The sequence below is a fragment of the Stegostoma tigrinum genome, chromosome 6, assembly GCF_030684315.1.
Source record: "Stegostoma tigrinum isolate sSteTig4 chromosome 6, sSteTig4.hap1, whole genome shotgun sequence".
Classification (NCBI taxonomy): Eukaryota; Metazoa; Chordata; class Chondrichthyes; order Orectolobiformes; family Stegostomatidae; genus Stegostoma; species Stegostoma tigrinum.
Window position 1 is genome coordinate 111,835,301 of NC_081359.1, and position 70,764 is coordinate 111,906,064.

At 61.6% G+C, this 70,764-nt stretch overlaps 1 protein-coding gene across 1 annotated transcript; it reads left to right on the plus strand.

Annotated features, from left to right (window-relative positions):
- Positions 1 to 9,414: 9,414 nt before the first annotated feature.
- On the plus strand, positions 9,415 to 22,348 carry LOC125453424 (uncharacterized). Its single transcript, XM_048533003.2, has 4 exons — positions 9,415 to 9,564; positions 13,186 to 13,783; positions 15,576 to 16,157; positions 19,109 to 22,348. Exons 2-4 carry the CDS (start codon positions 13,233 to 13,235, stop codon positions 20,301 to 20,303), a joined length of 2,328 nt encoding a protein of 775 aa, XP_048388960.1. The 5' UTR covers positions 9,415 to 9,564; positions 13,186 to 13,232; the 3' UTR covers positions 20,304 to 22,348.
- The last annotated feature ends 48,416 nt before the right edge of the window (positions 22,349 to 70,764 follow it).

The window sequence follows — 70,764 nt, forward strand, 5'->3', positions numbered from 1 at the left end:
CATTCTTCCACACTGTCCACCACTCCACCGACTTGAGTGTCATCTGCAGTATTACCATCAGCTTTTTTTCATTCTTCGCAGTGCACGTTGGAAGGTGACAACACTTTGTGAATAATGTTTTATTGTCGGATGTGCTCTAGTACAGGAGGACAGTGAAAAATGTACAATGTCACCACATATAGCCTATCTTAGGTACAAAGTACCGAGTTACAAATCTTACGTTCAAAAATACATTCGCTATAAAAATAGAAAAATTAAGAGAAACAGCTAAAAGCCCTATCCTACAGTTCTCCATCGCATTAATTAGGAAAATATGAAGTTAAATAGAAAACTTTACAGTCCTTCTCTAGTCTGCAGTCAATCCAGGCTGGGTGCTTTCCACAAGTGGTCTCACTCTCACCTCCACCCACACCCACCACCTCTCCTGCTGTCCAAAGCTCCAGGCCCACTGACCGTCTTGCTCCGCTCCGGGCCCACAGACCATCCCGCTCTGCTCCGGACCCACTAGCCATCCCACCCTGCTCCAGGCCCACTAACTGTCTTGCTCCGCTCCAGGCCCACTGACCGTCCCGCTCTGTTCCAGGCCCACTGACCGTCCCACGCTGCTCCAGGCCCACAGTCCGTCCCACTCTGCTCCAGGCCCACTGACCATACCACTCTGCTCCAGGCCCACTGACCGTCCCACGCTGCTCCAGACCTACTGGCCGTCCTGCTCCGCTCCGGGCCCCACTGACCATCCCACTCTGCTCCAGACCAACTGACCGTCTCACTCTGCTCCAGGCCCACTGACCGTCCCACTCTGCTCCAGGCCCACTGACCATCTTGCTCCGCTCCAGGCCCACAGATCGTCCCGCTCTGCTCCAGACCCGCTGACCGTCCCACTCTGCTCCAGACCAACTGACCATTCCACTCTGCTCCGGACCTACTGACCATCCCGCTCTGCTCCAGGCCCACTGACCGTCTCACTCTGCTCCGGATCCACTGACCATCCCACTGTTCCCCAGGCCCACTGACCGTCGCGTTCTGCTCCAGTTCCACTGACCGTCCCACTCTGCTCCGGACCCACTGACCGTCCCACTCTCTCCGGACCCACTGACCGTCCCACTCTGCTCCGAACCCACTGACTGCCCCGCTCTCTCCAGGCCCACTGACCATCCCACTGTTCCCCAGGCCCACTGACCATCCCACTCTGCCCCTGGCCCACTGACCACTGGCCATCACCGCGCTCTCCACTTGATAAGTTAAAACAAGGTTTAAAGATTTTAAGAAAGGATAATGAGAAAAGGAGGAAAAAAGCGAAGCAAATGGAAAGGGATAGGTCCACACTGAGCCCATACCCTGCCTACTCCACCAGTGCCACCTTGGAAAAAGATGCCACATAACGTCACTGTGGTCTGGAGTCACGTGTTGGGTTGCCTACATGAAGATCGCAGCCTTTTTCCTGAAAGGAGAAGAGAGAACCAGATACTTTTTACAACAATCAACAACAGTGTCATGGTCAGCATTCGGCTCTGAGTGCCAAACTTCCAAAACATTTAAATTGTACGCGTTCCATGGCAGGACTGCAAAGCCAGGCCATTTGCTGCTCACAAGGTGGTCTCCTCTACACTGACGAGATGAAGCAAAGACTGGGTGCCCACAAAATAAACACTGAGCTTCCCGTTTCCTGGTTAATATCTCTGTCACTGGCTTGCTGCAGTTCTCCAGTGAAGCTTAGTGCAAGCTGGAAGAACAACACCTCATTTTCCACTTGGATACTCTACAGTGTTCAGGACTCAATATTTTAAGGCTTGATCACCTTCTCCCATGCCCTTATTCTAATCCCACACATCAGGCCTTATCTTACCTCCTGTAGCAGGATTCGTACCCGGCCCCCATAACATTACCTGGGTCTCCGGATTATGAGAATACCACTTTGCTGAGGAATTTGGAGAATCTTGGACCAGAGGGAATAATCTTAGAGTAAGGGGTCACCCATTGAAGAGAGAGATGAGGAGGAACTCCTCTCAGAGAGGAGTGAATCTGTGGAATTCTTTACCTCAGGGGGATGTAGAGGTATCAAGAGTTATGGAGAAAAGACAGGAAAGTCGAATCGAGGATTATCAGATCAGCTACCATCTCGTTGAATGGTTCAATAGGCCTATGCCATAAGTCCATAGCCTCCTAACAGCTTCCTACATTTTCAAGATCGTTGTCATCCTGGAATTCAGGTATGAAATTCCGAAGTTGAAATTCCTCTGGAAGCACCGATGATATTGTCTGTGGAAGGTAGGGAGGGTGATTTGAGCTCATTCTTCAAGGTATTAATGGGAACAGATCGAGTGGGTCGAGGGGCACTGTTTCCACAGAATTTTCATCTTCCTATCTCACTAGGCATCGGTCAGAGAGGTCCCGTTGTCCTGGTATGATATTTTATCTTTGTCGCAGTCTCACTGACAGGCTCCCCTCCAGGTATGGTGATAAGCTATCACATTGATAGTCATCTTATCAACCTCAACCAAAGGCTGGAGGCCAAAAATATCACAACAGCTGTGTCTGTGATAGAACTACACTGTGCTTAAACATAGAATATGGAACAGTACAGCACAGGAACAGGCTGTATGGCACATTTTATCTGTGCCAGCCACAATGCCATTCTAAACCAATCCCGTCTGCCTGCCCATGGTCTGTATCCCTCTATTCCCTGCCTATTCATGTATCTGTCAAAATGCCCTTTAATTGTTGCTAATGTATCTGCTTCTCCCACCTCCCCTGGCAACAAGTTCCAGGCAACTGTCACCCACTGTGTTAAAAAAATGTGGCTTGCACATCTCCGTTAAACTTTCTTCCTCTCACCTTAAACCTATGCCTCCAGTATTTGATATTTCCACCCTGCCCACGCCTCTCATAATTATACATACTTCTGTCAACAAAGTGTATAAAAATACTGAGGATGCACAGGGAGACAGTATTCAGATTGGTGAGTATTTACCGATCCACACCAACATCCCAAACATGAAACTACCCATTGAGATTCCCACTAGGCATTGGAAAATGCCCATCACTTCCCATATCTCGGAAGCTCTCTATTCCAAAAACAAGCTGAAACTAATAGACCAGTGAATACAATGTGTAACTCTCCGAGATTTGGGAAATATGATGTCAGAGCTGACACTAAACTGGAAGGCCATTGGCCAGTGGTTCCCCACTTTGGGAAAACTGAAGTGGACCCAGTGCTGGAGGGACGCAGCATCACTGCTGCCTCTGGCGGAGCTTGTGAATCAAGTAGGAGAGAAGCTACTTGGTCCTCCAAGAGGCAGGTATCAGGGAAGGAGGTTGTCGGAATCCAGCTGGCCTGGGCTTGGCTAGCATCAGAGTATCCAACTAGAGACTGTGCAAATGGGAACTCTCCTCTGAGAAATGCCAGGGAATCTGAGCAGGAATTCTGTAAGAACACAAAACATGGAGCAGGAATAGGCTATTCAGCCCCTTAAGCCTCCTCTGCCATTTAATATAATGGTGGCTGATCTCATCTCAACCTCAACTCCACTTCCCTGCCTGCTCCCATAACCCTTCAACCCATTACTCATCAACACTCTGTCTGTCCCATTCTTAAATTTGCTCAATGTCCGAGTGTTCAGTACACTCTGTGGTACGGAATTCCATAGATTAACAGCGCTTTGAAAGAAATAATTTCTTTTCAATCTCTTTATAAATCTGCTGTCCCTTATCCTAAGATGATGATCTCTTGTTCTAGATTATTTAACTTCACCAGCACCTTCTACCCCAACCTTCAGTTCACCTGGGCCATCTCTAGCACATGCCTCACCTTCCTGGATCTCTCAGTCTCCATCTCAGGCAACCAGCTTGTAACTGATGTCCATTTCAAGCCCACCGACTCCCACAGCTACCTAGAATACACCACCTCCCACCCACCCTCCTGCAAAAATTCCATCCCCTATTCCCAATTCCTCCACCTCCGCCGCATCTGCTCCCACAATGAGGCATTTCACTCCCGCACATCCCAGATGTCCAAGTTCTTCAAGGACCGCAACTTTCCCCCCACAGTGGTTGAGAACGCCCTTGACCGCGTCTCCCGCATTTCCCGCAACACATCCCTCACACCCCGCCCCCGCCACAACCGCCCAAAGAGGATCCCCCTCGTTCTCACACACCACCCCACCAACCTCCGGATACAACGCATCACCCTCCGACACTTCCACCCCCACCACCCAAGACATTTTTCCATCCCCACCCCTGTCTGCTTTCCGGAGAGACCACTCTCTCCGTGACTCCCTTGTTTGCTCCACACTGCTCTCCAACCCCACCACACCCGGCACCTTCCCCTGCAACCGCAGGAAATGCTACACTTGCCCCCACACCTCCTCCCTCACCCCCATCCCAGGCCCCAAGATGACTTTCCATATTAAGCAAAGGTTCACCTGCACATCTGCCAATGTGGTATACTGCATCCATTGTACCCGGTGTGGCTTCCTCTACATTGGGGAAACCAAGCGGAGGCTTGGGGACCGCTTTGCAGAACACCTCCGCTCGGTTCGCAATAAACAACTGCACCTCCCAGTCGCGAACCATTTCCACTCCCCCTCCCATTCTTTAGATGGCATGTCCATCATGGGCCTCCTGCAGTGCCACAATGATGCCACCCGAAGGTTGCAGGAACAGCAACTCATATTCCGCCTGGGAACCCTGCAGCCCAATGGTATCAATGTGGACTTCACCAGCTTCAAAATCTCCCCTCCCCCCACTGCATCCCAAAACCAGCCCAGTTCTTCCCCTCCCCCCACTGCATCCCAAAACCAGTCCAGCCTGTCTCAGCCTCCCTAACCTGTTCTTCCTCTCACCCATCCCTTCCTCCCACCTCAAGCCACACCTCCACCTCCTACCTACTAACCTCATCCCACCTCCTTGACCTGTCCGTCTTCCCTGGACTGACCTATCCCCTCCCTACCTCCCCACCTATACTCTCCTCTCCACCTATCTTCTTTTCTCTCCATCTTCGGTCCGCCTCCCCCTCTCTCCCTATTTATTCCAGAACCCTCTCCCCATCCCCCTCTCTGATGAAGGGTCTAGGCCCGAAACGTCAGCGTTTGTGCTCCTGAGATGCTGCTTGGCCTGCTGTGTTCATCCAGCTCCACACTTTATTATCTTGGATTCTCCAGCATCTGCCGTTCCCATTATCACTGAGAAACATCTGTCTGCTTCGGGGACTTAAACGAAAGCAAAATCCCATGGATTCTGGAAATCAGAAACAGGGAAACTCTGCAGATCTGGCAGTATCTGTGAAGAGAGAAACATAGTTAACACTCTGAGTCTGGTGCCCCTTCTTCGGAGTGTTGTGTTGTGTGATGGGTTCAATGCTGACCCACTGCCATCAGGAGCCTGTAGGGGGTGCCACTTTTGGACTGAGATGAGGAGGAATTTCTTCCCACAGAGTCCTTGTGTGTATTTAGGGCTAAGATAGATACTTGATCAGTCAGGGAATCAAGGGTTATGGGAAAGAGTGGGAAAGTGGATGTGAAGAATGTTGGATCAGCCTTGATCCCACTGAATGGTGGAGCAGGCTCAAGGGGCTGAATGGCCTACTCCTGTTCATATTTCTGATGGTCCTGTCAGGGTTGTTTGACTAAGCTGTGATGGCATTTCCAGTCTGTCATGGCCAAACCAACCACAGTGTTTCCTGGCTGAGAGGCCAAGTCCCCTCTGTGTATGTTACAGAGAATTTGAGGACCCACCGGGGACAGGGGCTGTCCTGGGTGATGGCACATGGAGGTTTGCAGTTTGGTCAGTAGGTTCTCACTGAAGAGGGTGACTTTAGTGTGATCCTTCAGACCTTTGATACTTAGATTAGATTCCCTACAGTGTGCAAACAGGCCCTTCAGTCCAACAAGCCCACACCGCCCCTTGAAGCATCCCACCCAGACCCATCCCTCTATAACCCACACACCCCTGAACATTATGGGCAATTTAGCATGGCCAATCCCCCTAGCCTGTACAGGTTTAGACTGTGGGAGGAAACCGGAGCACCCAGAGGAAACCCATGCAGACACGGGGAGAATGTGCAAACTCCACACAGACAGTCACCCGAGGCTGGAATTGAACCCGGGTCCCTGGCGCTGTGAGTCTGCAGTGCTAACCACTGAGCCACCGTGCCACCCTGCTCAGACAGAGACTGATGCCAGGAGTGATAGTGATTAGGACGCAGTCTGGACCTCGTCTCTCTGCTAGAACAGGTTATAGGTAATGACAATGTCCAGCTCTGTTCCTTCCCAGAGATTCACAATCTTCCTGGTTCTGGTTACATGGCACTGTCACTGCAGACAGTGATCCAGACATTCCTAGGCTGAGGATATGGGTCAAATCCTACCATGCTGGGTTAGCTTGTTACTTGTTGGAGATGGTCATTGCCTGGCATTTGTGTGGTGTGAGTGTTCCCAGCCACTTGTCAGCCCGAATCTGGGAGTGATCGCCAAAGACACACACCCACCCCCCCAAACCTGTATATGACACAAGTGCCGCCCTCGACTTATCTATTTCTTGTCAAGCCCATCGAACACAAACTGCAAGACAGTTCATCTCAATCCCAAGGGAGTGCCCATCGGTAAACCATTCACACAGAACCCAAAGGAAATGTTTCAAAGACAGTGTTGAAGCCTCCTTGAAGATCTGTTCATTTTGTATCAATGCAGGAAGTCACATCGAGAACGGTGATCCTTCATCAGCAGTAGGACAGCGGAGGAGGTGCTGGGTGTGTTTGCCTTTACCAGTCAGTGCATTAAGTATCGGAGTTGCGATGTCATGTTGCAGCTGTACAGGACATTGGTGAGGCCACTTTTGGAATACTGCATGCGATTCCGGTCTCCCTGCTAAAGGAAGGACGTTGTGAAACTTGGAAGGGTTCAGAAAAGTTTTATGAGGATATTGCTGGGGTTGGAGGGTCTGAGCTACAGGGAGAGGCTGGGGGTATTTTCCCTGCAGCTTCGGAGGCTGAGGGGTGACCTTATAGAGGTTTGTAAAATCATGACGGGCTTGGACAGGGTAAATAGACAGGGTCTTTTCCCCGGGGTGAGGGAGTCCATAACTAGAGGGGCACAGGTTTAAGGTGAGAGGGGAAAGATTTATAGGGAACCTGAGGGGCACCTTTTTCACACAGAGGGAGGAATGTGTATGGAATGAGCTCCTGGAGGAAGATGCAGATACAATTACAACATTTAAAAGGCTTCTGGATGGGGACATAAATAGGAAGAGTTCTGAGGAATATGGGCCAAATGGGACCAGATTAATTTAGGAGATCTGGCCAGCATGGATAAGTTGGACTGAAGGGTCAGTTTCTGTGCTGGACAGGTCTATGTCTCTTATGATGTCAAGAGTTTCCAGTGAACAAGAGCAGCCACAGAGAGGGAAGGGACAGAGAGATAGAGGGAGGGAGGGAGAGACAGGGGAGAGAGAGTGAGACAGAGAGAGAGATAGAGAGAGAGAGAGAGAGCAAGAGACAGAGACAGAGGGAGACAGGCAGAGAGAGATAGAGGGAGAGACACAGAGACTGCGAGAGCAAGGGAGACAGTTTGAGGGAGACAGTGAGAGAGACAGAGGGAGAGAGAGAAACAGGAAGAAAGACAGAGAGACTGGGAGGGAGAGAGAGAGAGACTGAGGGAGAGAGAGAGAGAGAGACAATGAGAGAAAGTGAGGGAGAGAGAGAAACAGGAAGAAAGACAGAGAGACTGGGAGGGAGAGAGATAGAGAGACTGAGGGAGAGAGAGAGAGAGAGAGACAATGAGAGAGTGTGAGGGAGAGAGAGAAACAGGAAGAAACACAGAGAGACTGGGGGAGAGAGAGAGAGAGAGACAATGAGAGAGAAAGAGGGAGAGAGAGAGAGGTGGAAACAAAGTGCAGCTGCTCAAGACAACCCTTGGATGTCCTCATGGTGCAAGAGTCCACGTATAGGTCCACACACTGTGCCCACACACCCTGCCCACACACACTGCCCACACACCCTGCCCACACATCCTGCCCACACACTGTGCCCACACACCCTGCCCACACACCCTGCCCACACACTGTGCCCACACACCCTGCCCACACATCCTGCCCACACACCCTGCCCACACACCGTGCCCACACACCCTGCCCACACACATTGCCCACACACCCTGCCCACACACATTGCCCACACACCATGCCCACACACCCTGCCCACACACCCTGCCCACACACATTGCCCACACACCATGCCCACACACCCTGCCCACACACCGTGCCCACACACATTGCCCACACACCATTGCCCACACACCCTGCCCACACATCCTGCCCACACACCCTGCCCACACAACGTGCACACACACCCTGACCACACACATTGCCCACACACCCTGCCCACACACTCTGCCCACACACCCTGCCCACACACATTGCCCACACACCCTGCCCACACACCCTGCCCACACATCCTGCCCACACACCCTGCCCACATACTTTGCCCACACATCCTGCCCACACACCCTGACCACATACTGTGCCCACTCACCCTGCCCACACACCGTGCCCACACACCCTGCCCACACACCGTGCCCACGCACATTGCCCACACATCAGTGGCAGAATCTTCCAGAAATGCAAAGGAAGATGGACTCATCAATTCTTCTTTAGGCACACATGAACCGTTATTTTTCAAACGTAGACAGATGGATTTGCACAGACAGAAAGAACTTCAACTTACTCCCCCCGGCCAAAAACTCTGGCGGGGTGTGAGGTGGAAATTGAAGGGAAGAGTGAGGGGGAAAGGGAGGGGGAGGTGAGTGAGGAGGAAATTGAAGGGAAGAGTGAGGGGGAAAGGGAGGGGGAGGTGAGTGAGGAGGAAATTGAAGGGAAGAGTGAGGGGGAAAGGGAGGGGGAGGTGAGTGAGGAGGAAATTGAAGGGAAGAGTGGGGGAAAGGGAGGGGGAGGAGAGTGAGGAGGAAATTGAAGGGAAGAGTGAGGGGGAAAGGGAGGGAGAGGTGAGTGAGGTGGTTGACTGGGGGAAGAAACTCGGGCCTGATGAAATCGCTTCCTTCCCCCCCATGACCAGGCCCTGTTTAAAATGGACATAAAGAGGAGGAATGTGCCTCATTGTAATGTTTTGTGAGAAGGATGAAGCTGAGATTGAACGCAATCCATTCAGTTTGGGAATTAAATTCTCTTCATCCTGAGTGACTGGATCAGAAAGTCACCAGCCCAGCAGGAGGCCATTCAGCCCATCGTTTGAGAGTCAGTCACTATGACAGCAACTTATTGCTCTCTCTTCCCTCAGCCTGGACGCTACATAGTTAATTAAAAAAAAACCTTAAAGGACATATGATCAGGTTAAACCAATAACTATCAAGTATTTGTCAGGCAAGACTAGCTGAATGACTCAGAATAGAAACTGAAACAGTAATTTACCCGGAATAGAGCCTGCCTGTTGTGTTTGCTGTAACTGCAGCAGGTCAGCCTAAAAACCCACGGTCCAGCTTCATGCCTTGTTTGAACCGTTCTGAAGTGGCTCTTTCCGAAGGTCTCCCGAACCCAGTCATTAGAGCATTCAGCCAGGTGAGTTCATTAAACAGACTAAAGTCGAATATCTTGGAGCAGGGAATAACCCCACGGCTGGCAGGTTGTGCCAATATCTGGAACCTACACTTCAGGAAGGATGGGAAGTCTTCAGCAGGGTGGGGAGGGAGGCTTGTTCAGATGTGGGACAAGGGATGAGGGACCTCACGTTTTTTTATTCATTCACAGATAATGGTATCACTGGCCAGGCAGTATTTATTGTCCCATCCCTAATTACCCAGAGGGCAGTTAAGAGTCAACCACATTGCTGTGGGTCTGGGGTCACATGTAGGCCAGACCAGGTAAGGATGGCAGTTTCCTTCCCTAAAGGACATTAGTGAACCAGATGGGATTTTCAACAATCGACAATGGATTCAGAGTCAAAGTTAGACGCTTAATTCCAGATTTTTATTGAATTCAAGCTCCACCATCTGCTGGAGTGGGTCCTCAGAACATTACCTGGGGTCTCTGGGTTAATGGTCTCGTGAGAATATCACCAGGTCATCGACTCCCCTAAAGGTGAGGCAGAGGGAGACTGGAGAAGCTGGGATTGTTCTCTGTTGGCCGGAAAAAGTTAAGAGGAAATATAATGGTAGTGTTCCAAATCAGGAGTGTTTCAACAGGGTCATTCAGTAAAAAATATGCCTTGGGTGGGAGGGTCTGTCTCCAGAGGGTGGGTTGTAAAGATCTCGAGTGAGGTAGTGGGGAGGTGGGGGGGAGCGGTGGGAGTAGGATGAAGGTTTTTCTCACAGCCAGCTGTTGCAATCTGGAGCATGCTGCCTGAAACAACAGGGAGAACAGGTTCAACAGGAACGTTCTAAATAGGGAACTGGATAAATAATGATAACGAGAGTCCAGAGACAGTATGTTCCTGTTGGGGTGAACGCTGTGGGAATGCTGGGTGTCTAGAGAAATTGAGGTTTTGGTGAAGAAGAAGGAAGCATATGTCAGGTGAAGCCAGCAGGGCTCGAGTGAATCCCTAGAGGAGTGTCAGAGCAGTTGGACTATACTCAAGAGGGAAATCAGGACGGTCAAAAACGGACATGAGATCGCTCTGGCAAATAGGACTAGAGCCGCTCAACGCCAGGTTATAGTTCCACGGGCTTATTTGAAATCACAAGCTTTTGGAGCATACCCCTTCATCAGCAGCAGCGCTCCAAAAGCATGTGATTTCAATTTTTTTTGCTCTTTATTCATTCATGGGATGACAGCATCGCTGACCAGGCAGCATTTATTGCCCATCCCTAATTACCCAGAGGGCAGTTCAGAGTCAACAACATTGCTATGGGTCTGGACTCACATGTAGGCCAGACCAGGTCAGGATGGCAGCTTCCTTCCCTAAAGGACATTAGTGACCCATGTGGGTTTTTCCCAACTATTGACAATGGATTCATGTCCATCATTAGACTGTTAATTCCACATATTTAGTGAGAATAATTTGGAAGCAAGACAACTTGGGTGAACAAATAGTGACATCTTGAAAAACGTCCATATTACAGCAGTTGTGGTGTTGGGCTTCTTGAGACCCATAAAGGTGGATAAATCCCCAGAACCTGATCAGGCACACCTTTCTGCGGGAAGGTGGGGAAGAGATTGCTGGGCGCCTTGCTGAGATATTTGTATCATCAATAGCCACAGGTGAGGTGCTGGAAGACTGGAGGTTGGCTAATGTGGTGCCACTGTTTAGGAAGGGTGATAAAGAAAAGCCAGGGAACTGCAGATCGGTGAGCCTGACATCAGCGGTGGGCAAGTTGTTGGAGGAAACCTGAGGGACAGGATTTGTGTGTACTTGGAAAGGCAAGGACTGATTAGGGATAGTCATCATGGCTTTGTCCTTGGGAAATCGTGACTCACGAACTTAGGTTGAGTTTTCTGAAGAAAGTACAAATATTGATTCTCTTATCTGAGTTAACTTGTTTTACAGTGACTTAGTACAATGTGTAGATTTTGCAGCAAAGTTCTACATGACTATGGTGGGGCCTTAGGGGTTTATAAAATCATGAGCGATGGATAGGGTCAAAGTCAAGGTCTGTTTCCCAGGGAAGGGGGTTCCTACAGGACATAGGGTTAAGGTGAGAGGGGAAAGATTTAAAAGGGACCTGAGGGGTAACTTTTTCACACAGAGGGTGGTGCGTGTATGGAATGAGCTGCCAGAGGAAGTGGTGGAGGCTGGTTCAATTACAACATTTAAAAGGGCATCTGGATGGGTACATGAATAGGAAGGGCTTTGAGGCATATGGGCCAAATGCTGGCTATTGGCACTGGACTAATTTAGGATCTGGTCGGAACGGATGAGTTGGACTGAATGGTCTGTTTCCATGCTGTAAGTCTCTATGGCTGTGTGGCAGGAAAAGGAGAAATGTGCAGGAATGCGGTGGGTGGGGAGGGGTGATGGTCGGGGGTGGTGGGGGTGAGTGGGGGAGGTGTCAAGAGGGCAGGGGGCAGGGGAAGTCACACTATCTGGAGATCATTCCCAGAGCTGGCACAGCCAGGGTGCTGCACACGCTGTTATCAGAAGAACTGATAGAAAACAAGATCACTGTTTCTCTCCGTTAATTGTTGACCAACCAGAAACTGAGACTGATTGAAGAGCTCTGTGGAAATCAGAGAGGCAAAAAAAATCAGCTGGAAGCAGTGTGAAAGAAAGCAATGAGTGGGGACAGTGTAGAGTGAGCTTTACTCTGTATCCAACCCCGTGCTGTCCCTGTGCTGGGAGTGTTTGATGGAGGGTGGGGTGGTCAGTGTCGAGGGAGCTTTACTCTGTATCTAACCCCGTGCTGTCCCTGTGCTGGGAGTGTTTGATGGAGGGTGGGGGGGTCAGTGTCGAGGGAGCTTTACTCTGTATCCAAACCCGTGCTGTCCCTGTGCTGGGAGTGTTTGATGTAGGGTGGGGGTGACAGTGTCGAGGGAGCTTTACTCTGTATCCAACCCCGTGCTGTCCCTGTGCTGGGAGTGTTTGATGGAGGGTGGGGGGGTGACAGTGTCGAGGAGCTTTACTCTGTATCCAACCCCGTGCTGTCCCTGTGCTGGGAGTGTTTGATGGAGGGTGGGGGGGTCAGTATCGAGGGAGCTTTACTCTGTATCCAACCCCGTGCTGTCCCTGTGCTGGGAGTGTTTGATGGAGGGTGGGGGGGTCAGTGTCGAGGAAGCTTTACTCTGTATCCAACCCCGTGCTGTCCCTGTGCTGGGAGTGTTTGATGGAGGGTGGGGGGGTCAGTGTCGAGGGAGCTTTACTCTGTATCCAACCCCGTGCTGTCCCTGTGCTGGGAGTGTTTGATGGAGGGTGGGGGGCGTCAGTGTTGAGGGAACTTTACTCTGTATCTAACCCCTTGCTGTCCCTGTGCTGGGTGTGTTTGATGGAGGGTGGGGGGGTCAGTGTCGAGGGAGCTTTACTCTGTATCTAACCCCGTGCTGTCCCTGTGCTGGGAGTGTTTGATGGAGGGTGGGGGTGACAGTGTAGAGGGAGCTTTACTCTGTATCTAACCCCGTGCTGTCCCTGTGCTGGGAGTGTTTGATGGAGGGTGGGGGGGTCAGTGTCAAGGGAGCTTTACTCTGTATCTAACCCCGTGCTGTCCCTGTGGGTCTTGATTACTATTCTCTGGTGTTGTTTGCTGTCATCAGGGAGATGACCTTGTATTGGTGACTGCGTTGCTGTGAACGATTTCCCAATGGGCTTGTGGATCAGCTCCAAGAGGCCAGACGCTGTGTGGATTGCAGTGACAGGGCCCCCTGCAGTAGGAAAGACCTCACTGATCCAAGCTTTGCGAGGTGAGGAGGACATACAGGAACTCTCAACATCTCCACCCAAATATCAGTACGACCATCCCAAATATCCAAACGTAACCTTCTGGGAATTCAACTCAAACTACCTGAGTTGCTCCACATTGGACCAGTATGACATTCTCATAATTGTTTCCTCAGTGGATCAGTTTGCCTCGAATGATGTGAATGTTGCCAAGGAAGCTCAGACAAAGGACAAACCCTGTTACTATGTTCGCACCAACATTGATAAAGATTCACAGCGGTGTGCATCCACGATTAGCTCCATAAATGATCTGAATAGATTTCTAGACAGTATCACCTCAGCATGTGTTCAATGTCTGTCAGAGAGGGGTGCACAGACCCCTACAGTTTTCCTTGTGTCTAACACCACCCCTGAGATCTACCAGTTCTCCCTGCTCCAGGACAGTCTCGAAGAGAAGATCGAGGAGCTCAACAGGTATGTACAGCATTGAGTCAGTCAGCTTGGTGTTGTCTGACATTGCAAAGAGTGAGATACAGCTGCACTGAAATGATAAAATTCTTCAGGGCTTAGCCAGGTGGCTGTGGAGAGAATGGTTTTCCACATGATGCTAGAGCCAAGGGTGAAAGGGCATCATGGTGGCTCAGTGGTTAGCCCTGCTGCCACACAGTGCCAGGAACCCGGGTTCAATTCCACCCTCGGGTGAATGTCTGTGTGGCGTTTTCACATTCTTGCCAAGTTTACTTGAGTTTCTTCTAGGTGCTCTGGTTTTCCCCCCGCAGCCCAGAGATTGGCAGTTTGTGTGGATTGGCCATGCTAAATTACCCAGAGTGCCAAGGGGTGTTTCGGTTAGGTGGGTTAGATAAATGTAAGGGTATGGGAAGGGGTCAGGATGGGATGCTTTTCGGAGGGGCAGTCTGGATTTTTTGGCCTGAATGGCACGTTTCCACACTGTAGGGATTCTATGAATTTGGGACTGAGATGAAGAGAATATTTTTCACTCAATGGTAATTGTGTTCTCCAGAGATCCGTGCATGCTCAGTCCCTGAGCAAGGTCACAATAAAGACCAGTGACATTTCGGCACTGAAGGAATTAAGACAAAAATAGGAAATGCTAGAGAAATGTGGTTCACGGAATGTGCTAAGACTCAGCCACGTTGCTGTGGGCCTGGAGTCACGTGTAGACCAGACCAGGTAAGGATGGCAGTTTCCGTCCCTAAAGGACATTCGTGAACCTGATGGGTTTTTACTGACAGTCAATCTTGGTTTTGTGACCATCATCTGGTTCATTGGATTGATTCTAGAGATGAAAGGTCTGGCCCAGAAAGAGAGATTGTGCAGTTCTCAGTAACATTCATGTCATACAAATGCCAGGCTATGACTATCACCAGTAAGAGACAAATTAACTACTGTCCCTTTACATTCAATGGCTTTACTATCACTGAATCGCCCCGCTATCAACATTCTGTGGGTAACAAGGTGTAGAGCTGGAAGAACACAGCAGGCCAAGCAGCATCAGAGGAGCAGGAAAGCTGATATTTCAGGCCTAGATCCTCAATCTGGAGATTACCATTTACTAGAAATTCAGCTGGACTCACCACATTAACGCAGTGGCTATAAGAGCAGGCCAGAGGTTGGGAATACTGGGGTGAGTAACTCCCCTCCTGACTCCCCAAAGCCTGTCCACCATCTACAAGGTACAAGTCAGGAGTGTGATGGAACACTCCCCACTTGCCTGGATGGGTACAGCCCCAATAACACTCAAGAAGCTCGACACCATCCAGGACAAAGCAGCCACTTGATTGACACCACATCCACAAACATCCCACTCCCTCCACCACCGACGCTCAGTAGCAGCAGTGTGTACCATCTACAAGATGCACTGCAGAAATTCACCAAAGATCCTCAGGCAGCACCTCCCAAACACACATTCGCTTCCATCTTGAATGACAAGGGCAGCAGATAAATGGGAACACCATCCCTGCAAGTTCCCCTCCAGGCCACTCACCATCCTGACTTAGAAATATATTGCCGTTCCCTCACTGTCACTGGGTCAAAATCCTGGAATTCCCTCCCTCAGGGACATTGTGGGTCAACCCACAGCAGGAGGACTGCAGCGGCTCAAAAAGACAGCTCATCCCCACCTTCTCAAGTGGCAACTAGGGATGGGCGAGAAATCCTGTCCAGTGAGTGACTCCCACGTTACATGAGTGAATAAACTAAATAAATAGTTTTGGGGACACTAAATAAGAATATCTTTCTGTTTTAGAGCCCGGGATTGTACTGAGAGGCCTGGACTGGACCTGGCTGTTTTTGGTGATCGCTGGTCAGGAAAATCGTCTTTGATCAATGCACTACGAGGTCTTCAGACTGACGATGAGGGAGCAGCAAAGATTGGACAGCAGGAGTCGTGTACACAGCCTGAGGTATACTCCTTCCCCAAATATTCCAATGTCAGGATCTGGGAACTTCCTCCCATCAGGCCCAGTGTGCAGCCAGAACAGTATCTGAAGGAGGTCAATGGCAAAGATTATGAGATCGTCATTATCATCGCCTCTGAAATCTTCAAGGGTCACCATGGCCAAGTTGCAAAGACCCTTCAGGACATGGGCAGGACGGTTTTATTTGTCCGTAACAAGATTGAAAGTGATCTGGAGGCTTATAAACTGCGTCATGAATCCAATTATAAAGAAAGCAAGTTCCTGAAGGAGATCCGAGAGTTTTGTATCACCTGTCTGTGCAAGGAAGGTGTTCTGAAACCCACCGTGTACATATTGAGTAATCTTGACACCGAGAAGTTTCAGTTTCATTTACTTTGGTCACAGATTAAGAACCATCCTGAGATGATCAAGTGAGTGAATTGGAGGTTCTCTCTCCAGGAGGATGATCTGGGCGCTAGTTGCTAAACGACTGGATGAGGATGTTGATCGAGTTCCCAGCCACCACTGTCAAACCTTGTCCGCCAGGTCCCGGACCAATTCCCTTTGGAAAGTTCCTCTGGATGCTGCTTCCATTACCCTCTTGGGAAGTGAGGCCTCCTGATTATAACTTGCAGTGGAAAAACAGAACCTGCCTGAGGGCTCTGAGGCTCATGTGGGAATTTGTCCCTGGAAGCCCCTCCTGGTTGAGGATGCCTGTTGGGAAATGACCCCTCCTCATTTACTCAACCTGGCCACTGCCTTTGTCACATCCACTGACCAGCCTCCACTCCATCCATCTCCATCCTCCAGCCTTTTTCCACCTCCCCAATTCCTCTCCAGACCAGTCCCATCCCCACTCCTACCTCCCCACCCAGCAAACTCGTCTCCCCATCTCTGCAATGTCCTCACCCCTTCTCTTCCCTCCCACTACAGCGATAGGGTTCCCCTTGTCCTTACTGACCATCCCACCAACATCCACACCCAGAGGACCATAAGCTGCCAATTCCCATTAGCTTCAGCTGATGTCACCACCGTACACACATCCCCCTCCCCTCCCTTGCCCGCCTTCCGCAGACTCGCTGCAGGGTTCCAGCAAAACTCAGCGCAAGCTGGAAGAAAAACACCTAATTTTCCACTTGGGGACCCTGCAGCCCTCCGGAGTCAATATCGAGTTCAATAAAGTTAGGGCTTGATTCCATCCTTCTGTGCTTTCCACCCAGCCCCACACCGAGGCTGGTTATCACTAAATAAAAACCAAAAGAGGAAGGCTCAGTTCTGAGGAACGGTCCCTGGACCTGAAACGTTCACTCTGATTTCTCTCCAGTTATGCTGTGAGCTTTTCAAGCAACTTCCGTTTTTGTTCCCAAATCCTTCTAGGCCCATTATCACATTATATGGTCGTATTCAGCACTTTCTCACTCGGAGTTCTTATAATCTCTTATTCTGTCCTGAGCTGCTTTCCATAATCCCCTTGTTCACCTACCGCTTTACATCTCTCTCTGGGCTCAATCTCCACTTTTACACTCACGCCCCCCGACCCTTCAGGGTTGGCTTCAGCATTGATATCGCTTTTTCTCAGCCACTAACATTTCTGAAGAAGGGTCACTGGACCTGCAACATTAACTTTGTTTCTCTCTCCACAGGTGCTGCCAGACCTGCTGAGTTTCTCCATCAATTTCTGCTTTTGTCACCTCCTCCCCCGCGGCCCACATTGACAGCGTCCCGCTGTTGTATCTGTGACACACTGGGTGGCAGCGTCCTGCCACTGAGACAATGGAGAGGCATTGGTGTAATTAACCCAGAACTGGTAACATTCTGGGGGCCCGGGTTCCAATCCTGCCACAGCAGATGGTGGAGTTTGAATTCAATAAAATATCTAGAATTAAGAATCTAATGATGATCATGAAACCATTGTTGAGTGTCAGGAAAAACCCATCTGGGTCACTAATGTCCGCCAAGGAGTGAAACTGCCATCCCTTACCAGGTGTGGGCCAACATGTGACTCCAGGCCCACAGCAATGTGGCTGACTCTAAACAGCCCTCTGGGCAATTAGGGATGAGGCAATAAGTGCTCCATGGCCAGTAAAACTCTTAACATGTGATTGAATAATAAAATATCGGGAAGGTGACAGGGCTCACAAAAACCAAAGTTTGTTGCAGCAGGAAGGGAACGGGCACTGTCAGAGGGTCAGTGCTGAGGGAGCGGGCACTGTCGGAGGGTCAGTGCTGAGGGAGCGGGCACTGTCGGAGGGTCAGTGCTGAGAGAGTGGGCACTGTCAGAGGGTCAGTGCTGAGGGAGTGGGCACTGTCGGAGGGTCAGTGCTGAGGGAGTGGGCTCTGTTGGAGGGTCAGTGCTGAGGGATTGGGCACTGTCGGAGGGTCAGCGCTGAGGGAGCGGGCACTGTCGGAGGGTCAGTGCTGAGGGAGCGCCGCACTGTCGGAGGGTCAGTGGTGAAGGAGCGCCGCACTGTCAGAGGGACAGTGCTGAGGGAGTGGGCACTGTCTGAGGGTCAGTGCTGAGGGAGTGGGCTCTGTTGGAGGGTCAGTGCTGAGGGATTGGGCACTGTCGGAGGGTCAGCGCTGAGGGAGCGGGCACTGTAGGAGGGTCAGTGCTGAGGGAGCGCCGCACTGTCGGAGGGTCAGTGCTGAGGGAGCGCCGCACTGTCGGAGGGTCAGTGCTGAGGGAGCGGGCACTGTCGGAGGGTCAGTGCTGAGGGATTGGACACTGTCGGAGGGTCAGTGCTGAGGGAGTGGGCACTGTCGGAGGGTCAGTGCTGAGGGATTGGGCACTGTCAGAGGGACAGTGCTGAGGGAGTGGGCACTGTCTGAGGGTCAGTGCTGAGGGAGTGGGCTCTGTTGGAGGGTCAGTGCTGAGGGATTGGGCACTGTCGGAGGGTCAGCGCTGAGGGAGCGGGCACTGTCGGAGGGTCAGTGCTGAGGGAGCGCCGCACTGTCGGAGGGTCAGTGCTGAGGGAGCGCCGCACTGTTGGAGGGTCAGTGCTGAGGGATTGGACACTGTCGGAGGGTCAGTGCTGAGGGAGTGGGCACTGTCGGAGGGTCAGTGCTGAGGGAGTGGGCTCTGTTGGAGGGTCAGTGCTGAGGGATTGGGCACTGTCGGAGGGTCAGTGCTGAGGGATTGGGCACTGTGGAAGGGTCAGTGCTGAGGGAGGGGGCACTGTCAGAGGGTCAGTGCTGAGGGAGTGGGCACTGTCGGAGGGTCAGTGCTGAGGGAGGGGGCACTGTCGGAGGGTCAGTGCTGAGGGAGTGGGCACTGTCGGAGGGTCAGTGCTGAGAGAGTGGGCACTGTCGGAGGGTCAGTGCTGAGGGAGCGCTTGGCGCCCTGTTTCCTGTCTGATATTGTGTTTGATGTTCTTCTTCCTAGAGGTGACATACTTGATCGTGTAGACTGCACAGTACGGGACAGTCTGAAGGAGGCATTTGAAGTGGGTGGGCTATCTGACCTGATCGCTCAGATATTGGACTTCCTGTCGAACCTGGACAATATGACGATCAATATCGGTGTGATCGGGGAGGCTGGTGCTGGGAAATCCTCGCTGGTTAATGCTCTGTGTGGTGTTTCTGATAACCATCCAGGAGCTGCTAAAACTGGAGCGACAGAAACCACATTGGTCCCGACCAGTTACCCGCTCCACACGCTCAGCCATGTTCTCCTGTGGGACCTCCCTGGGTTAGGGACCCCGAATTTCCAACTGGAGAGTTACAGGGAGAATGTGGGCTTCCACAGGTATGACTTCTTCATCATTGTGGCTTCCGAGCGTTTCAAGGAAAGCCATGCCATCCTCGCCCAGTGGATCCAGGAGAGCGGAGCCCATTTCTACTTTGTTCGCAGCAAGATTGACAATGACATCGCACGATGTTGGAGAAACCAAGCAGCATTGACTGACCAACACGAGGTAAAAAATGAGATTACCGAGGAAGCAGTGAGCTATCTGACAGAGCGAGGAGTGCTCTCTCCTCAGGTCTTCCTCATATCTTGCCGTTTCTTTGAAGATTATGATTCAAAGCAGCTGCAAGAGACGTTGAAAAAGGATCTGCCCAAGTTCAGGAAGCAAGCATTCTTGAAAAGCATCCACCCGCTGTGTTCCAGATTCATTGCGAAGAGGAAGGATTCACTGAATGCAGACGTTTGGAAGTTAGCTCTGATTTCGTCTTGCGCTGCAGCTGTTCCTGTCCCAGGGGTAGCCATTGCCTGTGATGCAGCTTTATTGAGTAAGAATCTGCCCTTTTATTACAAGTGCTTTGGACTGGATGAGGAATCCCTCAAGAGAATGTCAGCTGACATTCAGAAGCCACTGCAGGATTTGAGGACCCAAATGCAGTCACCCCAAGTGGCACACATAAACATTCCCCTCCTGTACAAGTTCCTGTCCAGTGGCCCGGGAATGGGATTGATGGCCGGAGAGTATCTGATCCGAGGGCTTCCCGTTCTTGGTCCCCTTGCTTCGGGAGGAATTGCATTCACAGTCTCAAAATGGCTACTGACTGGTCTCATCCAGGGACTGGCTGCCGATGCTGAGCGAATCCTGCAGTGGGTGATCCAGTCACAGGGTGGGTAATGGGACACAGATGGAGGAGAGGGTCTGGGCACATTGAGTCAGTCCAATGTGACAGCCCTCGGTCTCTTATATCACACCGTCCCAGATCACTGCTTTCTCTCTGGTTATACTCTACTCTGGGGCAATTCCTTTCTTTCATTAATGGGATGTAGGCATCACTGATTAGACCAGCATTTTATTGTCTGTCCTTAGTTGCCCTGGAGAAGGTAGTGGTGAACTGCCTGTTTGAAACCACTCACCATTCTGACTTGGAAATATATCACCACTCCTTCACTGTCGCTGGGTCCAAATCCTGGAAATTCCTTTCTAATGGCATTGTGGCCCAATGTGCGGCACATGGACTGCAGTGGTTCAAGAAGGCAGCTCACCCCCACCTTTTCAAGGGGCAAAAATGGAAAGGCTTAAATGCTGGGCTCAGCCAGTGACATCCATTTGTAATTGTCGTTCTTATATTACTGAAGAAGATCCCTGTTTCACTGCGGTTTGACACCAGCACTGCAACTCAAGGCTGCCTAGTCAAATCTTCAGATTCTATTTAAATGTAGTCTTTTTCAAACAATTATTAACCACTCTTTCTGAATCAACTTTGCAAACGTTAACCTGTATTTATTAGAAGTCTTGTGATTGTGAGTATGCCCAGTTGTCACATCTGTTTCGAATCTGAATATTTCTTTGTCACGTGTTTAATAATGTTCACTGATGTGATGTTTTGGTGATGAGTCTGAAGAGGTCCAAACTGTGACTGAACTCTCAGTTCACCCGGCACTAGGGGCTAATGTGGCTCCCAATATGTCAATTGGGGTGAGTTTACAGCTTAACCATCGGAAGGAAAGTGTGGAGAGAGATGATGAGATAATTAAAAGAGTGCAGACTGAGAAAGTAGAATCTGCAAAGGGTGAGAGGGAGAAAGGTATGAAAGACATTGTCAACTTCTGTGTTAAACTGCCATGTCCGTGTGACTCTCATCCAAACATCAGAACCTCATAGACATGAGCCTACCTCATGGACTGACACCAGCTGTACTGTCAGAGGACACAAAAACCAGGAGTATACCATTCAGCCCATTGAGTCTGCTGTACCATTCAATATAGTTGTGTTTGATTTTTCATTGTTCCTGAGGTTAGCTCAGTTGGCTGGATCGCTGGTTTGTAATGCTATATGACACTGACACTGTGTGGGTTCAGTCCTGCACCAGCTGAGGTTACCATTGAAGGAATCTCCTTCTCAACCTCTCCCCTTGTCCGAGGCACAGTGACCCCCAGGTTAAACCACCGCCCATCATCTCTGTCTCTGTCCATTGAGAGAGGAACCCCGTGCTGACATTACCTTTTCTTCCCTGAGACATCAAAACCCGTGCCTCCCTCAGCTCTGTGTGTCCAACAAAGGAGCATGTAAAACCCTCTGCAGGAGAGAATTCCAAAGATTCACAACCCTTGGAATGCAAAGTAATTTGCACCATATCACAGTCTCAAATGATTGGCACCTTCTCCCATGGCTGTGTTGCCATGTTCTCGATTCCTCAGAGTGAGGGAAACGATGTCTCTCTGTGCATCATCCTGTCAAACTCCTTCAGAATTGTACATAGTTTCAATGAGATCACCTCTCATTGCTGTAAACTCCAAAGAATATCTGAGATAACAAGGTGTGGAGCTGGATGAACGCAACGGGTCAGGCAGCATCAGAGGAGCAGGAAAGCTGGACCCATTTCTGCAGAAGGGTCCAGATCCAAAACATCAGCCTTCCTGCTCCTCTGATGCTGCTTGGCCTGCTGTGTTCATCCAGCTCTACGCCCTGTAATCTCAGATTCTCCAGCATCTGCAGTTCCTACTATCTCCAAAGAATATCAACCCATTCACGTCACCCCAGAGAAAGTAGTGGGTCCCACCCCCACTGCTCCAGACGTGTGAACCTTCACTGTATCAACTCCAATGCTAGCATATCCTTCCCTAAATATGGAGATCAAAGCTGCACACAGCATTCCAGATGTGGTCTCAACTAAACCTAGAACAATTGTAGCCAGACCTGTTAATTGCTGTACCCCAGATCCCTTGCAATAAATGCTGTTTCTAATTGCTTACTGGGCCTGGCAAGTGTGGGTTTCTCCTGGTTGACCAGATCTCAAGTGGATGAGGATATCAGCCTTTCCAACTGAACTGAGGAATCTCATTCAGGAAATCATGAAGTTTCTGATGGTGCCTTAGCTGTTTACAGACCTCATGAATATAACTAACATTAGATGGAAGAAGCTGGAACTGTTGCAAAGGTGAAGGCTGAGATCTGGCTGAGATTATCAAAATCATGAGTGGGCTGGATCGATTCGATGGGGAACAACTGTTTCTGCTCAGAAAATGAACACAAACAAGAGATGTGTAAATAGAACAAGGGTGACGTGAGAAAAAAAGCTTTAGGTATAGAACATACATGGATGGGCAGGGAGCGAATGGACACAGACTGTTAGAAAATAGGTGACAGGGTAGACAGAGGATCTTGATCGGCGCAGGCTTGGAGGGCTGAAGGGCCTGTTCCTGTGCTGTAGGTTTCTTTGTTTTTGTTTATATCACCTAGAAATATGATGGAGGCAGGTTTAATCTGGGCATTTGGATGGTTATTTGGATAGAAATGGTCTGCAACGATATGGGACAAAGATGTTAGGGAGTAGAACCAGCCCAGACAATGATGGATTGAATGGCTTCCCTCTGCACCTTAAAAATTCTGTGATCATACAAGGGCTGTTGGTGCACACCAGCCCTGAGTCTGTCTCTGACAAGCTCTCTCCTTACTATACAAAGAACAAAGAAAATTACAGCACAGGAACAGGCCCTCCAAGCCTGCGCTGATCCAAATGCTCTATCTAAACCTGTTGCCTATTTTCCAAGGATCTGTATCCCTCTGCTCCCTGCCCATTCATGTATCTGTCTAGATACATCTTAAATGACGCTATCGTGCCCGTGTCTACCACCTCCACTGGCAACATGTTCCAGGCACCCACCACCCTCTGTGTAAAGAGCTTTCCACGCATATCTCCCTTAAACTTTCCTCCTCTTACCTTGAAATCGTGACCCCTAGTAATTGAGTCCCCCACTCTGGGAAAAAGCTTCTTGCTATCCACCCTGTCTATACCCCTCATGATTTTTTTGACCTCAATCAGGTCCCCCCTCAATCTCCATCTTTCTAATGTAAATAATCCCAATCTACTCAACCTTTCTGCATAGCTAGCAGCCTCCACACCAGGCAACATCCTGGTGAGCCTCCTCTGCACCGTCTCCAAAGCATCCATATCCTTTCGGTAATGTGGCGACCAGAACTGTACACAGTACTCTAAATGTGGCCGAACCAAAGTCCTATACAACTGCAACATGACCTGCCAACTCTTGTACTCAATACCCTGTCCAATGAAGGAAAGCATGCCGCATGCCTTCTTAACCACTCTATCGACCTGTGTTGCCACCTTCAGGGAACAATGGACCTGAACACCCAGATCTCTCTGTTCATCAAATTTCCCCAGGACTTTTCCATTTACTGTATAGTTTGCTCTTGAATTGGATCTTCCAAAATGCATCACCTCGCATTTGCCCGGATTGAACTCCATCTGCCATTTCTCTGCCCAACTCTCCGATCTATCTATATTCTGCTGTAATCTCTGACAGTCCCCTTCACTATCTGCTCCTCCACCAATCTTAGTGTCATCTGAAAACTTGCTAATCAGATCACCTATACCTTCCTCCAAATCATTTACATATATCACAAACAACAGTGGTCCCAACACGGATCCCTGTGGAACACCACTAGTAACAGGTCTCCAATTTGAGAAACTGCCTTCCACTACAATTCTCTGTCTCATGTTGCCCAGCTAGTTCTCTATCCATCTCACTAGTACACCCTGGACCCCCTGGTCTCCATCAGCCTACCAAACCAGCAAGTCCCTCCAGCATCCTCGTCTGGCTGGTGCCTGTTCCACTGAGATCAGGACTAACCCTTTCAGACCCATCGATAACATCGCCCTCACGTTTTTACTCCCTCATAATGACTACATTACGATGCGTCTGTTCATACACTTACAATTACCACACTCCATTCCCCCCCTCCCTCCTCCCCCCCCCCATATCGTTGACTTTACACATATCCAGATGATCTGGAGGCTTCATTATTCTCCCTAAATGTGCTCTCTTCAGATTTGGAAGAGTAATGGCTTGTTGGGTCAAAGCTAATGATTTGGATTGTCTTCCTGGTCATCGGCGGTGTGCGTGGTTTTCTCTTGAATTCAAGGCTCTTTAACTTCTGTGTTTCCTTTATGGAGGGGTTTGAGTTGTCTATAGGTTTTGGAGTGATCCCTGAGGAAGCTAATTTTTTTTTGCAGAATCTTTGATCAATGTACACTGTTTGTGTCTTTGTGGTGGTGTTCCCATGGAGTTCTGTACTCCATACCTTCAATTTGTGTGAGTGGAAATAGTATCAGAGATAATGGGAACTGCAGATGCTGGAGATTCCAAGATAATAAAATGTGAGGCTGGATGAACACAGCAGGCCAAGCAGCATCTCAGGAGCACAAAAGCTGACGTTTCGGGCCTAGACCTCTCTGATGAAGGGTCTAGGCCCGAAACGTCAGCTTTTGTGCTCCAGAGATGCTGCTTGGCCTGCTGTGTTCATTCAGCCTCACATTTTATTATCTTGTGTGAGTGGGTTTTGTTTATCGTTCCACCTGTCAATCTGAGCTGAAGCAGATTGTATTTTTACATCAACTCCCTGAATATTTCAAGTCTTCTCCTTTTTCTCTCAGAGGTTGGATTCTCAGTAAACCCAGATTGTTCACTTTACCAACTACAGATCCATTCTTGCTTGATGTTTTGTTCTTTCTTGATATTGGGGAATGTTCTTTGGACAAGTTGACTTCGTCCATTTCTAATCAGCTCAGCACCTGATGGTGAATTTGTTGGAATTTTTGGTTACTGTGCTGTCAGGGAATGAGAAGGAAGTCTCCAGAAAATCTTTCATTACAGCAGTGAAGTGTGGGAGAGCCACTACAATTACAGAATAATACTTTTGCAATCTGACTCAATGTAGGTAGACAATAGAACCAATTACAACTGCCACTTTACATCCTCTCAAACAGCATAAGTGACGCAATTGTTGTCTCTTTGACTATAATTTGTTTTGAACTTTGTTGCCACTTGGAATCAGAACTGTCTTCAGCTTTGATAGCAATGGAAAGCATTTCTGCCGAACCAGTACAGTCAGGATTTTCCATCTCTGATTGTATGAAACAATTTTTTTATTCCAATGTAGCCAACTCAAAATATTCTAGTTTTTGTTTTTGGACATCTGCTTCATCCACCATCTGAGTGGCTTTCTATAGAGTGAAGTCTTCTTTGGGCTGGAATAAATCTGACAAAGGCTAAGCAGTAATGCCTTCAATAATCCGGTCCCTTTTGAATTCTGAGTTTAGGTCACTATAGTCTCATCTCTATCCTAACCTGTGGGGAGCGTTATGAAAGCATTTGTGAATTCACATGCATGCTGAACACTTCTGTTGGTTCTAAGCTTGAAACAATTGTCAAAGACTCTCAATACATCTTCACGTTTGTCTGATGTTTCATTTACCATTTGGCAAACAGTAACAATATTATTCCCAATTGTGAACTGAAGTGTATTTACTTGTTCAGCTTCTTTCATAGTTTAGATGTTTCTTTTCAGAAGTTAGAAGTTATTCCACACCTCAAGAATTGTCTTCTCTTAGCTGTCAAATTTTGGATTCAATTGACCTCTTGCTGCAATGAAATGTTCCTGGCAATATTAATTCTGATGTCTTAACCTCTGAATGGTAAATAGATATAGAACATAGAACAGTACAGCACAGGACAGGCCCTTCGGCCCACAATGTTGTGCCGAACTTTTACCCTAAACCTAAGGTCTATCTAACCCCCACCCCTACCTTACACTATCATCCATATGCCTATCTAATAGCCACTTAAATGCCCCTAATGAGGCTGATTCCACTACCCTCTCCAGCAATGCATTCCACGCCCGGACCACTCTCTGAGTAAAGAACCTACTGCTGACATCTCCCCTATATCTACCTCCACTCACTTTAAAACTATGCCACCTCGTAATAGCTACCTCCACCCTAGGAAAAAGTCTCTGGCTGTCCACCCTATCTATACCTCTGATCATTTTGTACACCTCTATCAAGTAACAGATATCAAGATATCTGATCTCTTCTAAAGATACTTATTCTGCAGCAATGATCACTCTTTCACAGTTTGTTACAGTACTGGAGGGTTACTGTACTTTACTATCTCTACATTATTCTCATCATTTCCTAAAAATGTTTCTGTGTCAGACCCCAACCACAAACTTCTTTAACTCACCCAATGCCTACCCTCTTTGTGTTTCCTGGCTAGTGATTTCCCCAGCCGCCCAATCCCCGATATATACGTGATTTCTCTGTGACTCTCTCAGTGTCATTTTCCCAGCTCTGCCTGGTGATGTCTATACCACAGCACTAACACTGCTCACCCAGAACTTTTAACATCTTTTTTAAAATCTCTGCCTTTTTAGCATGGAGTGATTCTCCAGTTAACCTTTCCTATTTCATACGCTGGATGTTTGGTTTTGATTCATACAATCCTTGGTGTCAGATTGGTTCATCACCTTAACTTGGACTCAGGACCAGTCACACAGACCATTGAAATGCAGCCTGGAGATGTGTTCAGTTCCTGCACATTTCCTGTCAGCCTCAGAACTTTTGTTCTGAAAGGTTCTTCACTGGAGTGTTGCCAAGCGGTTTCTGAGGCTTGCTGTCACATCAATCAGTTGCATCCGATTTTCTTCAAATTTTCTGGTTTTTGCATATTTTCTCACTTGCTTTTTCTTGAAGTTGAAGATTCACCAGACTGATTTCCAGGATAGCAGGACTGACACATGAGGAAAGACTGGGTTGACTGGGCTTGTATTCACTGGAATTTAGAAAAATGAGGGGGGAATCTCACAGAAACATACAAAATCCTGATGGGACTGAAAGATGTTCCCATATTGGGGAAATCCAGAATTGGGGGTCACAGTCTAGGAATAAGAGGTAAGCCATTCAGGACTGAGATGAGGAAGAATTTCTTCACTGAGAGTTGTGAACCTGAGAATTCTCTCCCACAGGAAGCTTTTGGGGCCAGTTCATTAGATATATTCAAGAGGGAGCTGGGCATGGCCTTTGTAGGTAAAGGGATCAGGGGGTAGAGGTTGGGAGTGGGATATGGACATTACATGATCAGCCATTATCTTGTTGAATGGGGCAGCAGGTTCGAAATTGCTCAGAGACTGTAGGAACTGCAGATGCTGGAGAATCTGAGATAACAAGGCGTAGAGGTGGACGAACACAGCAAGCCAAGCAGCATCAGAGGAGCAGGAAAGCTGAGGTTTCGGGCCTAGACCCTTCTTCAGAAATGGGGGAGGGGAAGGGGATTCTGAAATAAATAGGGAGAGGGGGGAGGTGGATAGAAGATGGATAAAGAATTTTATCTGCCTGCAGGGACGACCCATATTCCAACACAAAGGCAGAATGCAACCTCCAGTTTGCAAACAAGCAGATTCACACATCACCGAGACGCATGTCACTGCTAGATTGATAAATATATTCCCGCAAACCCAAGGACAGCTCTTATAGAGCACCGAGTAAAAATACTTTCACATCTTTGAGAGGGTAGATCCAACACTTTGCTTAACACATCAGCTCCTACAGCACTCCCTCAGCACTGACCCTCCGACAGTGCGGCGCTCCCACAGCACTGACCCTACAACAGTGCGGCGCTCCCTCAGCTCTGATCCTCCGAAAGTGCCCACTTCCTCAGCACTGATCCTCCGACAGTGCGGCGCACCCTCAGCTCTGACCGTCCGACAGTGCCCGCTCCCTCAGCACTGACCCTCCGACAGTGCCCGCTCCCTCAGCACTGACCCTCCGACAGTGCGGCGCTCACTCAGCACTGACCCTCGGACGGTGTCAGCTCCTCAGCACTGACACTCCGACAGTGCGGCGCTGCCTCAGCACTGACCCTCCGACGGTGCCCGCTCCCTCAGCACTGAACATCCGACAGTGCCCGCTCCCTCAGCACTGACCCTCCGACAGTGCCTGCTCCCTCAGCACTGACCCGCCAACACTAAGGCGCTCCCTCAGCACTGACCCTCCGACAGTGCCCGCTCCCTCAGCACTGACCCGCCAACACTAAGGCGCTCCCTCAGCACTGACCCTCCGAAAGTGCCCGCTCCCTCAGCACTGACCCTCCGACAGTGCGGCGCTCCCTCAGCACTGAACATCCGACAGTGCCCGCTCCCTCAGCACTGAACATCCGACAGTGCCCGCTCCCTCAGCACTGACCCTCCGACGGTGCGGCGCACCCTCAGCACTGAGCGTCCGACAGTGCGGCGATCCCTCAGCACTGAACATCCGACAGTGCCCGCTCCCTCAGCACTGACGCTCCGACAGTGCCCGCTCCCTCAGCACTGACCCTCCGACAGTGCCCGCTCCCTCAGCACTGACCCTCCGACAGTGCCCGCTCCCGCAGCACTGACCCTCCGACAGTGCGGTGCTACCTCAACACTGAACATCCGATAGTGCCCGCTCCCTCAGCACTGACCCTCCGACAGTGCCCGCTCCCTCATTACTGACGCTCCGACAGTGCCCGCTCCCTCTGCACTGACCCTCTGACAGTGCCCGCTCCCTCAGCACTCATCCTCCGACAGTGCCTGCTCCCTCAGCACTGACCCTCCGAGAGTGCCCGCTCCCTCAGCACTGACCCTCAGACAGTGCCCGCTCCCTCAGCACTGACCCGCCAACACTACGTCGCTCCCTCAGCACTGACCCTCCGACAGTGCCCTCTCCCTCAGCACTGACCCTCCGACAGTGCCAATCCCTCAGCACTGACCCGCCAACACTACGGCGCTCCCTCAGCACTGACACTCCGAAAGTTCCCGCTCCCTCAGCACTGACCCTCCGACAGTGCCCGCTCACTTAGCACTGACCCTGCGACAGTGCCCGCTCACTCAGCACTGACCCTCCGACAGTGCCCGCTCCCTCAGCGCTGACACTCCGAGAGTGCCCGCTCCCTCAGCACTGACACTCCGACAGTGCCCGCTCCCTCAGCACTGACACTCCGACAGTGCCCGCTCCCTCAGCGCTGACCCAACGACAGTGCGGTGGTTCCTCAGCACTGACCCTCCGACAGTGCCCGCCCCCTCAGCGCTGACCCTCCAACAGTGCCCACTCCCTCAGCACTGACCTTCCGACTGTGCCCGCTCCCTCAGCACTGACCCTCCGACAGTGCCCGCTCCCTCAGCACTGACCCTCCGACAGTGCGGTGGTTCCTCAGCTCTGACCCTCCGACAGTGCCCGTCCCCTCAGCGCTGACCCTCCAACAGTGGCCGCTCCCTCAGCGCTGACACTCCGACAGTGCGGTGGTCCCTCAGCGCTGACCGTCCGACCGTAACCACTCCCTCATCACTGACCGTCCGACAGTGCCCGCTCCTTCCGCACTGACCCTCCGACAGTGCCCGCTCCCTCAGCACTGATCCTCCGACAGTGCCCGCTCCGTCAGCACTGACCCTCCGACAGTGCCCGCTCCCTCAGCACTGACCCTGCGACTGTGCCCGCTCCCTCAGCACTGACGCTCCGACAGTGCCCGCTCCCTCAGCACTGACCCTCCGACAGTGCGGCGGTTCCTCAGCACTGACCCTCCGATAGTGCCCACTTCCTCAGCACTGACAATCCGACAGTGCCCGTCCCCTCAGCGCTGACCCTCCAACAGTGGCCGCTCCCTCAGCGCTGACACTCCGACAGTGCGGTGGTCCCTCAGCGCTGACCGTCCGACCGTAACCACTCCCTCATCACTGACCCTCCGACAGTGCCCGCTCCTTCCGCACTGACCCTCCGACAGTGCCCGCTCCCTCAGCACTGACCCTCTGACAGTGCCCACTCCCTCAGCACTGACCCGCCAATACTACGGCGTTCCCTCAGCACTGACCCTCCGACAGTGCAGCGCTCGCTCAGCACTGACCCTCCGACAGTGCCCGCTCCCTCAGCACTGGCCCTCCGATAGTGCGTCGCTCCCTCAGCACTGACCCTCCGATAGTGCGGCGCTCCCTCAGCACTGACCCTCTGACAGTGCCCACTCCCTCAGCACTGACCCGCCAATACTACGGCGTTCCCGCAGCACTGACCCTCCGACAGTGCCCGCTCCCTCAGCACTGACCCTCCGACAGTGCCCGCTCCCTCAGCACTGACACTCCGACAGTGCCCGTTCCCTCAGCACTGACACTCCGACAGTGCCCGCTCCCTCAGCACTGACCCTGCGACAGTGCAGTACTGTCTCAGCACTGACCCTCCGACAGTGCCCGCGCTCTCAGCACTGACCCTCCGACAGTGCCCGCGCTCTCAGCACTGACCCTCCGACAGTGCGTGCTCCCTCATCACTGGCCCTCCGACAGTGCCCGCTCCCTCAGCACTGGCCCTCCGACAGTGCCCGCTCCCTCAGCACTGACCCTCCGACAGTGCCCGCTCCCTCAGCACTGACCCTCCGACAGTGCCCGCTTCCCCAGCACTGACCCTCCGACAGTGCGGCGCTCCCCCAGCACTGACCCTCCGACAGTGCCCGCTCCCTCAGCGCTGACCCAACGACAGTGCAGTGGTTCCTCAGCACTGACCCTCCGACAGTACGGCGCTCCCCCAGCACTGACCCTCCGACAGTGCCCGCTCCCCCAGCACTGACCCTCCGACAGTGCCCGCTCCCTCAGCACTGACCCTCCGACAGTGCCCGCTCCCTCAGCGCTGACCCTGCGACAGTGCGGCGGTTCCTCAGCACTGACCCTCCGACAGTAAGGCGCTCCTTCCGCACTGACCCTCCGACAGTGCCCGCTCCCTCAGCACTGACCCTCCGACAGTGCCCGCTCCCTCAGCACAGACCTCCGACAGTGCCCGCTCGCTCAGCACTGACCCTCCAACAGTGCCCGCTCCCTCAGCACTGGCCCTCCGATAGTGCGGCGCTCCCTCAGCACTGACCTTCCGACAGTGCCTGCTCCCGCAGCACTGACCCTCCGACAGTGCCCGCTCCCTCAGCACTGACCCTCCGACAGTGCCCGCTCCCTCAGCACTGACCCTCCGACAGTGCCCGCTCCCTCAGCACTGACCCTGCGACAGTGCAGCACTGTCTCAGCACTGACCCTCCGACAGTGCCCGCGCTCTCATCACTGACCCTCCGACAGTGCGTGCTCCCTCATCACTGACCCTCCGACAGTGCCCGCTCCCTCAGCACTGACCCTCCGACAGTGCCCGCTCCCTCAGCGCTGACCCTCCGACAGTGCGGCGCTCCCTCATCACTGACCGTCCGACAGTGCCCGCTCCCACATCACTGACCCTCCGACAGTGCCCGCTCCCTCAGCGCTGACCCTCCGACAGTGCCCGCTCCCTCAGCACTGACCCTCCGACAGTGCGGCAGTTCCTCAGCACTGACCCTCCGACAGTGCCCGCTCCCTCAGCACTGACCCTCCGACAGTGCCCGCTCCCTCAGCGCTGACCCTGCGACAGTGCGGCGGTTCCTCAGCACTGACCCTCCGACAGTAAGGCGCTCCCTCAGCACTGACCCTCCGACAGTGCCCGCTCCTTCCGCACTGACCCTCCGACAGTGCCCGCTCCTTCAGCACTGACCCTCTGACAGTGCCCACTCCCTCAGCACTGACCCGCCAATACTACGGCGTTCCCTCAGCACTGACCCTCCGACAGTGCAGCGCTCGCTCAGCACTGACCCTCCAACAGTGCCCGCTCCCTCAGCACTGGCCCTCCGATAGTGCGGCGCTCCCTCAGCACTGACCTTCCGACAGTGCCTGCTCCCGCAGCACTGACCCTCCGACAGTGCCCGCTCCCTCAGCACTGACCCTCCGACAGTGCCCGCTCCCTCAGCACTGACCCTGCGACAGTGCAGCACTGTCTCAGCACTGACCCTCCGACAGTGCCCGCGCTCTCATCACTGACCCTCCGACAGTGCGTGCTCCCTCATGACTGACCCTCCGACAGTGCCCGCTCCCTCATCACTGACCCTCCGACAGTGCCCGCTCCCTCAGCACTGGCCCTCCGACAGTGCCCGCTCCCTCAGCACTGACCCTCCGACATTGCCCGCTCCCTCAGCACTGACCCCCCGACAGTGCCCGCTTCCCCAGCACTGACCCTCCGACAGTGCGGCGCTCCCCCAGCACTGACCCTCCGACAGTGCCCGCTCCCTCAGCACTGACCCTCCGACAGTGCCCGCTCCCTCAGCGCTGACCCTCCGACAGTGCCCGCTCCCTCATCACTGACCCTCCGACAGTGCCCGCTCCCTCAGCGCTGACCCTCCGACAGTGCCCGCTCCCTCAGCACTGACCCTCCGACAGTGCCCGCTCCCTCAGCGCTGACCCTCCGACAGTGCCCGCTCCCTCAGCACAGACCTCCGACAGTGCCCGCTCCCTCAGCACTGACCCTCCGACAGTGCCCGCTCCCTCAGCACTGACCCCCCGACAGTGCCCGCTTCCCCAGCACTGACCCTCCGACAGTGCGGCGCTCCCCCAGCACTGACCCTCCGACAGTGCCCGCTCCCTCAGCACTGACCCTGCGACAGTGCCCGCTCCCTCAGCGCTGACCCTCCGACAGTGCGGCGCTCCCTCATCACTGACCCTCCGACAGTGCCCGCTCCCTCAGCACTGACCCTCCGACAGTGCCCGCTCCCTCATCACTGACCCTCCGACAGTGCCCGCTCCCTCAGCACTGACCCTCCGACAGTGCCCGCTCCCTCAGCACAGACCTCCGACAGTGCCCGCTCCCTCAGCACTGACCCTCCGACAGTGCCCGCTCCCTCAGCGCTGACCCTCCGACAGTGCCTGCTCCCTCAGCGCTGACCCTCCGACAGTGCCTGCTCCCTCAGCACTGACCCTCCGACAGTGCCCGCTCCCTCAGCACTGACCCTCCGACAGTGCCCGCTCCCTCAGCGCTGACCCTCCGACAGTGCCCGCTCCCTCATCACTGACCCTCCGACAGTGCGGCGCTCCCTCATCACTGACCCTCCGACAGTGCCCGCTCCCTCAGCACTGACCCTCCGACAGTGCCCGCTCCCTCAGCACTGACCCTCCGACAGTGCCCGCTCCCTCATCACTGACCCTCCGACAGTGCCCGCTCCCTCAGCACTGACCCTCCGACAGTGCCCGCTCCCTCATCACTGACCCTCCGACAGTGCGGCGCTCCCTCATCACTGACCCTCCGACAGTGCCCGCACCCTCAGCACTGACCCTCCGACAGTGCCCGCTCCCTCAGCACTGACCCTCCGACAGTACGGCGCTCCCCCAGCACTGACCCTCCGACAGTGCCCGCTCCCTCAGCGCTGACCCAACGACAGTGCAGTGGTTCCTCAGCACTGACCCTCCGACAGTACGGCGCTCCCCCAGCACTGACCCTCCGACAGTGCCCGCTCCCTCAGCACTGACCCTCCGACAGTGCCCGCTCCCTCAGCGCTGACCCTGCGACAGTGCGGCGGTTCCTCAGCACTGACCCTCCGACAGTAAGGCGCTCCTTCCGCACTGACCCTCCAACAGTGCCCGCTCCCTCAGCACTGACCCTCTGACAGTGCCCACTCCCTCAGCACTGACCCGCCAATACTACGGCGTTCCCTCAGCACTGACCTTCCGACAGTGCCTGCTCCCGCAGCACTGACCCTCCGACAGTGCCCGCTCCCTCAGCACTGACCCTCCAACAGTGCCCGCTCCCTCAGCACTGACCCTCCGACAGTGCCCGCTCCCTCAGCACTGACCCTCCGACAGTGCCCGCTCCCTCAGCACTGACCCTCCGACAGTGCCCGCTCCCTCAGCGCTGACCCTCCGACAGTGCCCGCGCTCTCATCACTGACCCTCCGACAGTGCGTGCTCCCTCATCACTGACCCTCCGACAGTGCCCGCTCCCTCAGCACTGACCCTCCGACAGTGCCCGCTCCCTCAGCGCTGACCCTCCGACAGTGCGGCGCTCCCTCATCACTGACCGTCCGACAGTGCCCGCTCCCTCAGCACTGACCCTCCGACAGTGCCCGCTCCCTCAGCACTGACCCTCCGACAGTGCCCGCTCCCTTAGCACTGACCCTCCGACAGTGCCCGCTCCCTCAGCACTGACCCTGCGACAGTGCGGCGGTTCCTCAGCACTGACCCTCCGACAGTGCGGCGGTTCCTCAGCACTGACCCTCCGACAGTGCCCGCTCCCTCAGCACTGACCCTCCGACAGTGCCCGCTCCCTCAGCGCTGACCCTGCGACAGTGCGGCGGTTCCTCAGCACTGACCCTCCGACAGTGCCCGCTCCCTCAGCACTGGCCCTCCGATAGTGCGGCGCTCCCTCAGCACTGACCCTCCGACAGTGCCTGCTCCCGCAGCACTGACCCTCCGACAGTGCCCGCTCCCTCAGCACTGACCCTCCAACAGTGCCCGCTCCCTCAGCACTGACCCTCCGACAGTGCCCGCTCCTTCCGCACTGACCCTCCGACAGTGCCCGCTCCCTCAGCACTGACCCTCTGACAGTGCCCACTCCCTCAGCACTGACCCTCCGACAGTGCAGCGCTCGCTCAGCACTGACCCTCCAACAGTGCCCGCTCCCTCAGCACTGGCCCTCCGATAGTGCGGCGCTCCCTCAGCACTGACCTTCCGACAGTGCCTGCTCCCGCAGCACTGACCCTCCGACAGTGCCCGCTCCCTCAGCACTGACCCTCCGACAGTGCAGCGCTCCCTCAGCACTGACCCTCCGACAGTGCCCGCTCCCTCAGCACTGACTCTGCGACAGTGCAGCACCGTCTCAGCACTGACCCTCCGACAGTGCCCGCGCTCTCATCACTGACCCTCCGACAGTGCGTGCTCCCTCATCACTGACCCTCCGACAGTGCCCGCTCCCTCAGCACTGACCCTCCGACAGTGCCCGCTCCCTCAGCACTGGCCCTCCGACAGTGCCCGCTCCCTCAGCACTGACCCTCCGACAGTGCCCGCTCCCTCAGCACTGACCCTCCGACAGTGCCCGCTCCCTCAGCACTGACCCTCCGACAGTGCGGCGCTCCCCCAGCACTGACCCTCCGACAGTGCCCGCTCCCTCAGCACTGACCCTCCGACAGTGCCCGCTCCCTCAGCGCTGACCCTCCGACAGTGCGGCGCTCCCTCAGCACTGACCCTCCGACAGTGCCCGCTCCCTCAGCGCTGACCCTCCGACAGTGCCCGCTCCCTCAGCGCTGACCCTCTGACAGTGTCCGCTCCCTCAGCACTGACCCTCTGACAGTGCCCGCTCCCTGAGCACTGACCCTCCGACAGTGCCCGCTCCCTCAGCGCTGACCCTCCGACAGTGCCCGCTCCCTCATCACTGACCCTCCGACAGTGTGGCGCTCCCTCATCACTGACCCTCCGACAGTGCCCGCTCCCTCAGCACTGAGCCTCCGACAGTGCCCGCTCCCTCAGCACTGACCCTCCGACAGTGCCCGATCCGTCAGCACTGACCCTCCGACAGTGCCCGCTCCCTCATCACTGACCCTCCGACAGTGCCCGCTCCCTCAGCGCTGACCCTCCGACAGTGCCCGCTCCCTCATCACTGACCCTCCGACAGTGCCCGCTCCCTCATCACTGACCCTCCGACAGTGTGGCGCTCCCTCATCACTGACCCCCCGACAGTGCCCGCTCCCTCAGCACTGACCCTCCGACAGTGCCCGCTCCCTCAGCACTGACCCTCCGACAGTACGGCGCTCCCCCAGCACTGACCCTCCGACAGTGCCCGCTCCCTCAGCGCTGACCCTGCGACAGTGCGGCGGTTCCTCAGCACTGACCCTCCGACAGTAAGGCGCTCCCTCAGCACTGACCCTCCGACAGTGCCCGCTCCCTCAGCACTGACCCTCCGACAGTGCCCGCTCCCTCAGCGCTGACCCTGCGACAGTGCGGTGGTTCCTCAGCACTGACCCTCCGACATTGCCCGCTCCCTCAGCACTGACCCTCCGACAGTGCCCGCTCCCTCAGCGCTGACTCTCCGACAGTGCGGCGGTTCCTCAGCACTGACCCTCCGACAGTGCGGCGGTTCCTCAGCACTGACCCTCCGACAGTGCGGCGCTCCCTCAGCACTGACCCTCCGACAGTGCCCGCTCCCTCAGCGCTGACCCTGCGACAGTGCGGTGGTTCCTCAGCACTGACCCTCCGACATTGCCCGCTCCCTCAGCACTGACCCTCCGACAGTGCCCGCTCCCTCAGCGCTGACTCTCCGACAGTGCGGCGGTTCCTCAGCACTGACCCTCCGACAGTGCGGCGGTTCCTCAGCACTGACCCTCCGACAGTGCGGCGCTCCCTCAGCATTGACCCTCCGACAGTACCCGCTCCCTCAGCACTGACACTCCGACAGTGCCCGCTCCCTCAGCACTGACCCTCCGACAGTGCGGCAGTTCCTCAGCACTGACCCTCCGACAGTGCCCACTTCCTCAGCACTGACCCTCCGACAGTGCCCGCTCCCCCAGCACTGACCCTCCGACAGTGCGGTGGTTCCTCAGCTCTGACCCTCCGACAGTGCCCGTCCCCTCAGCGCTGACCCTCCGACAGTGCCCGCTCCCTCAGCGCTGACCCTGCGACAGTGCGGTGGTTCCTCAGCACTGACCCTCCGACATTGCCCGCTCCCTCAGCACTGACCCTCCGACAGTGCCCGCTCCCTCAGCGCTGACTCTCCGACAGTGCGGCGGTTCCTCAGCACTGACCCTCCGACAGTGCGGCGGTTCCTCAGCACTGACCCTCCGACAGTGCGGCGCTCCCTCAGCACTGACCCTCCGACAGTACCCGCTCCGTCAGCACTGATCCTCCGACAGTGCCCGCTCCCTCAGCACTGACACTCCGACAGTGCCCGCTCCCTCAGCACTGACCCTCCGACAGTGCGGCAGTTCCTCAGCACTGACCTTCCGACAGTGCCCACTTCCTCAGCACTGACCCTCCGACAGTGCCCACTTCCTCAGCACTGACCCTCCGACAGTGCCCGCTCCCTCAGCACTGACCCTCCGACAGTGCGGTGGTTCCTCAGCTCTGACCCTCCGACAGTGCCCGTCCCCTCAGCGCTGACCATCCGACAGTGGCCGCTCCCTCAGCGCTGACCATCTGCCCGTAACCACTCCCTCATCACTGACCCTCCGACAGTGCCCGCTCCTTCCGCACTGACCCTCCGATAGTGCCCGCTCCCTCAGCACTGACCCTCTGACAGTGCCCACTCCCTCAGCACTGACCCGCCAATACTACGGCGTTCCCTCAGCACTGACCCTCCGACAGTGCAGCGCTCGCTCAGCACTGACCCTCCGATAGTGCGTCGCTCCCTCAGCACTGACCCTCCGATAGTGCGGCGCTCCCTCAGCACCGACCTTCCGACAGTGCCTGCTCCCGCAGCACTGACCCTCCGACAGTGCCCGCTCCCTCAGCACTGACCCTCCGACAGTGCCCGCTCCCTCAGCACTGACACTCCGACAGTGCCCGCTCCCTCAGCACTGACACTCCGACAGTGCCCGCTCCCTCAGCACTGACCCTGCGACAGTGCAGCACTGTCTCAGCACTGACCCTCCGACAGTGCCCGCGCTCTCATCACTGACCCTCCGACAGTGCGTGCTCCCTCATCACTGACCCTCCGACAGTGCCCGCTCCCTCAGCACTGACCCTCCGACAGTGCCCGCTCCCTCAGCACTGGCCCTCCGACAGTGCGGCGCTCCCTCATCACTGACCGTCCGACAGTGCCCGCTCCCTCAGCACTGACCCTCCGACAGTGCCCGCTCCCTCAGCGCTGACCCTCCGACAGTGCCCGCTCCCTCAGCACTGACCCACCGACAGTGCCCGCTCCCTCAGCACTGACCCTCCGACAGTGCCCGCTCCCTCATCACTGACCCTCCGACAGTGCCCGCTCCCTCAGCGCTGACCCTCCGACAGTGCCCGCTCCCTCAGCACAGACCTCCGACAGTGCCCGCTCCCTCAGCACTGACCCTCCGACAGTGCCCGCTCCCTCAGCGCTGACCCTCCGACAGTGCCCGCTCCCTCAGCACTGACCCTCTGACAGTGCCCGCTCCCTCAGCACTGACCCTCCGACAGTGCCCGCTCCCTCATCACTGACCCTCCGACAGTGCGGCGCTCCCTCATCACTGACCCTCCGACAGTGCGGCGCTCCCTCAGCACTGACCCTCCGACAGTGCCCGCTCCCTCATCACTGACCCTCCGACAGTGCGGCGCTCCCTCATCACTGACCCTCCGACAGTGCCCGCTCCCTCAGCACTGACCCTCCGACAGTGCCCGCTCCCTCAGCACTGACCCAACGACAGTGCAGTGGTTCCTCAGCACTGACCCTCCGACAGTGCCCGCTCCATCAGCGCTGACCCTGCGACAGTGCGGTGGTTCCTCAGCACTGACCCTCCGACAGTGCGGTGGTTCCTCAGCACTGACCCTCCGACAGTGCCCGCTCCCTCAGCACTGACCCTCCGACAGTGCCCGCTCCCTCAGCGCTGACCCTGCGACAGTGCGGCGGTTCCTCAGCACTGACCCTCCGACAGTAAGGCGCTCCCTCAGCACTGACCCTCCGACAGTGCCCGCTCCCTCAGCACTGACCCTCCGACAGTGCCCGCTCCCTCAGCGCTGACCCTGCGACAGTGCGGTGGTCCCTCAGCACTGACCCTCCGACAGTGCCCGCTCCCTCAGCACTGACACTCCGACAGTGCCCGCTCCCTCAGCGCTGACCCAACGACAGTACGGTGGTTCCTCAGCAAAGACCCTCCGGCAGTGCGGCGGTTCCTCAGCACTGACCCTCCGACAGTGCCCGCTCCCTCAGCACTGACCCTCCGACAGTGCCCGCTCCCTCAGCGCTGACCCTGCGACAGTGCGGTGGTCCCTCAGCACTGACCCTCCGACAGTGCCCGCTCCCTCAGCACTGACACTCCGACAGTGCCCGCTCCCTCAGCGCTGACCCAACGACAGTGCGGTGGTTCCTCAGCAAAGACCCTCCGGCAGTGCGGCGGTTCCTCAGCACTGACCCTCCGACAGTGCCCGCTCCCTCAGCACTGACCCTCCGACAGTGCCCGCTCCCTCAGCGCTGACCCTGCGACAGTGCCCGCTCCCTCAGCGCTGACCCTGCGACAGTGCGGCGGTTCCTCAGCACTGACCCTCCGACAGTAAGGCGCTCCGTCAGCACTGACCCTCCGACAGTGCCCGCTCCCTCTGCACTGACCCTCCGACAGTGCCCGCTCCCTCAGTGCTGACCCTGCGACAGTGCGGTGGTTCCTCAGCACTGACCCTCCGACATTGCCCGCTCCCTCAGCACTGACCCTCCGACAGTGCCCGCTCCCTCAGCGCTGACTCTCCGTCAGTGCCCGCTCCCTCAGCACTGACCCTCCGACAGTGCCCGCTCCCTCAGCACTGACCCTCCGACAGTGCCCGCTCCCTCAGCACTGACCCTCCGACAGTGCGGCGCTCCCTCAGCACTGACCCTCCGACAGTACCCGCTCCCTCAGCACTGATCCTCCGACAGTGCCCGCTCCCTCAGCACTGACACTCCGACAGTGCCCGCTCCCTCAGCACTGACCCTCCGACAGTGCGGCAGTTCCTCAGCACTGACCCTCCGACAGTGCCCACTTCCTCAGCACTGACCCTCCGACAGTGCCCGCTCCCTCAGCACTGACCCTCCGACAGTGCGGTGGTTCCTCAGCTCTGACCCTCCGACAATGCCCGTCCCCTCAGCGCTGACCCTCCGACAGTGGCCGCTCCCTCAGCGCTGACCGTCCGACCGTAACCACTCCCTCATCACTGACCCTCCGACAGTGCCCGCTCCTTCCGCACTGACCCTCCGACAGTGCCCGCTCCCTCAGCACTGACCCTCTGACAGTGCCCACTCCCTCAGCACTGACCCGCCAATACTACGGCGTTCCCTCAGCACTGACCCTCCGACAGTGCAGCGCTCCCTCAGCACTGACCCTCCGATAGTGCGTCGCTCCCTCAGCACTGACCCTCCGATAGTGCGGCGCTCCCTCAGCACTGACCTTCCGACAGTGCCCGCTCCCGCAGCACTGACCCTCCGACAGTGCCCGCTCCCGCAGCACTGACCCTCCGACAGTGCCCGCTCCCTCAGCACTGACCCTCCGACAGTGCCCGCTCCCTCAGCACTGACACTCCGACAGTGCCCGCTCCCTCAGCACTGACACTCCGACAGTGCCCGCTCCCTCAGCACTGACCCTGCGACAGTGCAGCACTGTCTCAGCACTGACCCTCCGACAGTGCCCGCGCTCTCATCACTGACCCTCCGACAGTGCGTGCTCCCTCATCACTGACCCTCCGACAGTGCCCGCTCCCTCATCACTGACCGTCCGACAGTGCCCGCTCCCTCAGCACTGACCCTCCGACAGTGCCCGCTCCCTCAGCGCTGACCCTCCGACAGTGCCCGCTCCCTCAGCACTGACCCTCCGACAGTGCCCGCTCCCTTAGTACTGACCCTCCGACAGTGCCCGCTCCCTCATCACTGACCCTCCGACAGTGCCCGCTCCCTCAGCGCTGACCCTCCGACAGTGCCCGCTCCCTCAGCACAGACCTCCGACAGTGCCCGCTCCCTCAGCACTGACCCTCCGACAGTGCCCGCTCCCTCAGCGCTGACCCTCCGACACTGCCCGCTCCCTCAGCACTGACCCTCCGACAGTGCCCGCTCCCTCAGCGCTGACCCTCCGACAGTGCCCGCTCCCTCAGCACAGACCTCCGACAGTGCCCGCTCCCTCAGCACTGACCCTCCGACAGTGCCCGCTCCCTCAGCGCTGACCCTCCGACAGTGCCCGCTCCCTCAGCGCTGACCCTCCGACAGTGCCCGCTCCCTCAGCGCTGACCCTCCGACAGTGCCCGCTCCCTCAGCGCTGACCCTCTGACAGTGCCCGCTCCCTCAGCGCTGACCCTCTGACAGTGCCCGCTCCCTCAGCACTGACCCTCCGACAGTGCCCGCTCCCTCATCACTGACCCTCCGACAGTGCGGCGCTCCCTCATCACTGACCCTCCGACAGTGCGGCGCTCCCTCAGCACTGACCCTCCGACAGTGCCCGCTCCCTCATCACTGACCCTCCGACAGTGCGGCGCTCCCTCATCACTGACCCTCCGACAGTGCCCGCTCCCTCAGCACTGACCCTCCGACAGTGCCCGCTCCCTCAGCGCTGACCCTCCAACAGTGCCCGCTCCCTCAGCGCTGACCCTCCGACAGTGCCCGCTCCCTCAGCGCTGACCCTCTGACAGTGCCCGCTCCCTCAGCACTGACCCTCCGACAGTGCCCGCTCCCTCATCACTGACCCTCCGACAGTGCGGCGCTCCCTCATCACTGACCCTCCGACAGTGCGGCGCTCCCTCAGCACTGACCCTCCGACAGTGCCCGCTCCCTCATCACTGACCCTCCGACAGTGCGGCGCTCCCTCATCACTGACCCTCCGACAGTGCCCGCTCCCTCAGCACTGACCCTCCGACAGTGCCCGCTCCCTCAGCACTGACCCAACGACAGTGCAGTGGTTCCTCAGCACTGACCCTCCGACAGTGCCCGCTCCCTCAGCACTGACCCTCCGACAGTGCCCGCTCCCTCAGCGCTGACCCTGCGACAGTGCGGTGGTCCCTCAGCGCTGACCGTCCGACCGTAACCACTCCCTCATCACTGACCCTCCGACAGTGCCCGCTCCTTCCGCACTGACCCTCCGACAGTGCCCGCTCCCTCAGCACTGACCCTCTGACAGTGCCCACTCCCTCAGCACTGACCCGCCAATACTACGGCGTTCCCTCAGCACTGACCCTCCGACAGTGCAGCGCTCCCTCAGCACTGACCCTCCGATAGTGCGTCGCTCCCTCAGCACTGACCCTCCGATAGTGCGGCGCTCCCTCAGCACTGACCTTCCGACAGTGCCCGCTCCCGCAGCACTGACCCTCCGACAGTGCCCGCTCCCTCAGCACTGACCCTCCGACAGTGCCCGCTCCCTCAGCACTGACACTCCGACAGTGCCCGCTCCCTCAGCACTGACACTCCGACAGTGCCCGCTCCCTCAGCACTGACCCTGCGACAGTGCAGCACTGTCTCAGCACTGACCCTCCGACAGTGCCCGCGCTCTCATCACTGACCCTCCGACAGTGCGTGCTCCCTCATCACTGACCCTCCGACAGTGCCCGCTCCCTCATCACTGACCGTCCGACAGTGCCCGCTCCCTCAGCACTGACACTCCGACAGTGCCCGCTCCCTCAGCACTGACCCACCGACAGTGCCCGCTCCCTCAGCACTGACCCTCCGACAGTGCCCGCTCCCTTAGCACTGACCCTCCGACAGTGCCTGCTCCCTCAGCACTGACCCTCTGACCGTGTCCGCTCCCTCAGCACTGACCCTCCGACAGTGCCCGCCTCCCTCATCACTGACCCTCCGACAGTGCGGCGCTCCCTCATCACTGACCCTCCGACAGTGCGGCGCTCCCTCAGCACTGACCCTCCGACAGTGCCCGCTCCCTCATCACTGACCCTCCGACAGTGCGGCGCTCCCTCATCACTGACCCTCCGACAGTGCCCGCTCCCTCAGCACTGACCCTCCGACAGTGCCCGCGTCCCTCAGCACTGACCCTCCGACAGTGCCCCGCTCCCTCAGCGCTGACCCTCCGACAGTGCCCGCTCCCTCAGCACTGACCCTCTGACAGTGCCTGCTCCCTCAGCACTGACCCTCCGACAGTGCCCGCTCCCTCATCACTGACCCTCCGACAGTGCGGGCGCTTCCCTCATCACTGACCCTCCGACAGTGCGGCGCTCCTCAGCACTGACCCTCCGACAGTGCCCCGCTCCCTCATCACTGACCCTCCGACAGTGCGGCGCTCCCTCATCACTGACCCTCCGACAGTGCCCGCACTCCCTCAGCACTGACCCTCCGACAGTGCCCGCTCCCTCAGCACTGACCCAACGACAGTGCAGTGGTTCCTCAGGAGTGACCCTCCGACAGTGCCGCTCCCTCAGCACTGACCCTCCGACAGTGCCCGCTCCTCAGCGCTGACCCTGCGACAGTGCGGTGGTTCCTCAGCACTGACCCTCCGACAGTGCCCGCTCCCTCAGCGCTGACCCTGCGACAGTGCGGCGGTTCCTCAGCACTGACCCTCCGACAGTAAGGCGCTCCCTCAGCACTGACCCTCCGACAGTGCCCGCTCCCTCAGCACTGACCCTCCGACAGTGCCCGCTCCCTCAGCACTGACCCTCCGACAGTGCAGCGCTCGCTCAGCACTGACCCTCCAACAGTGCCCGCTCCCTCAGCACTGGCCCTCCGATAGTGCGGCGCTCCCTCAGCACTGACCTTCCGACAGTGCCTGCTCCCTCAGCACTGACCCTCTGACAGTGCGGCGCTCCCTCAGCACTGACCCTCCGACAGTGCCCGCTCCCTCATCACTGACCCTCCGACAGTGCGGCGCTCCCTCATCACTGACCCTCCGACAGTGCCCGCTCCCTCAGCACTGACCCTCCGACAGTGCCCGCTCCCTCAGCGCTGACCCTCCGACAGTGCCCGCTCCCTCAGCACTGACCCTCTGACAGTGCCCGCTCCCTCAGCACTGACCCTCCGACAGTGCCCGCTCCCTCATCACTGACCCTCCGACAGTGCGGCGCTCCCTCATCACTGACCCTCCGACAGTGCGGCGCTCCCTCAGCACTGACCCTCCGACAGTGCCCGCTCCCTCATCACTGACCCTCCGACAGTGCGGCGCTCCCTCATCACTGACCCTCCGACAGTGCCCGCTCCCTCAGCACTGACCCTCCGACAGTGCCCGCTCCCTCAGCACTGACCCAACGACAGTGCAGTGGTTCCTCAGCACTGACCCTCCGACAGTGCCCGCTCCCTCAGCACTGACCCTCCGACAGTGCCCGCTCCCTCAGCGCTGACCCTGCGACAGTGCGGTGGTTCCTCAGCACTGACCCTCCGACAGTGCCCGCTCCCTCAGCGCTGACCCTGCGACAGTGCGGCGGTTCCTCAGCACTGACCCTCCGACAGTAAGGCGCTCCCTCAGCACTGACCCTCCGACAGTGCCCGCTCCCTCAGCACTGACCCTCCGACAGTGCCCGCTCCCTCAGCACTGACCCTCCGACAGTGCAGCGCTCGCTCAGCACTGACCCTCCAACAGTGCCCGCTCCCTCAGCACTGGCCCTCCGATAGTGCGGCGCTCCCTCAGCACTGACCTTCCGACAGTGCCTGCTCCCTCAGCACTGACCCTCTGACAGTGCCCGCTCCCTCAGCACTGACCCTCCGACAGTGCAGCGCTCCCTCAGCGCTGACCCTCCGACAGCGCCGCGCTCCCTCAGCGCTGACCCTCCGACAGCGCCCGCTCCCTCAGCGCTGACCCTCCGACAGCGCCCGCTCCCTCAGCGCTGACACTCCGACCGCGCGCCCGCTCCCTCAGCGCTGACCCTCCGGCAGCGCGGCGGTCCCTCAGCGCTGACCCTCCGGCAGCGCCGCGCTCACTCAGCCCTGACCCTCCGACAGCGCCGCGCTCCCTCAGCGCTGACCCTCCGACAGCGCCGCGCTCCCTCAGCTCTGACCCTCCGACAGCGCCGCGCTCCCTCAGCGCTGACCCTCCGACAGCGCCGCGCTCCCTCAGTGCTGACCCTCCGACAGCGCCCGCTCCCTCAGCGCTGACCCTCCGACCGCTCGCCCGCTCCCTCAGCGCTGACCCTCCGACAGCGCCGCGCTCCCTCAGCGCTGACCCTCCGACAGCGCCCGCTCCCTCAGCGCTGACCCTCCGACAGCGCCCGCTCCCTCAGCGCTGACCCTCCGACAGTGCCCGCTCCCTCAGCGCTGACCCTCCGACAGTGCCCGCTCCCTCAGCGCTGACCCTCCGACGGTGCCCGCTCCCTCAGCGCTGACCCTCCGACGGTGCCCGCTCCCTCAGCGCTGACCCTCCGACTGTGCGCGGTCCCTCAGCGCTGACCCTCCGACTGTGCGCGGTCCCTCAGCGCTGACCCTCCGACAGTGCCCGCTCCCTCAGCGCTGACCCTCCGACAGTGCGGTGGTCCCTCAGCGCTGACCCTCCGACAGTGCCCCTTCCTCAGCGCTGACCCTCCGACAGTGCGCGGTCCCTCAGCGCTGACCCTCTGACAGCGCCGCGCTCCCTCAGCGCTGACCCTCTGACACCGCCGCGATCCCTCAGCGCTGACCCTCCGACAGTGCCCGCTGTTTCAGCGCTGACCCTCCGACAGTGCCCGCTCCCTCAGCACTGACCCTCCGACAGTGCCCGCTCCCTCAGCGCTGACCCTGCGACAGTGCGGTGGTCCCTCAGCGCTGACCGTCCGACCGTAACCACTCCCTCATCACTGACCCTCCGACAGTGCCGGCTCCCTCAGCACTGACCCTCCGACAGTGCAGCGCTCGCTCAGCACTGACCCTCCAACAGTGCCCGCTCCCTCAGCACTGGCCCTCCGATAGTGCGGCGCTCCCTCAGCACTGACCTTCCGACAGTGCCTGCTCCCTCAGCACTGACCCTCTGACAGTGCCCGCTCCCTCAGCACTGACCCTCCGACAGTGCAGCGCTCCCTCAGCGCTGACCCTCTGACAGCGCCGCGCTCCCTCAGCGCTGACCCTCCGACAGCGCCCGCTCCCTCAGCGCTGACCCTCCGACAGCGCCCGCTCCCTCAGCGCTGACGCTCCGACCGCGCGCCCGCTCCCTCAGCGCTGACCCTCCGGCAGCGCGGCGGTCCCTCAGCGCTGACCCTCCGGCAGCGCCGCGCTCACTCAGCGCTGACCCTCCGACAGCGCCGCGCTCCCTCAGCGCTGACCCTCCGATCAGCGCCGCGCTCCCTCAGCTCTGACCCTCCGACAGCGCCGCGCTCCCTCAGCGCTGACCCTCCGACAGCGCCGCGCTCCCTCAGCGCTGACCCTCCGACAGCGCCGCTGCTCCCTCAGCGCAGACCCTCCGACAGCGCCGCGCTCCCTCAGCGCTGACCCTGCGACAGCGCCGCGCTCCCTCAGCGCTGACCATCCGACAGCACGGCGGTCCCTCAGCGCTGGCCCTCCGACAGCGCGGCGGTCCCTCAGCGCTGACCCGCCGACAGCGCGGCGCTCCCTCAGCGCTGACCCTCCGACAGCGCCGCTGTTTCAGCGCTGACCCTCCGACAGCGCCCGTTCCCTCAGCGCTGACCCTCCGACAGCGCGGCGCTCCTTCAGCGCTGACCCTCCGACAGTGCCCGGTCCCTCAGCGCTGACCCTCCGACAGTGCGCGCTCCCTCAGCGCTGACCCTCCGACAGCGCCGCGCTCCCTCAGCGCTGACCCTCCGACAGCGCCCGCTGTTTCAAGCGCTGACCATCCGACAGCGCCCGCTCCTCAGCGCTGACCCTCCGACAGCGCGGCGCTCCCTCAGCGCTGACCCTCCGACTGCGCGGCGGGTCCCTCAGCGCTGACCCTCCGACAGCGCCGCGCTCCCTCAGCGCTGACCCTCCGACAGCGCCCGGTACCTCAGCGCTGACCCTCCGACAGCGCCGCGCTCACTCAGCGCTGACCGTCCGACAGCGGGGCGGTCCCTCAGCGCTGACCCTCCGACAGCGCGGCGGTACTCAGCGCTGACCTCCGACAGCGCCAGCTCCCTCAGCGCTGACCCTCCGACCGCGCGCCCGCTCCCTCAGCACTGACCCTCCGACAGCGCGGCGCTCCCCTCAGCGCTGACCCCTCCGACAGCGCGGCGCTCCCTCAGCGCTGACCCTCCGACAGCGCCGCGCTCCTCAGCGCTGACCTCCGACAGCGCCGCGCTCCCTCAGCGCTGACCCTCCCACAGCGCCGCGCTCCCTCAGCGCTGACCCTCGACAGCGCCCGGTCCCTCAGCGCTGACCCTCCGACAGCGCCGCGCTCCCTCAGCGCTGACCCTCCGACAGCGCGGCGCTCCCTCAGCGCTGACCCTCCGACAGCGCCCGCTCCCTCAGCGCTGACCCTCCGACCGCGCGCCCGCTCCCTCAGCGCTGACCCTCCGACAGCGCCGCGCTCACTCAGCGCTGACCCTCCGACAGCGCCGCGCTCCCCTCAGTGCTGACCCTCCGACAGCGCCCGCTCCCTCAGCGCTGACCCTCCGACCGCTCGCCCGCTCCCTCAGCGCTGACCCTCCGACAGCGCCGCGCTCCCTCAGCGCTGGACCCTCCGACAGCGCCCGCTCCCTCAGCGCTGACCCTCCGACAGCGCCCGCTCCCTCAGCGCTGACCCTCCGACAGCGCCCGCTCCCTCAGCGCTGACCCTCCGACAGTGCCCGCTCCACAGCGCTGACCCTCCGACGGTGCCCCGCTCCCTCAGCGCTGACCCTCCGACGGTGCCCGCTCCCTCAGCGCTGACCCTCCGACTGTGCGCGGTCCCTCAGCGCTGACCCTCCGACAGTGCCCCGCTCCCTCAGCGCTGACCCTCCGACAGTGCGGTGGTCCCTCAGCGCTGACCCTCCAACAGTGCCCCTTCCTCAGCGCTGACCCTCCGACAGTGCGTGGTCCCTCAGCGCTGACCCTCTGACAGCGCCGGCTCCCTCAACGCTGACCCTCCGACAGCGCCGCGCTCCCTCAGCGCTGACCCTCCGACAGCGACGCGCTCCCTCAGCGCTGACCCTCCGACAGCGCCGCGCTCCCTCAGCGCTGACCCTCCGACAGTGCCCGCTCCCTCAGCGCTGACCCTCCGACTCAGCGCGGTCCCTCAGCGCTGACCCTCCGACAGTGCCCGCTCCTTCAGCGCTGACCCTCCGACAGTGCCCTCTCCCTCAGTGCTGACCCTCCGACAGTGCCCGCTCCCTCAGCACTGACCCTCCGACGTTGCGGTGGTTCCTCAGCGCTGACCCTCCGACAGCGCCAGGTCCCTCAGCGCTGACCCTCCGACAGTGCCCGCTGTTTCAGCGCTGACCCTCCGACAGTGCCCGGTCCCTCAGCGCTGACCCTCCGACCGCGCGGCGCTCCATCAGCGCTGACCCTCCGACAGCGCCGCACTCCCTCAGCGCTGACCCTCTGACACCGCCGCGCTCCCTCAGCGCTGACCCTCTGACACCGCCGCGCTCCCTCAGCGCTGACCCTCCGACAGCGCCGCGCTCCCTCAGCGCTGACCCTCCGGCAGTGCCCGCTCCTTCAGCACTGACCCTCCGACAGTGCCCGCTTCCCGAGCACTGACCCTCCGACAGTGCGGCGCTCCCCCAGCACTGACCCTCCGACAGTGCCCGCTCCCTCAGCACTGACCCTCCGACAGTGCCCGCTCCCTCAGCGCTGACCCTCCGACAGTGCCCGCTCCCTCATCACTGACCGTCCGACAGTGCCCGCTCCCTCAGCACTGACCCTCCGACAGTGCCCGCTCCCTCAGCACTGACCCTCCGACAGTGCCCGCTCCCTCATCACTGACCCTCCGACAGTGCGGCGCTCCCTCATCACTGACCCTCCGAAAGTGCCCGCTCCCTCATCACTGACCCTCCGACAGTGCCCGCTCCCTCAGCACTGACCCTCCGACAGTGCCCGCTCCCTCAGCGCTGACCCTCCGACAGTGCCCGCTCCCTCAGCGCTGACCCTGCGACAGTGCGGTGGTTCCTCAGCACTGACCTTCCGACAGTGCGGTGGTTCCTCAGCACTGACCTTCCGACAGTGCCCGCTCCCTCATCACTGACCCTCCGACAGTGCCCGCTCCCTCAGCACTGACCCTCCGACAGTGCCCGCTCCCCCAGCACTGACCCTCCGACAGTGCCCGCTCCCTCAGCTCTGACCCTCCGACAGTGCCCGCTCCCTCAGCGCTGACCCTCCGACAGTGCGGCGGTTCCTCAGCACTGACCCTCCGACAGTGCCCGCTCCCTCAGCACTGACCCTCCGACAGTGCCCGCTCCCTCAGCACTGACCCTCCGACAGCGCCCGCTCCCTCAGCACTGACCCTCCGACAGTGCCCGCTCCCTCAGCACTGACCCTCCGACAGCGCCCGCTCCCTCAGCACTGACCCTCCAACAGCGCCCGCTCCCTCAGCACTGACCCTCCGACAGTGCCCGCTCCCTCAGCGCTGACCCTGCGACAGTGCCCGCTCCCTCAGCGCTGACCCTGCGACAGTGCAGTGGTTCCTCAGCACTGACCCTCCGACAGTAAGGCGCTCCCTCAGCACTGACCCTCCGACATTGCCCGCTCCCTCAGCACTGACCCTCCGACAGTGCCCGCTCCCTCAGCGCTGACCCTCCGACAGTGCCCGCTCCCTCAGCACTGACCCTGCGACAGTGCAGCACTGTCTCAGCACTGACCCTCCGACAGTGCCCGCGCTCTCATCACTGACCCTCCGACAGTGCGTGCTCCCTCATCACTGACCCTCCGACAGTGCCCGCTCCCTCAGCACTGGCCCTCCGACAGTGCCCGCTCCCTCAGCACTGACCCTCCGACAGTGCCCGCTCCCTCAGCACTGACCCTCCGACAGTGCCCGCTTCCCCAGCACTGACCCTCCGACAGTGCGGCGCTCCCCCAGCACTGACCCTCCGACAGTGCCCGCTCCCTCAGCACTGACCCTCCGACAGTGCCCGCTCCCTCAGCACTGACCCTCCGACAGTGCCCGCTCCCTCAGCACTGACCCTGCGACAGTGCAGCACTGTCTCAGCACTGACCCTCCGACAGTGCCCGCGCTCTCATCACTGACCCTCCGACAGTGCGTGCTCCCTCATCACTGACCCTCCGACAGTGCCCGCTCACTCAGCACTGGCCCTCCGACAGTGCCCGCTCCCTCAGCACTGACCCTCCGACAGTGCCCGCTCCCTCAGCACTGACCCTCCGACAGTGCCCGCTTCCCCAGCACTGACCCTCCGACAGTGCCCGCTCCCTCAGCACTGACCCTCCGACAGTGCCCGCTCCCTCAGCACTGACCCTCCGACAGTGCGGCGCTCCCTCATCACTGACCCTCCGACAGTGCCCGCTCCCTCAGCACTGACCCTCCGACAGTGCCCGCTCCCTCAGCGCTGACCCTCCGACAGTGCCCGCTCCCTCATCGCTGACCCTCCGACAGTGCCCGCTCCCTCAGCACTGACCCTCCGACAGTGCCCGCTCCCTCAGCACAGCCCTCCGACAGTGCCCGCTCCCTCAGCACTGACCCTCCGACAGTGCGGCGCTCCCCCAGCACTGACCCTCCGACAGTGCCCGCTCCCTCAGCACTGACCCTCCGACAGTGCCCGCTCCCTCAGCGCTGACCCTCCGACAGTGCCCGCTCCCTCAGCACTGACCCTGCGACAGTGCAGCACTGTCTCAGCACTGACCCTGCGACAGTGCCCGCGCTCTCATCACTGACCCTCCGACAGTGCGTGCTCCCTCATCACTGACCCTCCGACAGTGCCCGCTCCCTCAGCACTGGCCCTCCGACAGTGCCCGCTCCCTCAGCACTGACCCTCCGACAGTGCCCGCTCCCTCAGCACTGACTCTCCGACAGTGCCCGCTCCCTCAGCACTGACCCTCCGACAGTGCCCGCTTCCCCAGCACTGACCCTCCGACAGTGCCCGCTCCCTCAGCACTGACCCTCCGACAGTGCCCGCTCCCTCAGCACTGACCCTCCGACAGTGCGGCGCTCCCTCATCACTGACCCTCCGACAGTGCCCGCTCCCTCAGCACTGACCCTCCGACAGTGCCCGCTCCCTCAGCGCTGACCCTCCGACAGTGCCCGCTCCCTCATCGCTGACCCTCCGACAGTGCCCGCTCCCTCAGCACTGACCCTCCGACAGTGCCCGCTCCCTCAGCACAGCCCTCCGACAGTGCCCGCTCCCTCAGCACTGACCCTCCAACAGTGCCCGCTCCCTCAGCACTGACCCTCCGACAGTGCGGCGCTCCCTCAGCACTGAACATCCGACAGTGCCCGCTCCCTCAGCACTGAACATCCGACAGTGCCCGCTCCCTCAGCACTGACCCTCCGACGGTGCGGCGCTCCCTGAGCACTGACCCTCCGACGGTGCGGCGCTCCCTCAGCACTGACCCTCCGACAGTACCCGCTCCCTCAGCACTGATCCTCCGACAGTGCCTGCTCCCTCAGCACTGACACTCCGACAGTGGCCGCTCCCTCAGCACTGACCCTCCGACAGTGCGGCGGTTCCTCAGCACTGACCCTCCGACAGTGCCCACTCCCTCATCACTGACCCTCCGACAGTGCCCGCTCCTTCCGCACTGACCCTCCGACAGTGCCCGCTCCCTCAGCACTGACCCTCTGACAGTGCCCACTCCCTCAGCACTGACCCGCCAATACTATGGCGTTCCCTCAGCACTGACACTCCAACAGTGCAGCGCTCGCTCAGCACTGACCCTCCGACAGTGCCCGCTCCCTCAGCACTGGCCCTCCGATAGTGCGTCGCTCCCTCAGCACTGGCCCTCCGATAGTGCGTCGCTCCCTCAGCACCGACCTTCCGACAGTGCCTGCTCCCGCAGCACTGACCCTCCGACAGTGCCCGCTCCCTCAGCACTGACCCTCCGACAGTGCCCGCTCCCTCAGCACTGACACTCCGACAGTGCCCGCTCCCTCAGCACTGACACTCCGACAGTGCCCGCTCCCTCAGCACTGACACTCCGACAGTGCCCGCTCCCTCAGCACTGACCCTGCGACAGTGCAGCACTGTCTCAGCACTGACCCTCCGACAGTGCCCGCGCTCTCATCACTGACCCTCCGACAGTGCGTGCTCCCTCATCACTGACCCTCCGACAGTGCCCGCTCCCTCAGCACTGACCCTCCGACAGTGCCCGCTCCCTCAGCACTGGCCCTCCGACAGTGCCCGCTCCCTCAGCACTGACCCTCCGACAGTGCCCGCTCCCTCAGCACTGACCCTCCGACAGTGCCCGCTCCCTCAGCACTGACCATCCGACAGTGCCCGCTTCCCCAGCACTGACCCTCCGACAGTGCGGCGCTCCCCCAGCACTGACCCTCCGACAGTGCCCGCTCCCTCAGCACTGACCCTCCGACAGTGCCCGCTCCCTCAGCACTGACCCTCCGACAGTGCGGCGCTCCCTCATCACTGACCCTCCGACAGTGCCCGCTCCCTCAGCACTGACCCTCCGACAGTGCCCGCTCCCTCAGCACAGCCCTCCGACAGTGCCCGCTCCCTCAGCACTGACCCTCCGACAGTGCCCACTCCCTCAGCGCTGACACTCCGACAGTGCCCGCTCCCTCAGCGCTGACCCTCCGACAGTGCCCGCTCCCTCAGCGCTGACCCTCCGACAGTGCGGCGCTCCCTCATCACTGACCCTCCGACAGTGCCCACTCCCTCATCACTGACCCTCCGACAGTGCCCGCTCCCTCAGCACTGACCCTCCGACAGTGCGGCGCTCCCTCATCACTGACCCTGCGACAGTGCGGTGGTTCCTCAGCACTGACCTTCCGACAGTGCCCGCTCCCTCAGCACTGACCCTCCGACAGTGCCCGCTCCCTCAGCACTGACCCTCCGACAGTGCCCGCTCCCTCAGCACTGACCCTCCGACAGTGCCCGATCCATCAGCACTGACCCTCCGACAGTGCCCGCTCCCTCATCACTGACCCTCCGACAGTGCCCGCTCCCTCAGCGCTGACCCTCCGACAGTGCCCGCTCCCTCAGCACTGACCCTCCGACAGTGCCCGCTCCCTCATCACTGACCCTCCGACAGTGCGGCGCTCCCTCATCACTGACCCTCCGACAGTGCCCACTCCCTCATCACTGGCCCTCCGACAGTGCCCGCTCCCTCAGCGCTGACCCTCCGACAGTGCCCGCTCCCTCAGCGCTGACCCTGCGACAGTGCGGTGGTTCCTCAGCACTGACCTTCCGACACTGCCTGCTCCCGCAGCACTGACCCTCCGACAGTGCCCGCTCTCTCAGCGCTGACCCTCCGACGGTGCCCGCTCCCTCAGCGCTGACCCTCCGACGGTGCCCTCTCCCTCAGCGCTGACCCTCCGACAGTGCCCGCTCCCTCAGCACTGACCCTCCGACAGTGCCTGCTCCCGCAGCACTGACGCTCCGACAGTGCCCGCTCCCTCAGCACTGACCCTCCGACAGTGCCCGCTCCCTCAGCACTGACACTCCGACAGTGCCCGCTCCCTCTGCACTGACCCTCCGACAGTGCCCGCTCCCTCAGCACCGACCTTCCGACAGTGCCCGCTCCCTCAGCACTGACCCTCCGACAGTGCCCGCTCCCTCAGCACTGACCCTCCGACAGTGCCCGCTCCCTCAGCACTGACCCTCCGACAGTGCGTGCTCCCTCATCACTGACCCTCCGACAGTGCCCGCTCCCTCAGCACTGACCCTCCGACAGTGCCGGCTCCCTCAGCACTGACCCTCCGACAGTGCCCGCTTCCCCAGCACTGACGCTCCGACAGTGCGGCGCTCCCCCAGCACTGACCCTCCGACAGTGCCCGCTCCCTCAGCACTGACCCTCCGACAGTGCCCGCTCCCTCAGCACTGACCCTCCGACAGTGCGGCGCTCCCTCATCACTGACCCTCCGACAGTGCCCGCTCCCTCAGCACTGACCCTCCGACAGTGCCCGCTCCCTCAGCACTGACCCTCCGACAGTGCCCGCTCCCTCAGCACTGACCCTCCGACAGTGCCCGCTCCCTCAGCACAGCCCTCCGACAGTGCCCGCTCCCTCAGCACTGACCCTCCGTCACTGCCCGCTCCCTCAGCGCTGACCCTCCGACAGTGCCCGCTCCCTCAGCGCTGACCCTCCGACAGTGCCCGCTCCCTCATCACTGACCCTCCGACAGTGCCCGCTCCCTCATCACTGACCCTCCGACAGTGCGGCGCTCCCTCAGCACTGACCCTCCGATAGTGCCCGCTCCCTCAGCGCTGACCCTCCGACAGTGCCCGCTCCCTCAGCGCTGACCCTCCGACAGTGCCCGCTCCCTCAGCGCTGACCCTGCGACAGTGCGGTGGTTCCTCAGCACTGACCTTCCGACAGTGCCTGCTCCCTCATCACTGACCCCCCGACAGTGCCCGCTCCCTCAGCGCCGACCCTCCGACTGTGCGCGGTCCCTCAGCGCTGACCCTCCGACTGTGCGCGGTCAATCAGCGCTGACCCTCCGACAGCGCCCGCTCCCTCAGCACTGACCCTCCGACCGCGCGGCGCTCCCTCAGCGCTGACCCTCCGACAGCGCCGCGCTCCCTCAGCGCTGACCCTCCGACAGCGCCGCGATCCCTCAGCGCTGACCCTCCGACAGCGCCGCGCTCCCTCAGCGCTGACCCTCCGACAGCGCCGCGCTCCCTCAGCGCTGACCCTCCGACAGTGCCCGCTGTTTCAGCGCTGACCCTCCGACAGCGCCCGGTCCCTCAGCGCTGACCCTCCGACAGCGCGGCGGTCCCTCAGCGCTGACCCTCCGACAGCGCCGCGCTCCCTCAGCGCTGACCCTCCGACAGCGCCCGGTCCCTCAGCGCTGACCCACCGACAGCGCCGCGCTCCCTCAGCGATGAACCTCCGACAGCGCCGCGCTCCCTCAGCGCTGACACTCCGGCAGCGCGGCGGTCCATCCGCGCTGTCCCTCCAACAGCGCCGCGCTCCTTCAGCGCTGACCCTCCGACAGCGCGGCGGCCCCTCAGCGCTGACCCTCCGACAGCGCGGCGCTCCCTCAGCGCTGACCCTCCGACAGCGCGGCGCACCCTCAGCGCTGACCCTCCGACAGCGCGGCGCTCCCTCAGCGCTGACCCTCCGACAGCGCGGCGCTCCCTCAGCGCTGACCATCCGACAGCGCCCGCTGTTTCAGCGCTGACCCTCCGGCAGCGCCGCGCTCCTTCAGCGCTGACCCTCCGACAGCGCCCGCTACCTCAGCGATGACCCTCCGACAGCGCGGCGCTCCCTCAGCGCTGACCCTCCGACAGCGCGGCGCTCGCTCAGCGCTGACCCTCCGACAGCGCGGCGCTCGCTCAGCGCTGACCCTCCGACAGCGCCCGGTCCCACAGCGCTGACCCTCCGACAGCGCCGCGCTCCCTCAGCGCTGACCGTCCGACAGCGCGGCGCTCCTTCAGCGCTGACCCTCCGACAGCGCGCGCTCCCTCAGCGCTGACCCTCCGACAGCGCCGCGCTCCATCAGCGCTGACCCTCCGACAGCTCCGCGCTCCCTCAGCGCTGACCCTCCGACAGTGCCGCGCTCCCACAGCGCTGACCCTCCGACAGTGCCGCGCTCCCTCAGCGCTGACCCTCCGACAGCGCAACGCTCCCTCTGCGCTGACCCTCCGACAGCGCCGCGCTCCCTCAGCGCTGACCCTCCGACAGCGCCGCGCTCCCTCAGCGCTGACCCTCCGACAGCGCCGCGCTCCCTCAGCGCTGACCCTCCGACAGCGCCGCGCTCCCTCAGCGCTGACCCTCCGACAGCGCCCGGTCCGTCAGCGCTGACCCACCGACAGCGCCGCGCTCCCTCAGCGATGAACCTCCGACAGCGCCGCGCTCCCTCAGCGCTGACACTCCGGCAGCGCGGCGGTCCCTCAGCGCTGACCCTCCGACAGCGCCCGGTCCCTCAGCGCTGACCCTCCAACAGCGCCGCGCTCCCTCAGCGCTGACCGTCCGACAGCGCGGCGGTCCATCCTCGCTGTCCCTCCAACAGCGCCGCGCTCCTTCAGCGCTGACCCACCGACAGCGCCGCGCTCCCTTAGCGCTGACCCTCCGACAGCGCGGCGGCCCCTCAGCGCTGACCCTCCGACAGCGCGGCGGCCCCTCAGCGCTGACCCTCCGACAGCGCGGTGCTCCCTCAGCGCTGACCCTCCGACAGCGCGGCGCTCCCTCAGCGCTGACCCTCCGACAGCGCGGCGCTCCCTCAGCGCTGACCCTCCGACAGCGCGGCGCTCCCTCAGCGCTGACCCTCCGACAGCGCGGCGCTCCCTCAGCGCTGACCCTCCGACAGCGCGGCGCTCCCTCAGCGCTGACCATCCGACAGCGCCCGCTGTTTCAGCGCTGACCCTCCGACAGCGCCCGCTGTTTCAGCGCTGACCCTCCGACAGTGCCCGCTCCCTCAGCGCTGACCCTCCGACAGCGCGGCGCTCCTTCAGCGCTGACCCTCCGACAGCGCGGTGGTCCCTCAGCGCTGACCCTCCGACAGCGCGGCGGGCCCTCAGCGCTGACCCTCCGGCAGCGCCGCGCTCCTTCAGCGCTGACCCTCCGACAGCGCGGCGGTCCCTCCGCGCTGACCCTCCGACAGCGCGGCGCTCCCTCAGCGCTGACGCTCCGACAGCGCCGCGCTCCTTCAGCGCTGACCCTCCGACAGCGCGGCGGTCCCTCAGCGCTGACCCTCCGACAGCGCCCGCTACCTCAGCGCTGAACCTCCGACAGCGCGGCGGTCCCTCAGCGCTGACCCTCCGACAGCGCACCGGTCCCTCCGCGCTGACCCTCCGACAGCGCGGCGCTCCCTCAGCGCTGACGCTCCGACAGCGCCGCGCTTCCTCAGCGCTGACCCTCCGACAGCGCGTGCTCCCTCAGCGCTGACCCTCCGACAGCGCGGCGGTCCCTCAGCGCTGACCCTCCGACAGCGCCGCGCTCCCTCAGCGCTGACCCTCCGACAGCGCCCGCTACCTCAGCGCTGACCCTCCGACAGCGTGGCGGTCCCTCAGCGCTGACCCTCCGACAGCGCGGCGGTCCCTCCGCGCTGACCCTCCGACAGCGCCGCGCTCCTTCAGCGCTGACCCTCCGACAGCGCCCGCTACCTCAGCGCTGACCCTCCGACAGCGCGGCGCTCCCTCAGCGCTGACCCTCCGACAGCGCCGCGCTCCTTCAGCACTGACCCTCCGACAGCACGGCGGTCCCTCAGCGCTGACCCTCCGACAGCGCGGCGGTCCCTCAGCGCTGACCCTCCGACATCGCCGCGCTCCCTCAGCGCTGACCGTCCGACAGCGAGGCGGTCCCTCAGCGCTGACCCTCCGACAGCGCGGCGGTCCCTCAGCGCTGACCCTCCGACAGCGCCCGCTACCTCAGCGCTGACCCTCCGACAGCGCGGCGCTCCCTCAGCGCTGACCCTCCGACAGCGCGGCGGTCCCTCAGCGCTGACCCTCCGACAGTGCCCGCTGTTTCAGCGCTGACCCTCCGACAGTGCCCGGTCCCTCAGCGCTCACCCTCCGACAGCGCCCGCTCCCTCAGCGCTGACCCTCCGACCGCGCGGCGCTCCCTCAGCGCTGACCCTCCGACCGCGCGGCGCTCCCTCAGCGCTGATTCTCCGGCAGCGCGGCGGTCCCTCAGCGCTGACCCTCCGACAGCGCCGCGCTCCCTCAGCGCTGACCCTCCGACAGCGCCGCGCTCCCTCAGCGCTGACCCTCCGACAGTGCCCGCTCCCTCTGCACTGACCCTCCGACAGTGCCCGCTCCCTCAGCACAGCCCTCCGACAGTGCCCGCTCCCTCAGCACTGACCCTCCGTCACTGCCCGCTCCCTCAGCGCTGACCCTCCGACAATGCCCGCTCCCTCAGCGCTGACCCTCCGACAGTGCCCGCTCCCTCATCACTGACCCTCCGACAGTGCCCGCTCCCTCAGCACTGACCCTCCGACAGTGCGGCGGTTCCTCAGCACTGACCCTCCGACAGTGCCCACTCCCTCATCACTGACCCTCCGACAGTGCCCGCTCCTTCCGCACTGACCCTCCGACAGTGCCCGCTCCCTCAGCACTGACCCTCTGACAGTGCCCACTCCCTCAGCACTGACCCGCCAATACTATGGCGTTCCCTCAGCACTGACACTCCAACAGTGCAGCGCTCGCTCAGCACTGACCCTCCGACAGTGCCCGCTCCCTCAGCACTTGCCCTCCGATAGTGCGTCGCTCCCTCAGCACTGGCCCTCCGATAGTGCGTCGCTCCCTCAGCACCGACCTTCCGACAGTGCCTGCTCCCGCAGCACTGACCCTCCGACAGTGCCCGCTCCCTCAGCACTGACCCTCCGACAGTGCCCGCTCCCTCAGCACTGACACTCCGACAGTGCCCGCTCCCTCAGCACTGACACTCCGACAGTGCCCGCTCCCTCAGCACTGACACTCCGACAGTGCCCGCTCCCTCAGCACTGACACTCCGACAGTGCCCGCTCCCTCAGCACTGACCCTGCGACAGTGCAGCACTGTCTCAGCACTGACCCTCCGACAGTGCCCGCGCTCTCATCACTGACCCTCCGACAGTGCGTGCTCCCTCATCACTGACCCTCCGACAGTGCCCGCTCCCTCAGCACTGACCCTCCGACAGTTCCCGCTCCCTCAGCACTGGCCCTCCGACAGTGCCCGCTCCCTCAGCACTGACCCTCCGACAGTGCCCGCTCCCTCAGCACTGACCCTCCGACAGTGCCCGCTCCCTCAGCACTGACCATCCGACAGTGCCCGCTTCCCCAGCACTGACCCTCCGACAGTGCGGCGCTCCCCCAGCACTGACCCTCCGACAGTGCCCGCTCCCTCAGCACTGACCCTCCGACAGTGCCCGCTCCCTCAGCACTGACCCTCCGACAGTGCGGCGCTCCCTCATCACTGACCCTCCGACAGTGCCCGCTCCCTCAGCACTGACCCTCCGACAGTGCCGGCTCCCTCAGCACAGCCCTCCGACAGTGCCCGCTCCCTCAGCACTGACCCTCCGACAGTGCCCACTCCCTCAGCGCTGACACTCCGACAGTGCCCGCTCCCTCAGCGCTGACCCTCCGACAGTGCCCGCTCCCTCAGCGCTGACCCTCCGACAGTGCTCGCTCCCTCATGACTGACCCTCCGACAGTGCCCGCTCCCTCATCACTGACCCTCCGACAGTGCGGCGCTCCCTCATCACTGACCCTCCGACAGTGCCCACTCCCTCATCACTGACCCTCCGACAGTGCCCGCTCCCTCAGCACTGACCCTCCGACAGTGCGGCGCTCCCTCATCACTGACCCTGCGACAGTGCGGTGGTTCCTCAGCACTGACCTTCCGACAGTGCCCGCTCCCTCAGCACTGACCCTCCGACAGTGCCCGCTCCCTCAGCACTGACCCTCCGACAGTGCCCGCTCCCTCAGCACTGACCCTCCGACAGTGCCCGATCCATCAGCACTGACCCTCCGACAGTGCCCGCTCCCTCATCACTGACCCTCCGACAGTGCCCGCTCCCTCAGCGCTGACCCTCCGACAGTGCCCGCTCCCTCAGCACTGACCCTCCGACAGTGCCCGCTCCCTCATCACTGACCCTCCGACAGTGCGGCGCTCCCTCATCACTGACCCTCCGATAGTGCCCACTCCCTCATCACTGGCCCTCCGACAGTGCCCGCTCCCTCAGCGCTGACCCTCCGACAGTGCCCGCTCCCTCAGCGCTGACCCTGCGACAGTGCGGTGGTTCCTCAGCACTGACCTTCCGACACTGCCTGCTCCCGCAGCACTGACCCTCCGACAGTGCCCGCTCTCTCAGCGCTGACCCTCCGACGGTGCCCGCTCCCTCAGCGCTGACCCTCCGACGGTGCCCTCTCCCTCAGCGCTGACCCTCCGACAGTGCCCGCTCCCTCAGCACTGGCCCTCCGATAGTGCGTCGCTCCCTCAGCACCGACCTTCCGACAGTGCCTGCTCCCGCAGCACTGACGCTCCGACAGTGCCCGCTCCCTCAGCACTGACCCTCCGACAGTGCCCGCTCCCTCAGCACTGACACTCCGACAGTGCCCGCTCCCTCTGCACTGACCCTCCGACAGTGCCCGCTCCCTCAGCACCGACCTTCCGACAGTGCCCGCTCCCGCAGCACTGACCCTCCGACAGTGCCCGCTCCCTCAGCACTGACCCTCCGACAGTGCCCGCTCCCTCAGCACTGACCCTCCGACAGTGCGTGCTCCCTCATCACTGACCCTCCGACAGTGCCCGCTCCCTCAGCACTGACCCTCCGACAGTGCCGGCTCCCTCAGCACTGACCCTCCGACAGTGCCCGCTTCCCCAGCACTGACGCTCCGACAGTGCCCGCTCCCTCAGCACTGACCCTCCGACAGTGCCCGCTCCCTCAGCACTGACCCTCCGACAGTGCGGCGCTCCCTCATCACTGACCCTCCGACAGTGCCCGCTCCCTCAGCACTGACCCTCCGACAGTGCCCGCTCCCTCAGCGCTGACCCTCCGACAGTGCCCGCTCCCTCAGCGCTGACCCTCCGACAGTGCCCGCTCCCTCATCACTGACCCTCTGACAGTGCCCGCTCCCTCAGCACTGACCCTCCGACAGTGCCCGCTCCCTCAGCACAGCCCTCCGACAGTGCCCGCTCCCTCAGCACTGACCCTCCGTCACTGCCCGCTCCCTCAGCGCTGACCCTCCGACAGTGCCCGCTCCCTCAGCGCTGACCCTCCGACAGTGCCCGCTCCCTCATCACTGACCCTCCGACAGTGCGGCGCTCCCTCAGCACTGACCCTCCGATATTGCCCGCTCCCTCAGCACTGACCCTCCGACAGTGCCCGCTCCCTCAGCGCTGACCCTCCGACAGTGCCCGCTCCCTCAGCGCTGACCCTGCGACAGTGCGGTGGTTCCTCAGCACTGACCTTCCGACAGTGCCTGCTCCCTCATCACTGACCCCCCGACAGTGCCCGCTCCCTCAGCGCCGACCCTCCGACTGTGCGCGGTCCCTCAGCGCTGACCCTCCGACTGTGCGCGGTCAATCAGCGCTGACCCTCCGACAGCGCCCGCTCCCTCAGCACTGACCCTCCGACAGCGCGGCGCTCCCTCAGCGCTGACCCTCCGACAGCGCCGCGCTCCCTCAGCGCTGACCCTCCGACAGCGCCGCGATCCCTCAGCGCTGACCCTCCGACAGTGCCCGCTGTTTCAGCGCTGACCCTCCGACAGTGCCCGGTCCCTCAGCGCTCACCCTCCGACAGCGCCCGCTCCCTCAGCGCTGACCCTCCGACCGCGCGGCGCTCCCTCAGCGCTGACCCTCCTGCAGCGCGGCGCTCCCTCAGCGCTGACCCTCCTGCAGCGCGGCGGTCCCTCAGCGCTGACCCTCCGACAGCGCCGCGCTCCCTCAGCGCTGACCCTCCGACAGCGCCGCGCTCCCTCAGCGCTGACCCTCCGACAGTGCCCGCTCCCTCAGCACTGACCCTCCGACAGTGCCCGCTCCCTCAGCACAGCCCTCCGACAGTGCCCGCTCCCTCAGCACTGACCCTCCGTCACTGCCCGCTCCCTCAGCGCTGACCCTCCGACAGTGCCCGCTCCCTCAGCGCTGACCCTCCGACAGTGCCCGCTCCCTCATCACTGACCCTCCGACAGTGCCCGCTCCCTCATCACTGACCCTCCGACAGTGCGGCGCTCCCTCAGCACTGACCCTCCGATAGTGCCCGCTCCCTCAGCGCTGACCCTCCGACAGTGCCCGCTCCCTCAGCGCTGACCCTCCGACAGTGCCCGCTCCCTCATCACTGACCCTCCGACAGTGCCCGCTCCCTCATCACTGACCCTCCGACAGTGCGGCGCTCCCTCAGCACTGACCCTCCGATAGTGCCCGCTCCCTCAGCGCTGACCCTCCGACAGTGCCCGCTCCCTCAGCGCTGACCCTCCGACAGTGCCCGCTCCCTCAGCGCTGACCCTGCGACAGTGCGGTGGTTCCTCAGCACTGACCTTCCGACAGTGCCTGCTCCCTCATCACTGACCCCCCGACAGTGCCCGCTCCCTCAGCGCCGACCCTCCGACTGTGCGCGGTCCCTCAGCGCTGACCCTCCGACTGTGCGCGGTCAATCAGCGCTGACCCTCCGACAGCGCAACGCTCCCTCTGCGCTGACCCTCCGACAGCGCCGCGCTCCCTCAGCGCTGACCCTCCGACAGCGCCGCGCTCCCTCAGCGCTGACCCTCCGACAGCGCCGCGCTCCCTCAGCGCTGACCCTCCGACAGCGCCCGGTCCGTCAGCGCTGACCCACCGACAGCGCCGCGCTCCCTCAGCGATGAACCTCCGACAGCGCCGCGCTCCCTCAGCGCTGACACTCCGGCAGCGCGGCGGTCCCTCAGCGCTGACCCTCCGACAGCGCCCGGTCCCTCAGCGCTGACCCTCCAACAGCGCCGCGCTCCCTCAGCGCTGACCGTCCGACAGCGCGGCGGTCCATCCGCGTTGTCCCTCCAACAGCGCCGCGCTCCTTCAGCGCTGACCCACCGACAGCGCCGCGCTCCCTTATCGCTGACCCTCCGACAGCGCGGCGGCCCCTCAGCGCTGACCCTCCGACAGCGCGGCGGCCCCTCAGCGCTGACCCTCCGACAGCGCGGCGCTCCCTCAGCGCTGACCCTCCGACAGCGCGGCGCTCCCTCAGCGCTGACCCTCCGACAGCGCGGCGCTCCCTCAGCGCTGACCCTCCGACAGCGCGGCGCTCCCTCAGCGCTGACCCTCCGACAGCGCGGCGCTCCCTCAGCGCTGACCATCCGACAGCGCCCGCTGTTTCAGCGCTGACCCTCCGACAGCGCCCGCTGTTTCAGCGCTGACCCTCCGACAGTGCCCGCTCCCTCAGCGCTGACCCTCCGACAGCGCGGCGCTCCTTCAGCGCTGACCCTCCGACAGCGCGGTGGTCCCTCAGCGCTGACCCTCCGACAGCGCGGCGGGCCCTCAGCGCTGACCCTCCGGCAGCGCCGCGCTCCTTCAGCGCTGACCCTCCGACAGCGCGGCGGTCCCTCCGCGCTGACCCTCCGTCAGCGCGGCGCTCCCTCAGCGCTGACGCTCCGACAGCGCCGCGCTCCTTCAGCGCTGACCCTCCGACAGCGCGGCGGTCCCTCAGCGCTGACCCTCCGACAGCGCCCGCTACCTCAGCGCTGAACCTCCGACAGCGCGGCGGTCCCTCAGCGCTGACCCTCCGACAGCGCACCGGTCCCTCCGCGCTGACCCTCCGACAGCGCGGCGCTCCCTCAGCGCTGACGCTCCGACAGCGCCGCGCTTCCTCAGCGCTGACCCTCCGACAGTGCGCGCTCCCTCAGCGCTGACCCTCCGACAGCGCGGCGGTCCCTCAGCGCTGACCCTCCGACAGCGCCGCGCTCCCTCAGCGCTGACCCTCCGACAGCGCCCGCTACCTCAGCGCTGACCCTCCGACAGCGTGGCGGTCCCTCAGCGCTGACCCTCCGACAGCGCGGCGGTCCCTCCGCGCTGACCCTCCGACAGCGCCGCGCTCCTTCAGCGCTGACCCTCCGACAGCGCCCGCTACCTCAGCGCTGACCCTCCGACAGCGCGGCGCTCCCTCAGCGCTGACCCTCCGACAGCGCCGCGCTCCTTCAGCACTGACCCTCCGACAGCACGGCGGTCCCTCAGCGCTGACCCTCCGACAGCGCGGCGGTCCCTCAGCGCTGACCCTCCGACAGCTCCGCGCTCCCTCAGCGCTGACCGTCCGACAGCGAGGCGGTCCCTCAGCGCTGACCCTCCGACAGCGCGGCGGTCCCTCAGCGCTGACCCTCCGACAGCGCCCGCTACCTCAGCGCTGACCCTCCGACAGCGCGGCGCTCCCTCAGCGCTGACCCTCCGACAGCGCGGCGGTCCCTCAGCGCTGACCCTCCGACAGTGCCCGCTGTTTCAGCGCTGACCCTCCGACAGTGCCCGGTCCCTCAGCGCTCACCCTCCGACAGCGCCCGCTCCCTCAGCGCTGACCCTCCGACCGCGCGGCGCTCCCTCAGCGCTGACCCTCCGACCGCGCGGCGCTCCCTCAGCGCTGATTCTCCGGCAGCGCGGCGGTCCCTCAGCGCTGACCCTCCGGCAGCGCGGCGGTCCCTCAGCGCTGACCCTCCGACAGCGCCGCGCTCCCTCAGCGCTGACCGTCCGACAGCGCGGCGGTCCCTCAGCGCTGACCCTCCGACAGCGCGGCGGTCCATCCGCGCTGTCCCTCCAACAGCGCCGCGCTCCTTCAGCGCTGACCCACCGACAGCGCCGCGCTCCCTTAGCGCTGACCCTCCGACAGCGCGGCGGCCCCTCAGCGCTGACCCTCCGACAGCGCGGCGGCCCGTCAGCGCTGACCCTCCGACAGCGCGGCGCTCCCTCAGCGCTGACCCTCCGACAGCGCGGCGCACCCTCAGCGCTGACCCTCCGACAGCGCGGCGCTCCCTCAGCGCTGACCCTCCGACAGCGCGGCGCTCCCTCAGCGCTGACCATCCGACAGCGCCCGCTGTTTCAGCGCTGACCCTCCGGCAGCGCCGCGCTCCTTCAGCGCTGACCCTCCAACAGCGCCCGCTACCTCAGCGATGACCCTCCGACAGCGCGGCGCTCCCTCAGCGCTGACCCTCCGACAGCGCGGCGCTCGCTCAGCGCTGACCCTCCGACAGCGCGGCGGTCCCTCAGCGCTGACCCTCCGACAGCGCCCGGTCCCACAGCGCTGACCCTCCGACAGCGCCGCGCTCCCTCAGCGCTGACCGTCCGACAGCGCCGCGCTCCTTCAGCGCTGACCCTCCGACAGCGCGCGCTCCCTCAGCGCTGACCGTCCGACAGCGCCGCGCTCCCTCAGCGCTGACCCTCTGACAGCTCCGCGCTCCCTCAGCGCTGACCCTCCGACAGTGCCGCGCTCCCTCAGCGCTGACCCTCCGACAGCGCAATGCTCCCTCTGCGCTGACCCTCCGACAGCGCCGCGCTCCCTCAGCGCTGACCCTCCGACAGCGCCGCGCTCCCTCAGCGCTGACCCTCCGACAGCGCCGTGCTCCCTCAGCGCTGACCCTCCGACAGCGCCGCGCTCCCTCAGCGCTGACACTCCGACAGCGCGGCGGTCCCTCAGCGCTGACCCGCCGACAGCGCCGCGCTCCCTCAGCGCTGACCCTCCGACAGCGCCCGGTCCGTCAGCGCTGACCCACCGACAGCGCCGCGCTCCCTCAGCGATGAACCTCCGACAGCGCCGCGCTCCCTCAGCGCTGACCGTCCGACAGCGCGGCGGTCCCTCAGCGCTGACCCTCCGACAGCGCGGCGGTCCATCCGCGCTGTCCCTCCAACAGCGCCGCGCTCCTTCAGCGCTGACCCACCGACAGCGCCGCGCTCCCTTAGCGCTGACCCTCCGACAGCGCGGCGGCCCCTCAGCGCTGACCCTCCGACAGCGCGGCGCTCCCTCAGCGCTGACCCTCCGACAGCGCGGCGCACCCGCAGCGCTGACCCTCCGACAGCGCGGCGATCCCTCAGCGCTGACCCTCCGACAGCGCGGCGCTCCCTCAGCGCTGACCATCCGACAGCGCCCGCTGTTTCAGCGCTGACCCTCCGGCAGCGCCGCGCTCCTTCAGCGCTGACCCTCCAACAGCGCCCGCTACCTCAGCGATGACCCTCCGACAGCGCGGCGCTCCCTCAGCGCTGACCCTCCGACAGCGCGGCGCTCGCTCAGCGCTGACCCTCCGACAGCGCGGCGGTCCCTCAGCGCTGACCCTCCGACAGCGCCCGGTCCCACAGCGCTGACCCACCGACAGCGCCGCGCTCCCTCAGCGCTGACCATCCGACAGCGCCGCGCTCCCTCAGCGCTGACCCTCCGACAGCGCCGCGCTCCCTCAGCGCTGACACTCCGACAGCGCGGCGGTCCCTCAGCGCTGACCCGCCGACAGCGCCGCGCTCCCTCAGCGCTGACCCTCCGACAGCGCCCGGTCCGTCAGCGCTGACCCACCGACAGCGCCGCGCTCCCTCAGCGATGAACCTCCGACAGCGCCGCGCTCCCTCAGCGCTGACCGTCCGACAGCGCGGCGGTCCCTCAGCGCTGACCCTCCGACAGCACGGCGGTCCATCCGCGCTGTCCCTCCAACAGCGCCGCGCTCCTTCAGCGCTGACCCACCGACAGCGCCGCGCTCCCTTAGCGCTGACCCTCCGACAGCGCGGCGGCCCCTCAGCGCTGACCCTCCGACAGCGCGGCGGCCCCTCAGCGCTGACCCTCCGACAGCGCGGCGCTCCCTCAGCGCTGACCCTCCGACAGCGCGGCGCACCCGCAGCGCTGACCCTCCGACAGCGCGGCGCTCCCTCAGCGCTGACCATCCGACAGCGCCCGCTGTTTCAGCGCTGACCCTCCGGCAGCGCCGCGCTCCTTCAGCGCTGACCCTCCAACAGCGCCCGCTACCTCAGCGATGACCCTCCGACAGCGCGGCGCTCCCTCAGCGCTGACCCTCCGACAGCGCGGCGCTCGCTCAGCGCTGACCCTCCGACAGCGCGGCGGTCCCTCAGCGCTGACCCTCCGACAGCGCCCGGTCCCACAGCGCTGACCCTCCGACAGCGCCGCGCTCCCTCAGCGCTGACCATCCGACAGCGCCGCGCTCCTTCAGCGCTGACCCTCCGACAGCGCGCGCTCCCTCAGCGCTGACCCTCCGACAGCGCCGCGCTCCCTCAGCGCTGACCCTCCGACAGCTCCGCGCTCCCTCAGCGCTGACCCTCCGACAGTGCCGCGCTCCCTCAGCGCTGACCCTCCGACAGCGCAACGCTCCCTCTGCGCTGACCCTCCGACAGCGCCGCGCTCCCTCAGCGCTGACCCTCCGACAGCGCCGCGCTCCCTCAGCACTGACCCTCCGACAGCGCCCGCTCCCTCAGCGCTGACCCTCCGACCGCGCGGCGCTCCCTCAGCGCTGACCCTCCGACCGCGCGGCGCTCCCTCAGCGCTGATTCTCCGGCAGCGCGGCGGTCCCTCAGCGCTGACCCTCCGGCAGCGCGGCGGTCCCTCAGCGCTGACCCTCCGACAGCGCCGCGCTCCCTCAGCGCTGACCGTCCGACAGCGCGGCGGTCCCTCAGCGCTGACCCTCCGACAGCGCGGCGGTCCATCCGCGCTGTCCCTCCAACAGCGCCGCGCTCCTTCAGCGCTGACCCACCGACAGCGCCGCGCTCCCTCAGCGCTGACCCTCCGACAGCGCGGCGGCCCCTCAGCGCTGACCCTCCGACAGCGCGGCGGCCCGTCAGCGCTGACCCTCCGACAGCGCGGCGCTCCCTCAGCGCTGACCCTCCGACAGCGCGGCGCACCCGCAGCGCTGACCCTCCGACAGCGCGGCGCTCCCTCAGCGCTGACCCTCCGACAGCGCGGCGCTCCCTCAGCGCTGACCATCCGACAGCGCCCGCTGTTTCAGCGCTGACCCTCCGGCAGCGCCGCGCTCCTTCAGCGCTGACCCTCCAACAGCGCCCGCTACCTCAGCGATGACCCTCCGACAGCGCGGCGCTCCCTCAGCGCTGACCCTCCGACAGCGCGGCGCTCGCTCAGCGCTGACCCTCCGACAGCGCGGCGGTCCCTCAGCGCTGACCCTCCGACAGCGCCCGGTCCCACAGCGCTGACCCTCCGACAGCGCCGCGCTCCCTCAGCGCTGACCGTCCGACAGCGCCGCGCTCCTTCAGCGCTGACCCTCCGACAGCGCGCGCTCCCTCAGCGCTGACCCTCCGACAGCGCCGCGCTCCCTCAGCGCTGACCCTCTGACAGCTCCGCGCTCCCTCAGCGCTGACCCTCTGACAGCTCCGCGCTCCCTCAGCGCTGACCCTCCGACAGTGCCGCGCTCCCTCAGCGCTGACCCTCCGACAGCGCAATGCTCCCTCTGCGCTGACCCTCCGACAGCGCCGCGCTCCCTCAGCGCTGACCCTCCGACAGCGCCGCGCTCCCTCAGCGCTGACCCTCCGACAGCGCCGTGCTCCCTCAGCGCTGACCCTCCGACAGCGCCGCGCTCCCTCAGCGCTGACACTCCGACAGCGCGGCGGTCCCTCAGCGCTGACCCGCCGACAGCGCCGCGCTCCCTCAGCGCTGACCCTCCGACAGCGCCCGGTCCGTCAGCGCTGACCCACCGACAGCGCCGCGCTCCCTCAGCGATGAACCTCCGACAGCGCCGCGCTCCCTCAGCGCTGACCGTCCGACAGCGCGGCGGTCCCTCAGCGCTGACCCTCCGACAGCGCGGCGGTCCATCCGCGCTGTCCCTCCAACAGCGCCGCGCTCCTTCAGCGCTGACCCACCGACAGCGCCGCGCTCCCTTAGCGCTGACCCTCCGACAGCGCGGCGGCCCCTCAGCGCTGACCCTCCGACAGCGCGGCGGCCCCTCAGCGCTGACCCTCCGACAGCGCGGCGCTCCCTCAGCGCTGACCCTCCGACAGCGCGGCGCACCCGCAGCGCTGACCCTCCGACAGTGCGGCGCTCCCTCAGCGCTGACCCTCCGACAGCGCGGCGCTCCCTCAGCGCTGACCATCCGACAGCGCCCGCTGTTTCAGCGCTGACCCTCCGGCAGCGCCGCGCTCCTTCAGCGCTGACCCTCCAACAGCGCCCGCTACCTCAGCGATGACCCTCCGACAGCGCGGCGCTCCCTCAGCGCTGACCCTCCGACAGCGCGGCGCTCGCTCAGCGCTGACCCTCCGACAGCGCGGCGGTCCCACAGCGCTGACCCTCCGACAGCGCCCGGTCCCACAGCGCTGACCCTCCGACAGCGCCGCGCTCCCTCAGCGCTGACCATCCGACAGCGCCGCGCTCCTTCAGCGCTGACCCTCCGACAGCGCGCGCTCCCTCAGCGCTGACCCTCCGACAGCGCCGCGCTCCCTCAGCGCTGACCCTCCGACAGCTCCGCGCTCCCTCAGCGCTGACCCTCCGACAGTGCCGCGCTCCCTCAGCGCTGACCCTCCGACAGCGCAACGCTCCCTCTGCGCTGACCCTCCGACAGCGCCGCGCTCCCTCAGCGCTGACCCTCCGACAGCGCCGCGCTCCCTCAGCACTGACCCTCCGACAGCGCCGCGCTCCCTCAGCGCTGACCCTCCGACAGCGCCGCGCTCCCTCAGCGCTGACACTCCGACAGCACGGCGGTCCCTCAGCGCTGACCCGCCGACAGCGCCGCGCTCCCTCAGCGCTGACCCTCCGACAGCGCCCGGTCCGTCAGCGCTGACCCACCGACAGCGCCGCGCTCCCTCAGCGATGAACCTCCGACAGCGCCGCGCTCCCTCAGCGCTGACACTCCGGCAGCGCGGCGGTCCCTCAGCGCTGACCCTCCGACAGCGCCCGGTCCCTCAGCGCTGACCCTCCAACAGCGCCGCGCTCCCTCAGCGCTGACCGTCCGACAGCGCGGCGGTCCATCCGCGCTGTCCCTCCAACAGCGCCGCGCTCCTTCAGCGCTGACCCACCGACAGCGCCGCGCTCCCTTAGCGCTGACCCTCCGACAGCGCGGCGGCCCCTCAGCGCTGACCCTCCGACAGCGCGGCGGCCCCTCAGCGCTAACCCTCCGACAGCGCGGCGCTCCCTCAGCGCTGACCCTCCGACAGCGCGGCGCTCCCTCAGCGCTGACCCTCCGACAGCGCGGCGCTCGCTCAGCGCTGACCCTCCGACAGCGCGGCGGTCCCTCAGCGCTGACCCTCCGACAGCGCCCGGTCCCACAGCGCTGACCCTCCGTCAGCGCCGCGCTCCCTCAGCGCTGACCGTCCGACAGCGCCGCGCTCCTTCAGCGCTGACCCTCCGACAGCGCGCGCTCCCTCAGCGCTGACCCTCCGACAGCGCCGCGCTCCCTCAGCGCTGACCCTCCGACAGCTGCGCGCTCCCTCAGCGCTGACCCTCCGACAGTGCCCCGCTCCCTCAGCGCTGACCCTCCGACAGGGCAACGCTCCCTCTGCGCTGACCCTCCGACAGCGCGGCGGTCCCTCAGCGCTGACCCGCCGACAGCGCCGCGCTCCCTCAGCGCTGACCCTCCGACAGCGCCCGGTCCGTCAGCGCTGACCCACCGACAGCGCCGCGCTCCCTCAGCGATGAACCTCCGACAGCGCCGCGCTCCCTCAGCGCTGACCGTCCGACAGCGCGGCGGTCCCTCAGCGCTGACCCTCCGACAGCACGGCGGTCCATCCGCGCTGTCCCTCCAACAGCGCCGCGCTCCTTCAGCGCTGACCCACCGACAGCGCCGCGCTCCCTTAACGCTGACCCTCCGACAGCGCGGCGGCCCCTCAGCGCTGACCCTCCGACAGCGCGGCGGCCCCTCAGCGCTGACCCTCCGACAGCGCGGCGCTCCCTCAGCGCTGACCCTCCGACAGCGCGGCGCACCCGCAGCGCTGACCCTCCGACAGCGCGGCGCTCCCTCAGCGCTGACCCTCCGACAGCGCGGCGCTCCCTCAGCGCTGACCATCCGACAGCGCCCGCTGTTTCAGCGCTGACCCTCCGGCAGCGCCGCGCTCCTTCAGCGCTGACCCTCCAACAGCGCCCGCTACCTCAGCGATGACCCTCCGACAGCGCGGCGCTCCCTCAGCGCTGACCCTCCGACAGCGCGGCGCTCGCTCAGCGCTGACCCTCCGACAGCGCGGCGGTCCCTCAGCGCTGACCCTCCGACAGCGCCCGGTCCCACAGCGCTGACCCTCCGACAGCGCCGCGCTCCCTCAGCGCTGACCATCCGACAGCGCCGCGCTCCTTCAGCGCTGACCCTCCGACAGCGCGCGCTCCCTCAGCGCTGACCCTCCGACAGCGCCGCGCTCCCTCAGCGCTGACCCTCCGACAGCTCCGCGCTCCCTCAGCGCTGACCCTCCGACAGTGCCGCGCTCCCTCAGCGCTGACCCTCCGACAGCGCAACGCTCCCTCTGCGCTGACCCTCCGACAGCGCCGCGCTCCCTCAGCGCTGACCCTCCGACAGCGCCGCGCTCCCTCAGCACTGACCCTCCGACAGCGCCGCGCTCCCTCAGCGCTGACCCTCCGACAGCGCCGCGCTCCCTCAGCGCTGA

Coding starts and splice junctions, on each gene's coding strand:
- LOC125453424 (XM_048533003.2), top strand. CDS start 13,233: ATGGGCTTGTGGATCAGCTCCAAGAGGCCAGACGCTGTGTGGATTGCA. Junction 13,784..15,575: donor AAGATCGAGGAGCTCAACAG/GTATGTACAGCA, acceptor TTTCTGTTTTAG/AGCCCGGGATTGTACTGAGA. Junction 16,158..19,108: donor AACCATCCTGAGATGATCAA/GTGAGTGAATTG, acceptor TCTTCTTCCTAG/AGGTGACATACTTGATCGTG.